General features: G+C 38.8%; 2 protein-coding genes across 2 annotated transcripts; both read right to left on the bottom strand.

The window, feature by feature from the left end:
* Positions 1 to 4153: 4153 nt before the first annotated feature.
* On the bottom strand, positions 4154 to 27700 carry LOC125245789. Its single transcript, XM_048156540.1, has 15 exons — positions 25627 to 27700; positions 25200 to 25541; positions 24750 to 25106; positions 22930 to 23031; positions 21745 to 21846; positions 21025 to 21117; positions 20694 to 20768; positions 20370 to 20471; positions 13471 to 13626; positions 13243 to 13326; positions 12942 to 13040; positions 12689 to 12772; positions 9139 to 9216; positions 4419 to 4529; positions 4154 to 4300 (listed from the first exon to the last, which is right to left on the bottom strand). The coding sequence occupies exons 1-15, from the start codon at positions 25673 to 25675 to the stop codon at positions 4155 to 4157; spliced, it is 1980 nt and encodes a 659-aa protein (XP_048012497.1). The 5' UTR covers positions 25676 to 27700; the 3' UTR covers position 4154.
* A 14893-nt stretch (positions 27701 to 42593) lies between these two features.
* Positions 42594 to 53233, bottom strand: LOC125244513 (tripartite motif-containing protein 16-like). The gene is made up of 7 exons (XM_048154584.1): positions 52464 to 53233; positions 51575 to 51670; positions 51255 to 51488; positions 45984 to 46143; positions 45784 to 45831; positions 42782 to 43145; positions 42594 to 42750 (listed from the first exon to the last, which is right to left on the bottom strand). The coding sequence occupies exons 1-7, from the start codon at positions 53031 to 53033 to the stop codon at positions 42594 to 42596; spliced, it is 1629 nt and encodes a 542-aa protein (XP_048010541.1). The 5' UTR covers positions 53034 to 53233.
* Between the last annotated feature and the right edge of the window lie 3885 nt (positions 53234 to 57118).

The raw sequence follows: 57118 nt of genomic DNA, 5'->3' as shown, positions 1-57118 counted from the left end.
ATCCTTTACCCTGTGTGTGTATAAGCCCTAGTGTTTCCTGTGTTCATTGTCTCGTCTTTCTAGCTAGCTATGGTCGTCTGATTACTTGTGTTTTATTTTGCTGTTTTTGAGTTATTTATATTCTCTTATTACTTTAATAAATACCTTCTGCACTTGGATCTGAACCTCCTCACCTCCAGTATGAAAATTTGACTTTACATGTTTTATTGGTACTTTTTTGTCAGTTGTCTTATTATAGAGTAATTATGAATATATTATTTCATGGCTGAAATTAGGTTGAATTTAAGTTGTTGAAACAATCTGAAAAATATGTTTTTTTTCAACTTCACTTAGTTTATCACTATGGGAGTATATACATATATTATCCGAATGCCATCATTCCAAGGCTGCTACTTTTGTGAATATATTTCATTTTAATTTTGTCTTGACTGTCCTATTTATTGTTGGTATTCATGGTCTGTGTACTCTTACTCACCCTGTGTTTGTTATGTCTGCACTGTGTTTCTTGAAGGAATCTATTTAGTTCTTAACCACCGCCCATTGTGTGCAAAAATTACAATAAACCTCACTTTAACTTTAGCCCTATTCACACATGTTTAATATTAATTGGGGATAATTTACTGACTTATCTCCCGGATATGATGTCATTCACATTTCACCAGGTTAAAAGCGAATAACTCAATCTTTATGCTTGATTTATTTGTAACACATTAACCTTGAATTATGATTACATTATCCTCACTTGATTGTGCACTATTTTGGATAGGCTATTGCTTGGAAATGTCTTGTCGTAATAGATCTAGCTGTATAACACCGCTGCCGACTCAAACTCAGTTCTTCGCTAAAGATGAATAAAAAGATGCACATGAAACAAAAGCCAGATGTCGATTTGAATGGGAATAATGTTATAACAGGACCTCGGTGTTCGGCGAAATATTATATGTGGCCAAGTGGTGTAAATAGACAATGTTTCTATTTTGTATTAAAAAGGTTGTGGCCCCTTTAAAAAACCTCCTCTCTCTCTTCTCGCGATACTATTTGCACGATTTTGGGTGCGTGTGCGCGACCAGAGAAGCCATTCTCACTGTACACGAGAGCTCCATGTGGTAGTGCTTGCATTTCGTCTGGTCTAATGTGGTTTCATCATCTTTTCGGGTGAATATAGCTCCAATATGTTTAAAGGGTTAGTTCACCCAAAAATGAAAATTCTGTCATTAATTACTTACCCTCATGTCGTTCGACATCCATAAGACCTTTGTTCATCTTCAGAACACAAATTAAGATATTTCTGTTTAAATCCGATTTCTCAGAAATCCATAGCCAGCAATGTCATTTCATGTATCGATTCATGATTCAGATCGCCAAAGTCACGTGATTTCAGCAGTTTGGCGGTTTGACACGCGATCCGACTCATGAATCGATACGCTGATTCATAACGCTTCGAAGCTTCAGGAAGCAGTGTTTTGAAATCGGCCATCTCTATATAAGTTGTATTTAGTTTTTTTTTTTGCGCACAAAAACTATTCTCGTCGCTTCATAAAATGATTGTAGAACCACTGTAGTGAGATGAACTTTGTAATGATGTCTTTAGTACCTTTTATGGGTCTTGAGAGAGGAAATGACATTGCTGGCTATGGAGGCCTTTCTGAGCCATCGGATTTCAACAGAAATATCTTAATTTGTGTTCCGAAGATGAACGAAGGTCTTACAGGTGTCGAACGACATAAGGGTAAGTAATTAATGACAGAATTTTCATTTTTGGGTGAACTAACCCTTTAATATGTACAAATATGTGTTGAAACGGAGTCCGAAAGAGTATCTGATGTTTATATTTCAGTCAATGCTTTTGGATCGCATGTCTGACGAGTGAACCTCATGGCAAATAATTAAGGATTATTGGGTATGTAAATTTCACGATTTGATAAGTATTTCGAAATCTCAAAAAATTAGCATATTTCATCCGACCAATAAAAGAAAAGTGTTTTTAATACAAAAAAAGTCAACCTTCAAATAATTATGTTCAGTTATGCACTCAATACTTGGTCGGGAATCCTTTTGCAGAAATGAGTGCTTCAATGCAGCGTGACATGGAGGCAATCAGCCTGTGGCACTGCTGAGGTGTTATGGAGGCCCAGGATGCTTCGATAGCGGCCTTAAGCTCATCCAGAGTGTTGGGTCTTGCGTCTCTCAACTTTCTCTTCACAATATCCCACAGATTCTCTATGGGGTTCAGGTCAGGAGAGTTGGCAGGCCAATTGAGCACAGTAATACCATGGTCAGTAAACCATTTACCAGTGGTTTTGGCACTGTGAGCAGGTGCCAGGTCGTGCTGAAAAACAAAATCTTCATAAAGCTTTTCAGCAGATGGAAGCATGAAGTGCTCCAAAATCTCCTGATAGCTAGCTGCATTGACCCTGCCCTTGATAAAACACAGTGGACCAACACCAGCAGCTGACATGGCACCCCAGACCATCACTGACTGTGGGTACTTGACACTGGACTTCAGGCATTTTGGCATTTCCTTCTCCCCAGTCTTCCTCCAGACTCTGGCACCTTGATTTCCGAATGACATGCAAAACTGAGCAACAGTCCAGTGCTGCTTCTCTGTAGCCCAGGTCAGGCGCTTCTGCCGCTGTTTCTGGTTCAAAAGTGGCTTGACCTGGGGAATGCGGCACCTGTAGCCCATTTCCTGCACACGCCTGTGCACGGTGGCTCTGGATGTTTCTACTCCAGACTCAGTCCACTGCTTCCGCAGGTCCCCCAAGGTCTGGAATCGGTCTTTCTCCACAATCTTCCTCAGGGTCCGGTCACCTCTTCTCGTTGTGCAGCGTTTTTTGCCACACTTTTTCCTTCCCACAGACTTCCCACTGAGGTGCCTTGATACAGCACTCTGGGAACAGCCTATTCGTTCAGAAATTTCTTTCTGTGTTTTACCCTCTCGCTTAAGGGTGTCAATGATGGCCTTCTGGACAGCAGTCAGGTCGGCAGTCTTACCCATGATTGCGGTTTTGAGTAATGAACCAGGCTGGGAGTTTTTAAAAGCCTCAGGAATCTTTTGCAGGTGTTTGGAGTTAATTAGTTGATTCAGATGATTAGGTTAATAGCTCGTTTAGAGAACCTTTTCATGATATGCTAATTTTTTGAGATTTTTTGGAATTTTGGGTTTTCATGAGCTGTATGCCAAAATCATCAGTATTAAAACAATAAAAGACCTGAAATATTTCAGTTGGTGTGCAATGAATCTAAAATATGTGAAAGTTTAATTTTTATCATTACATTATGGAAAATAATGAACTTTTATCACAATATGCTAATTTTTTGGGAAGGACCTGTATATATCTGTTATAGATGTGTTAAAAGCTATTTTATGATTGATTCTGATTTATTTTTCTTATGGTTCATGGTTAATATGTGAAACAAAGGGAATGTGGCTTTGCTAATGTGCTTATATTTTTCTTCTGTACCTCAGCCACTGCCGTATTCCAGTCTGTATTAACATTTGTTTTTTTTTCCAAGTAATTTGGTTATTTCCGGCGGACTCCAGTGTGTTTTTTTTGTTAGTCTTTCACCTTGCATCTTACTGTACCTTTGAACTACATCTAGTCAATTTGATGTGACGCTTATTATGGTCGTAAACTTATCTTTGCAACAATTGATTGTCATTTCTCAGAATTTGCTTAAATTGTGGATAAGAGTTTTTTTTTCTTTTTGTATTATATAATAAGTGAAATCTTCAATTATTCAACATCTCCTTTTGTAAGATTGCTTATTCAAGTTTTGCTCCCATCAACCGCTGTCATTTTTTTTTTGAACAGCAGTCAGATTAAACAAACCCCAAATTTTGAAAAGCATAATTTTGCTTCCGGTGTGTGTCTTTTCTTCCACCCGGTTACAGATAATTCACCTTAGAATTTTTACTTTACAAATTACAGACATGGCCGATTCACTCGGGATTAAGATCACAGACAACCTCCGCAATTTTTACAAAAGACTAGAGGTCCTCAGTTAATACTAATCCCAAGCGAATAGGGCTTTTGCTGTGTATGGAAAAAGAAAAACAGTGTTTTCTTTAAATAATCATTTAATCATTTAGTTCTGCAGATTAAAGAAAGTCATATTAAATTAAGACAACATGTGGTTGAGTAACTATGGCTTTAAACTAATATGGTTTTTAATAAAAACGATTCCAGTTTATACTCACAGGGTGAAAAGATGTGTAAAATCAGCACTGATAAGACAAAGAAGCATTCAGACAGAAATATGATGATTCTCAGATCCCCCACTGCACGTTCACCATTAACTGAGGATAAGAATGAAAATATTACACAATAATGTGATTCAATTACGTTTGTAAAATAATTCAATCCTGACATGATAAAACACAATGAATAACTCTCGACAAGATTGTTTTCACTCACTTGTTGTCAGTATCAGTTCAGTCATCAGAACAACAGAGTTCAGTAAAACAAGACCAACAGCTCCAATCAGATACACAGGAAAACTATTGGAAAAATCCTCAGTCATGTCATCTAAAACATTAAGCAAATAAACAATAAATTACTAAGATTACTGTAGAGACAGAAAGTAAGACTGTTAAGTTAGCACTTTTAAACATCCGCTCACTTAAAAATAAATCACTTCTAGTCAATGACTTAATAACCACAAACAACCTAGATTTTATGCTTCTAAATGAAACGTGGCTTGAAGACAGCTGCAGTGCAACAATCCTGAATGAAACAGCCCCTCCTAACTTTACTTTTATGAGTGTCTGCAGAGCTGTTAGGAGAGGTGGAGGTGTAGCTGCTCTATTTAAAGATGTCTATCAATGCAAGCAAGTGTCATTTGGTGATTACTTGTCTTTCGAATACTTGGGTATTGTGTTAAAAGGTGCTCCTCGCATTCTACTTATAGTTATTTACAGGCCTCCAAAATACTATCTTTGTGGAGGACTTTACAGAACTGTTATCAGCAATTTCCTCTTGAGTTTTACTGTTTTGCTATTACTGGGGATTTTAACATACACATAGAAACTGCAGAATCCAATATGGCAAAAGAAATCATAACTGTTTTGAATACTTTTGATCTGACTCAGCATGTACATGGAGCTACACACAATCGTGGACACACTCTAGATTTAATTATTAGTAAGGGTCTAAACATTTCATCCATTGTCATTAAGGATGTAGCGCTATCTGATCATTTCTGTATTTTCTTTGATTTATTGATCTCTCTGACTGTTGAAGTTAGATCTATCTCGGTCAAAAAGGGATGCTTAAATGAGAATACTAGTGCACTGTTTATGAAGGCTATATCTTTAACACCAAGCATATCTGCAGACTCTGTTGATTTTCTCCTTGATTCTTTTAACTCAAAAGTACAGAATGTTATTGATAACATTGCTCCTGTGAAAGTCAGGAAGAAAAGTGGCAGACAAAAAGCACCGTGGAGAAACTCAACAGCAGTGCAAAATATGAAAAGACAATGCAGAAAAGCTGAGCGCATGTGGCGAAAGACAAAACTTGAAATCCATTATAACATCTATAAAGATATTCTTCATGCTTTCAATGTGGAATTAGGCAAAGCTAGACAGACCTTCTTCTCAAATATTATAAACAGAAACTTAAACAACACCCACACTCTTTTTGCTACTGTAGAGAGACTAACAAACCCCCCAAGTCAGATTCCCAGTGAAATGCTCTCAGACAGCAAATGCTGTGAGTTTGCTTCCTTCTTCTCTGAGAAAATTAATAATATCAGAAAGGCGATCAGCACATCCTTGAGCTGCACTGTGATAAAACAGATCAGATCACAACATCAGAAAGCAGCTATAATGTCTGTTTTCGAAGCAATTGATGGTAAAAGTTTGGAAGAAACAATACAGCACCTTAAAACATCAACCTGCGCCCTTGACACACTTCCCACATCTTTTTTCAAAAGCGTGTTTAACTGTTTATAAGCAGATCTCCTAGAAGTGGTAAATGCCTCGCTTCTCTCTGGGATTTTCCAAAATCCCTGAAAACTGCAGTTGTCAAGCCCCTCCTGAAAAAAAGCAATCTGGATAACACCATATTGAGCAACTACAGGCCAATCTCAAATCTTCCTTTCATAGGCAAAATCACTGAAAAAGTTGTTTTCAATCAGCTGAACAAGTTCTTTAGCTTGAATGGATACTTTGACAACTTTCAGTCTGGTTTCCAACCGCATCACAGCACAGAGACAGCACTCATAAAGATAATAAATGATATTCGCCTTAACACAGATACAGGTAAATTATCAGTGCTGCGTTTGACACTGTCGATCACAACATTCTTCTTGACAGGCTCGAAAACTGGGTTGGGCTTTCTGGGATGGTCCTTAAATGGTTCAGGTCATACTTAGAAGGGAGAGGTTATTATGTGAGTATCGGTGACCATAAGTCTGAGTGGACATCCATGACATGCGGAGTCCCTCAAGGTTCAATTCTTGCACCCCTCCTGTTCAACCTATATATGCTGCCACTGAGCCAAATAATGAGAAAGAACCAAATTGCATATCACAGCTATGCAGATGACACCCAGATTTACCTAGCCCTATCACCTAACGACTACAGCCCCATTGACTCCCTGTGCCAATGCATTGATGAAATTAAAAATTGGATGTGCCTAAACTTCCTTCAGTTAAACAAAGACAAAACTGAAATCATTGCGTTTGGAAACAAAGATGAAGTTCTCAAAGTGAACATGTACCTTCACTCTAGGGGTCAAACAACTAAAAATCAAGTCAGGAATCTTGGTGTGATTTTGGAGTCAGACCTGAGTTTCAGTAGCCATGTAAAGACAATAACTAAATCAGCATATTATCATCTCAAAAATATTGCAAGAATTAGATGCTTTGTCTCCAGTCAAGACTTAGAGAAACTTGTTCATGCTTTCATCACCAGCCGGGTGGATTATTGTAATGGGCTCCTCACTGGTCTTCCCAAAAAGACCATAAGACAGCTGCAGCTCGTACAGAACGCTGCTGCCAGGATTCTGAGCAGAACCCGAAAACATGAACACATCACACCAGCCCACAGGTCCTTGCACTGGCTTCCAGTTGCATTTAGAATTGATTTTAAAGTACTGTTACTTGTTTATAAATCACTCAATGGCCTAGGACCTCAATACATTGCAGATATGCTCATAGAATATAAACCTAACAGATCACTCAGATCATCAGGATCAAGTCATTTAGAAATACCAAGGGTTCACTCAAAGCAAGGAGAGTCTGCTTTTAGCTGTTACGCCAGCCGCAGCTGGAACCAGCTTCCAGAAGAGATCAGGTGTGCTCCAACAGTAGCCACATTCAAATCCAGACTCAAAACACATCTTTTTATCTATGCATTTGCTGATTGAGCACTGTGCTATGTCCGAACTGTTTGCACTTTATTTTATACATATAATTTTTTTATTCTTTTAATTCCTTTTCCTGTTTTTATTTCATTTTAAAAATCTTTTATATATCATCTTGTTATTCTGACTTTTAATGCATTTTAAAGGTGCCCTAGATTGTTTTTTTACAAGATGTAATATAAGTCCTAGATGTCCCCTGAATGTGTCTGTGAATTTTCAGCTCAAAATACCCCATAGATTTTTTTTAATTAATTTTTTTAACTGCCTATTTTGGGGCATCATTAACTATGCACTGATTTTTTCAGCACGGCCCCTTTAAAAGATGCGCTTCCTCTGCCCCACGAGCTCTCGACTATAATACAGTGCATTTACAAAGTTCACACAGCTAATATAACCCTCAAATGGATCTTTACAAGATGTTCGTCATGCATGCTGTATGCATGCTTCGAATTATGTGAGTAAAGTATTTATTTAGATGGTTACGTTTGATTCTGTGTGAGTTTGAGGCTATGCTCTGTGGCTAAAGCTAACATTACACACTGTTGGAGAGATTTATAAAGAATGAAGTTGTGTTTATGAATTATACAGACTGCAAGTGTTTAAAAATGAAAATAGCAACGACTCTCGTCTCCGTGAATACAGTAAGAAACGATGGTAACTTTAACCACATTTAACAGTATATTAGCAACATGCTAATGAAACATTTAGAAAGACAATTTACAAATATCACTAAAAATATCATGATATCATGGATCATGTCAGTTATTATTGCTCCATCTGCCATTTTTCGCTGTTGTTCTTGCTTGCTTACCTTGTCTGTGCACAGATCCAGCCGTTAATACTGCCTTTCCTTGTCTAATGCGTCGAATGGGCTGGCATTATGCAAATATTGGGGTCATACATATTAATGGTCCCGACTGTTACGTAACAGTCGGTGTTATGTTGAGATCCGAGTGTTTTCCGGATGTCTTTTAAACAAATTAGATTTACATAAGGAGGAGGAAACAATGGGGTTTGAAACTCAATGTATGTCTTTTCCATGTACTGAACTCTTGTTATTCAACTATGCCGAGATAAATTCAAATTCTGATTCTAGGGCACCTTTAAATATTGCTGTCTGGTTGAAAGAGCTGGGAGAATTAGGAAGAAAGTGTTTAGGTTAAAATTTGGTAAATTTGGATAAGGGGACAAACCTTGGGGAAATTTGATCTGTAGTGCATGGTTAAGATATCTCTGGATTACACTCAGGACACTTTCCAAAGGGGAAATTTGAACTGCGTTGCATAGATAAGATATCTCCGGAAGGGGGATTAGGGCTGTGTGGTGCAGTTTGAGGTGTATTGGCAAAAGGGGAGATTGAAACTTTGTTTATCAGTTTGAAGTGCCTTAACAGGTAGCAGTCCTGCTGTGTGAGGAAGATCCGTTTAGATCCACTCTGACGGACAACAACAACAACAAAAAACTCCCTAAGACTTCCTAGCTCTTCCATCCAGATAGCAAAATTCTCTGTTTTTACTGTCATTTCTATTCCTTATGTTCTATTTTTATTATTCTTCTTTATGTAAAGCACTTTGAATTACCATTGTGTATGAAATGTGCTATACAAATAAAATTGCCTTGCCTTGCCTTGCCTAAATAAGTCCTCTGATTGGCTGCAACAAATAATCAAGAAGTTGTCAAGTGGCCTCATAATGGGTGAAATAACTGAACCAGCTGCTTAAACATTCTTGAAAAACACCATGTTAATTATTGTTGATTAACATGTTACCTGCTGAATGGCTGGACTGGTTTTCTGTCACACCATCCCGTGAGCCGCTGATTGTACAGTCGAGGCAGAACAGCTTACCTTTTAAAAGCAGGATCATGGAGAGCAGAATATACAGACAGAAATTTTGTTACTAAAGACATTTTGTTTTAAACTTATCACTTTGTAAAGACCTGTCACAATCCCACACCAGATGCATGGATGGAAGGATTACTTTAGAAATGTATTCATTTTTAATTTCTAATCACTTACTACAAAGTAACTGGCATTTAATGTAAGGGCTACAGTTACACTACATTTGTCCTTTCATTAAAATTGGACAGACAATAAAGTTATGTTGAGGCCCCAGAGAACATCAAGATCAAGATGGCACTGCGGATGACCGCCTCGGTGTGGAGCTATGCAATTATTGTGTTGTTTTTGTTTGTTTTTCCTGTGTTTAGTCTCTTTTAATTAGTTTCACCAAAGCCAAACTACTGGACATTAGGAGGAGCCGCGGTGATGCTCAAACATGCGGTCAGACACAAACGGGGGAAACGAGCTGGTGTGCTGGTTAAGCTCTGTGAGCGTAGCTTCCGAACAGCACTCCCTAATATTCACCTAACAAAACTTATTACAGGTTTAGCTGATTTCAGTTTCTGCCTGTCTGGTATAAGGACTGTTTTTGAAGCTGCAGCCACCAATCTGGATGAGCTCATGGATACTGTAACATCATACATCAGTTTCTGTGAGGGTATGTGCATTCCTACCAGGACGTTCTTTTTATCTAATAATGATAAACCATGGTTTACAGCAAAAATCGGACGGTTTCGTCATCCCAAAGAAGATGCTTACAGAAATGGAGATAAAATCTTGTACAACCAGGCCAGAAACAAACTACCAAAGTGGCTAAGTGAAACTACTCTGAAAAAGTTTTCATCCAACAATCTGGCATCAGTCTGGACAGGCCTGAGAAACACCCCATGGCTAACGATCTGAATGTTTTGTTTTTTTTACTGTAGGTTTTAAAAGCCCAGTCTCATACCCCAACACCTGCTGTGACCTGCACTTCACACATTCACCAACACCTCTAGCAACTCCCCTCCAACCTGCGCTTAAGGTCTGTGTGGATGACGTGAGCCGGGTCAGGAAAGAAGACTACGAAAGCACCAGGCCTAGATGGTGTCTCACCTGCCTATTTAAAAGTCTGTGCTGACAAACTCAGCCAATCTTCTCGCAGATCTTCAACAGATCACTGGAGTGGTGTGAAATTCCCTGCTGCTTCAAACACTCCACTATCTTTCCAGTCCTCAAAAAGCCTAAAATCACTGGCCTTAATGAATACTGACCTGTCAATCTCATGTCTGTGGTCATGAAGTCGTTTGAAAGACTGGTGTTGGTCTCCCTAAGAGAACATCAATGGACCCCTCCTGGATCCCCTTCAGTTTGCTTACAGAGCAAAGAGGTCTATGGATGATGCGGTCAACATGGGACTGCATTACATCTCGACAGGCCTGGGACTTATGCAAAGATCTTATTTGTGGACTTCAGTTCGGCCTTCAATACCATCATGCCTAATCTTCTCACAGCCAAACTGACCCAGCTCTCTGTGCCAACCCCAATTAGTCAGTGGATCACCAGTTTTCTGACAGACAGGCAGCAGCTAGTGAGACTGGGAAACTCACATCCAGGAACCTCACTATCAGCACAGGTGCTCCTCAGGGGTGTTTGCTCTCTCCACTGCTCTTCTCACTGTACACAATTGACTGCACATCAAAAGACCAGTGTTAAGCTCCAGAAGTTTGCAGACGGCACCACTGTCATCTGCCTCATCCAGGATGGTGACGAGTCTACATACAGACAAGAAGTTGCAGTCATTACAACCTGGAGCTGAACACATTCAAAACAGTGGAGATGATAGTGGAATTCAGGAGGAACAGCCCAGCACTCAGCATCATGAACAGCACTGTGGAAGCAGTGGAGTCATTCAGGCTCTGGGGCACCACCATCTCTCAGGACCTGAAATGGGACAATCACATCTGCTCGATTGTCAAAAAGGCCAAGCAGAAGTTGTACTTCCCTCGCCAGCTGAGAAGGTTCAATCTGCCACAGGAGCTGCTGCTGACACAGTTCTAGTCAGTCGTCAGTGAGTCTGTTGTATGCACTTCTATAACTGCCTGGTTTGGTTCAGCTACCAAATCAGACATCAGGAGACTACAATGGACAGTTGTATTGTCCATTGAGACCTTATCGGTGCCCTCCTGCCCATCCTCCAGGACCTATACTCTTCCAGAGTGAGAAATCTCAGACTCCACTCAGCATGGCCACCACCTGTTTAAACTGTTGCCGTCAGGACAGCGATTCAGATCACTGGGCACTAGAACATCTAGGCACAAGAACAGTTTTTTTCCTACAAGTCATTTCCCTCTTGAACTGTTAAATGCCTCCCAAGGCATATGCCTGTAAGTGTTATAGTCCCACTGTCTTTCTAATATCTAATATCAATATCTTTCTAAACTCAGTTGATAATTATTTATATTATTTACAATACTGTACATATGTTCATAATCTGTAAAAAGTTTTTAATATGACTAAACTTAACTGTGTCTTTATATTTTTGTATTTTATTCTTAATGTTTTATTACTGTTTCTTGTTGTTGTATTTGTATGTGTGCACTGTGTTTTCATTGGCGCCTTGTTAATTGGTCTTTTTATCTTCTTAGGATTAGTTCACTTTTAAATAAACTTTTCCTGATAATTTACTCACCTCCATGTCATCCAAGATGTTCATGTCTTTCTTTCTTCAGTCGAAAAGAAATTAAAGTTTTTGATGAAAACATTCCAGGATTTTTCTCCATATAGTGGACTTCAATGGGCACCAAACGGTTGAAGGTCAAAATTAGTTTCACTGCAGCTTCAAATTGTTCTACACGATCCCTAATTTTTATATGCAATATGCTAGTTCAATAGTATATATCAATTAGTTCAAACTTTGACCTGTGGAGGGCAGTAATACGCTTAGCATTGTCTACACTGCCGGAATTCTAATAAAGAAGAAGAGAGCTAGTTCAAGATGAGCATTTCTGGTTAAAATGTTTAAAATTTAGAAAGAAAAAAAAAATTCTGAAAATGAGTGATAGTTTCTCTAGATAAGACCCTTATTTCTCATCTGGGATCGTGTAGAACAATTTGAAGCTGCAGTGAAACTAATTTTGACCTTCAACCATTTGGAGGCCATTGAAGTCCACTATATGGAAAAAAATCCTGGAATGTTTTCATCAAAAACTTTAATTTCTTTTCGACTGAAGAAAGACATGGACATCTTGGATGACATGGGGGTGAGTAAATTATCAGGAAAAGTTTATTTAAAAGTGGACTAAGCCCTCTTGTTTGTCCTTGTACTTGGTCCGATCTTGTTCTTTGCTGGTTGTAGTTTTGAGAGTATTTCTGTTGCATTTAGATCCGTAAACCCCTGCATTCTTGCTGAGTCTCCTCAGCGTTACAGTTACAAACAAGAAACGAAAGTTGTGGACTGAGAAACATGCAAAGAGGACTAAAGTAGATGATTATGTACCTAGATTGCTGCTCAACTCCATGTGAAATGTGATTATCCACAGTGTTTGTAGAAATAAAGCTGTACAGGTCCATCCTGCTCTATCTGTACAAGAAGTATTTATCATAGAAATATATTTATTGAAGAAAAGACTCTCTTAATATTCAGACATTTCAAAATTAAAACAACAATTTTAAGCTTTAGCAAAGTGTATATGAACTTTTTACATGAACAGATACAAACTATTCACAAAAATATAGAAACATATTCATACCTATTTCATTTTTCAGTAAGGAAACGTAGAAATAGACCAGTGCTGCATTCATTACAAACATAAGGATTATCCATACCGTTTCATCAAGGAAATGTAAACCTGGAAAAGTTTTGGTTAAGAAAACCATCAGTAAACTATCTTAACCACTGTCCTGAATTAAATACAAACACTGATTTTACCAATAATGTCTTCAATGATCTTTGTTTTATAACTGAAACTGGATTTACTTTTTGATCCAGAACTGACATCCTAAATAAAGTTATAATGATAAGCAGAATAGTATAATTAATCACATACTTACAGCTTTTTTCTCTCCTTCTTATTCCATTCACACAAGAAAATGACACAAAAAACAACACTTGAAAAACTCCACCACCAACATAATCTAAAAACAGAAGAAAAACAATTTACAGGCACATCAAAAGATTCAATGTAATCAATGTAAAGTTAAAATGGGTTAAAGTTTAAATATGAATACTACCCCTTTTAATCTTCCAAAAAGAAAACACATAAATAAAGGTACACTAACCTATAATTGTATGTCCAAACGCAATGAACAAAAGGAGGAATTGAAATGAAGTAACACAAAAAAAGATCAGTATAGCTGCATATTCTAATTTAGCACACATCCATTTAAATATCTTTCCATGCCATGGCATCTTCTGCTCTCTGAGTTCAGCCAGCTCTGTAATATAAAATTTAAAATCAATAAACAATAAATGCATATGGTTTATTCATGTTTGTGCTTATAATATAACATAGGCTTTTAGAGTTGGTAACTTAAAAGTAATATATTTCCTCAAAATACAAAGTTTAATCTGATATCTAATGTTCCTCAACTACACATATACATAATATTTTGGGTCAGAGATGTTCTTGAATGACAATGTAATTTAATTTATTGAACTACGGCAACATTAGATTAATGCATGAGTTCATTTAGACAATGGAAAAAAGGCCAAATGGAGTTGTAATATCTCAGCAGGAAACTCATTCATCCAACCACAAGAGAGAGCCATCCTCCGAATAATATCTCACTTTTCTACAACTTCTACTTCCTGTTTTCACCATACATTAGTGATGCAAAATCCGATTCATTTTTGCAAAACCGTTCTTTTCAGAAAGTTAGGCCCAACGAATTGGTTCAAAAAGCCGATTCAAAGGTTCCTGGTGTCATAAATGATTTCTTTTCTATTGTCATGTTATATGAATGAAACATTTAAATAAAGTTACTGTATTTGTGTCAACGCATATTAAAACATTCAAATAAAAAGTTATTTGTGTCAACACAAATTGCTGATTATAGCCTTTCATTCACTTAAAGGATTTGTTCACGTTCAAATGAAAATTAGCCCAAGCTTTACTCACTCTCAAGCCAGATGTATATGACTCTCTTCTTGAATGAACCTAATCTGAGAAATATTAATAAATATCCTGACGCATCCGAGCTTCATAATGACAGTGATAGGGATCAATGAGTATGAGCTGAAGAAAATGCCTCCATCCACATCCATCCATCATAAACGTGTGCTCCACACAATTCAGGGGGTTAATAAAGGCCTTCTTAAGCGAAGCGATGTGTTTGTGTAAAAAATATATCCGTATTTAAACAAGTTATGAAGTCAAATATCAAGCTTCCGCCAGACTGCCTTCCGTATTGAAGTTGTGAAGAAAGTGTAAACTGGAGTCATGTCAGTTACACCTTTTCCATAAGTTCAACACGGAAGGCGTAGGACGTAGCATAAGCATTGTGAACTGTAGGAGTTTTACACTTTCTGCGTATGCTGAATATGGAAGGCGGTCTTGCGGAAGCTAGATATTTTACTTCATAACTAATAATAATTTTGTTACACAAACGCTTCCCTCTAGAAGGCTTTTATTAACCCATCGGAGCCGTGTGGAGCACACGTTTATGATGGATGGATGTGGATGGAAGCACTTTCTTCTGCTCATACTCACTGATCTCTATCACTGCCATTATAAAACTTGGATGCGTCAGGATATTTATTATTATTTCATTGATTGTGTTCATCAGAAAGAAGAAAGTCATATACACCAAGGATGGCTTGAGGGTGAGTAAAACTTGGGCTAATTTCCATTTGAAAGTGAACTAATCCTTTAAGTTAATTGAGTTTGTGGTCACACAGTTGCATTCACGGATCCTTTATGTCAGATACTACTGACCAGTATTGAGTAACGTTAGCCTACATCTTCGATAAAATGTTATAACATAGTCACAATAAGCATATTTCCAGTACATGCGACATGCTTGCATTGTATCGTCAAGTAACTCCTCAGACAGTTGGTTGAACCCTCTCATTCAGTTCTTTTTGAGTTGCATGTGCTACTTTAGCTGTGTGTTTTGTGTCATCAACTTGGAACTAAAGTTTGATTCACTTCTTTTAGTGAACCAGCTCAACGGGTAACTTTTCAAAAGAACGACTCGCGAAGATTTTATCAGCTTACACTACCATTGTAGTCCCGCTATGCAGTAACAGAATAGAAACATTAGTGATTTTGTGACGCATTACACTGGTACACATTTCTCTTTAATGGTTCAACATTAAAGGATTAGTTCACTTTCAAATAAAATTTTCCCGGATAATTTACTCACCCCCATGTCATCCAAGATGTTGATGTCTTTCTTTCATCAGTCGAAAAGAAATGAAGGTTTTTGATGAAAAAATTCCAGGATTATTCTCCTTATAGTGGACTTCAATGGCCATTTCAGAAGGTTGAAGGTCAAAATTACAGTTTCAGTGCAGCTTCAAAGGGCTTTAAAGGTGTCATCGAACGTTTTTTTTACAAGATGTAATATAAGTCTAAGGTGTCCCCTGAATGTGTCTGTGAACTTTCAGCTCAAAATACCCCATAGATTTTTTTAAATTAATTTTTTTAACTGCCTATTTTTGGGCATAATTAGAAATGCGCTGATTCAGGCTGCTGCCCCTTTAATTGCTCGCGCTCTCCGCCCCCTCCTGAGCTCTTGACTCTATCACTGCATAAACAAAGTTCACACAGCTAATATAACCCTCAAAATGGATCTTTACAAAGTGTTTGTCATGCATGCTGCATGCATACATCGGATTATGTGAGTATAGTATTTATTTGGATGTTTACATTTGATTCTGAAAGAGTTTGAGGCTGTGATCTGTGGCTAACGGCTAATGCTACACTGTTGGAGAGATTTATAAAGAATGAAGATGTGTTTATGCATTATACAGACTGCAAGTGTTTAAAAATGAAAATAGCGATGGCTCTTGTCTCCGTGAATACAGTAAGAAACTATGGTAACTTTAACCACATTTAACAGTACATTAGCAACATGCTAACGAAACATTTAGAAAGACAATTTGCAAATATCACTAAAAATATCATGTAATCATGGATCATGTCAGTTATTATTGCTCCATCTGCCATTTTTCGCTATTGTTCTTGCTTGCTTACCTAGTCTGATGATTCGGCTGTGCACAGATCCAGACGTTAATACTGGCTGCCCTTGTCTAATGTCTTGAACATGAGCTGGCATATGCAAATGTTGGGGGCGTACATATTAATGATCTCGACTGTTACGTAACAGTCGGTGTTATGTTGAGATTTGCCTGTTCTTCTGAGGTCTTTTAAACAAATGAGATTTATATAAGTAGGAGGAAACAATGGAGTTTGAAACTCAATGTACCGTAAAACTTCAAATAATAGCCGAGTCCCAAATAGACGCCTGTCTCTTTTAAACACCTGGTGTGACGACAGGTTTGGGTAAATAAAGGCCGGTCTCAAATAGAGGCCTGGTCTGTTTTTTTAGTATCGGGTTGTATTTGATCTTCTCAAACCCGTCAGATCGTCTGTTCTATGTTTTGATTAGATTTCACGTGACAGACACAACAACAGTTCATGAACGACTCATCACTACGGCAACATAACAAAGAGGTTAACGAACTTTCTTTTAGTCTTCAGTTTTTCTTAATTCTCTCAATACCACCATGGAGACAAAAAGAAAAAAGTATGATTTGACATTTAAGCTGACAGTTGTCAAATTTGCTGAACAAAATTCGGGAGAAGCAGCAGCAAGACATTTCTCGGTTGATCCAAAGAGAGTGCGAGAATGGCGTAAAAATAAAGCTGAACTGCAACGTCTGTCCGAGGAAGACGACAAAAGGGCCAGACTGTGAGGTGGAGGGAGGAAGAAGGCCAGTGAAGAGCTGGAGGTGAGCGTGTGTGAGTGGATCCACAGCATGCGGGCAAAGAGTCTCACGTAAAATGATCAGGGCCAAGGCAAAAGAAGTGTATGCAACAGTGAGTGACGGCAGGGATGAGGAGAGTTTTACTGCGAGCGCTGGCTGGCTGGACAAATTCCTGAGGCGCAACGACTTTTCAGTCAGAAGACGCACAACTGTGGCCCAGTTTCGTTTTTTATGCTGCCAATAATCTAAGACATTTATTACACTAAATTATTTGTTAAACACATTCGTTTAGGGGTAACTTGTATTGTTCTGCCCATTGCGGTCACATCGTTTCGTTTTTTATGTTTTTTTTTTTTTATGCTGCCAATAGCTAAAGACATTTCTTACATTAAATGATTTGTTAAACACATTCAAATTAATTATAAATAAAACGTAATATAATGTTACATCTATAATAAACATCTCAACACTAAATTAAAGGCCTGTCTCTTATAGATGCCTGTCTCAAATACAAGCCGGTGCAGTTCGGCGATTTGGGTAAATAGAAGCCCGGGCTATTATTTGAAGTTTTACGGGTATGTCTTTTCCATGTACTGAACTCTTTTTATTTAACTATGCCAAGATAAATTCAATTTTTAATTCTAGGGCATCTTTAAATGAAACCAGACGAGGAATAAGGGTCTTATATAGCGAAACAATTGGTCATTTTAAAGAAAAAAATACAACTGTATATGCTTTATAAACACAAATGATCGCCTTGCATGTGCTTCCGCTTTCCGTATTCCACTTCCACTGTATGTCCTACGCCTTTCCTATTCTACTTATGGAAAAAATGTAACTGGCGCTGCGTTCGTTCCGTAAGCAGAATAGGGAAGGCGTAGGACATACAGCGTAAGCTTTTTGAAGGAAAGTGCGGTTTTGGCAGAAGCACTCGTAAAGACGATCATTTGCTTATATAAAGTATATACAGTTGTATTTTTTTTTTGAGAATGACAGATAGTTTCACTAGATAAGACCCTTATTCCTCGTCTGGTATTGTTTAAAGCCCTTTGAAGCTGCACTGAAACTGTAATTTTGACCTTCAACCATCTGGAGGCCATTGAAGTCCACTATATGGAGAATAATCCTGGAATGTTTTCATCAAAAACCTTCATTTCTTTTCGACCGAAGAAAAAAAGATATGAACATCTTGGATGACATGGGGGTGAGTAAATTATCATGAAAATTTTATTTGAAAGTGAACTAATCCTTTAACAGGATGCAGCTCAGACTATACAATATAGACTTTGTTAGTGTTCCCTTTCAAGTGAGTGACTTCATTTTCACAAGTGCTAATCTAGTCCCTACATGTCTGAATCGATCACTTTGTGTCTATAAGGGACAGATTGAGTTAATAATTCTTTTTCATTTACTAATTGAGTATTGTTATTTCTGTTTGTTTAAAACCACTCACTCATTACTTATTTGCATTAATTATTTGCTGATCGGAGTGTTCACTCATGTCTTGACTCTTTCTTGTACTCTTTGTCTGCCTGCCTTGCGATTTAGACTTATTTCTTTTTCACTCCAATAAACCTCTGCACATCGATTAAACAACTTCTCTGAGTGCGAGTGTCTTACAGAAGTAAAATGTAGTTACGCACTTAAAAAAAGTAACAGGAGTCTGATAAATACAGGTGCTGGTCATATAATTAGAATATCGTGAAAAAGTTCATTTTTTTATTGTAAATTATTTTTTAAAATGAAACTTTCATTTATACTAGATTCCCTACATGTAAAGTAAAACATTTCAAAAGTTTTTTTTTTTTTTAATTTGTTGATTAGAGCGTACAGTTAATGAAAGTCCAAAATTCAGTATCTCAAAATATTATAATATTTACATTTGAGTTTCATTAAATGACCATCCCTACAGTATAAGTTCTGGGTATCTCTTGTTCTTTGAAACCACACTAATGGGGAAGACTGCTGACTTGGCAATGGTCCAGGAGACAATCATTGACACCCTCCACAAAGAGAGTAAGTCACAGATGGTCATTACTGAATGTGGTGGCTGTTTACAGAGTGATGTATCAAAGCATATTGAATGCAAAGTTGACTAGAAGGAACAAATTGGGTAGTCAAAGGTGCACAAGCAACAGGGATGACCACAAGCTTGAGAATACTGTCAAGTAAAGCCAATTCAAACACTTGGGAGAGCTTCACAATGAGCCAAATGAAGCCGGAGTCAGCGCATCAAGAGTCACCACACTCAGACATCTTCAGGAAAAGAACTACCAAGCCACTTCTGAAACAGAAACAACGTCAGAAGCATCTTACCTGGGCTAAGGAGAAAAAGAACTGGACAGTGAACAGTGGTCAAAAGTCCTCTTTTCAGATAAAAGTAAATTTTGCATTTCATGTTGAAATCATGGTCCCAGAGTCTGAAGGAAGACTGGAGAGGCACAGAATCCAAGCTGCTTGAAGTCTAGTGGGAAGTTTCTGAAGTTAGTAATGATTTGGGGGGCCATGACATCTGCTGGTGTTGGTCCATTGTGTTTTATCAAGTGCAAAGTCAATGCAGCCATCTTCCAGGAGATTTTGGAGCACTTTATGCTTCCATCTGCTGACAAGCTTTATGGAGATGCTGATTTCCTTTTCCAGCAGGACTTTAGCACCTGCCCACAGTGCAAAAACCACTTCCAAGTGGTTTGCTGACCATGATATTACTGTGTTTTATTGGCCAGCCAACATGCCTGACCCCTGAATCTATGGGATATTTTCAAGAGAAAGATGAGAAACAGTCGATCCAACAATATACAGATGATCTGAAGGCTCAATAGTGCCTCAGCAGTGCCACAGGCTGATCACTTCCATGCCACACTTCACTGATGCTGTAATTTGTGCTAGGAGCAAGTCATTTGCTGTAAAATGTGCTGCTGACCAAGTGTACAAATGAACAGACTTTAAAGAACTTGAACTCTGTTTTGAAAATCCATTTTTTCATTGATCTTAGGAAATATTCTAATATTTTGAGATACTGGATTTTGGACTTACATGAGCTGTACTCTCTAATCATCAACATTTAAAAAAAAAAACTTTTGAAATGTTTTACTTTACATTTAGGGAATCTAGAATATATGAAAGTTTCATTTTTAAAAATAATTGACAATAAAAAAATGAATTTTTTCACGATAATTATATGACCAGCACCTGTATAACTATACATTGCTAAAACAAATAAACACATAAATCAAGTAGAAATACTCACGTCTGATGATGTAGAGAAAACTGAGAAGAACAAATACTCCAAAAAAGGTTATTATATTTCCTTTTTCAAGTAAAATCCTTTCCCAAATGCGTCTAAGAAAAACTGGCTCACAAGAACATAAAAATACCAATTACCAAATCTGAATGAGGCACAACTTTGTAAAATTCTGAATATGTAGCCAAGCTAATATAATTATAATATAATAACATTATAGCTACAATTATATAATGTTATTAGATTAGATAAAATACATAATTTGTACAATACAAAACCACTATGATTAAATAAACATGATTAAAGTGGTGGAATATTTAGATTACTAACCTGAATAATAAAGTATTCCAAAAACACCTAATTCTAATCGAAGACCTGAAGATTTAATCCATTTTCTTATAATATCTGTAAACAAAATTAATTTAAAGAATATGAATATATATATATATATATATATATATATATATATATATATATATATATAACCTGTTAGCACATCAGCAGCAATAAAATTGAAAGCATTAAAATTCTGCATTTATTTAAAGAAAATGTATACAAAATTTATCAAATTTAAATAAATAAATAAATAAATAAATAATTTAAAAGTAATTAATACAGAGAATTTATGAAATCCGTAAATTGTGTAAACAACTGGAAATACCTGGAAAGTCCTCTAAATATGGTGCAGTCCAAATCAAAATCAGTGGCCTCAGAATCTGCAGACTAGAGCAAGAGATAGTCTCATACAGAGATCCTAAAACAAAATCAGATTTGTTTAATTATCTGATACATTTACCAACATCCAAAGAGAAGTAATGAGAATCTGACATTAATCATTAGAAAATGCGCTGACATGCAAATTGTCGCTTCGTTACACAAATGATGCAATGCTACTATGGAAAGCCATTACTAGTAACAGTTCAATCAGAGAGCTCTACAACTGAATTCTTACTAGCAACAATTAAATTAGAGAGTTCTCTAAATCAATTAGTGGGCTCTCTGATTAAATTTTTACTAGTAAGAATTCAATTGTAGACCTTTATAATGAAAAATTAATGGAAGTCAATGGTGACAAATAAGAATTGAATTAGAGAGCTGTCTAATCAGCTGTCTAATTATTACTAATAATAATTGAATTAAGGAGCTCTGTAATTGTAATTGTTACTAGTAAGAATTGAATTGTAGAGCTCTCTGTAATTCTTAATAGTGAAAATCCAATTACGATGAGTAACGCTGCTGGGAACATTTTTAGCTAAAACGGCTTGCCATACTGCTAAACTTCTTTACTTCTGAGAGCTCAAATAAGGTGTCAGAACAACATTGCCTTTTTAATTTGGTATCAATAGCTTGGAAATATATGTGGGAAAACAGAAATACTCACCTTCAGTAATACCCCAGAGGATAAAAGCAAACGATGATATAATATTTGGAAAAAATATATGAACACACCCAAGAGTCCTGACATGTTTTCTTGCAGCGGTGTCTGAAGAAGATACAGAATGTCAGTGTTACATACAGGGCCTAAATACTTGACAAATGTGTTCACATCCATGAAACTATGTTATTGAGCTTAATACATAACGTAATACATCCTTTCCATTCAACTTTTGGCCCTCAACAATAGAATAATACCTAACAAATAAAAAAAAAATAGTTTAGCCTTTAACACCTTTTACATGACACTGTTTCTTTTCATGGCCACAGGTAAAATAAAATACAAAAAACAGTTGCCATAACAAAATCTACTATTTCAGTCAAAAATAATTTAAAATTAAATGAGTTGCTTATTATCACATTGAAATAAAAAATTTAAAGCCTGTACAAATACTTGAAATCATGAAGTAATGGAAATAATTGCGATTCATGTAACAATCAGTACATATTCCATTTATCTATTATAACTTTTATGCCATTTTGGTAGCTTGGCTGTTTCCTTACAAAGGTCCATAAATTCATCAAGTTTTTCATCAGGTGTGTGACATTCTTTTTTAATATGATGTCATTACATTGCTGTCTTGCTGCCAGCCGATCTATCTACCTGAGCATCGATATATCTACCTTTCCAATGATCACAAGAACATGCAGTAATCTCAGACAACTTAATCCAGATGTTTTAATCAAATTCACTAATTTGTTTGAAGAACCAAATTATCCAGAGATCGGCTATCACTATTAGAAGATCTGGCATCTGTCAAATCATCAAATGTATTGTACGAAATATGACTCCAGAACAGAACAGAACCAAACCAAAACAGAATGTACATGTAATGATAATGTAATTTTTGGAACAAATACGTGTACCGTTACACCCCCCACTAAACAGACTTTGGCAAACATGTTTGTTTATTTTCCCACTTGTTGAAAACTGTTAAAAGTTTACTCATTATTTAATAGAGTTTTATTTATTTATTTATTTTTATTTTTTTTGACATTTCAATTCCAGCATATACAAATTCTTAAGAACAAAATGTGGTTTGTCATTCAAGAGTGTCTGCAGGTTTATGGTCTGCTGCTGTCCAGCCAACTTTTCTCACAATTAATAAGAACATCGACCTTTTGAACATACCTTTATCTTGTGATCTGCAGTAAATTAGACAGCAGAGCAGAAGTGTAGATCCAGATGCAGTAATGCAGAGAATCAACACCATTATATGTAAAGTAGAAAAACCTGAAAACAACAGAGATACTTACTGTACACAAGAGTTACATTTCCTTAACCAACTTCACAGAAAAGTATTACAGTTAAGTATTGGTTTATTAAACTGATTATAACTCCTGCTGCCATTACACCACATTTCAAATTATTATGCAAGTGACATATCAGTATTTCAGTACAATAAACACTCAGATTTTAGTTTTTCTAAGAAATGTTTGTTTATTGTCTTTTTAGATAACTGGTATCAATCTCAGACTAAATAATTTGCCAGGTCTATAGAAACCCTACTTAGAGGTTGTTCCACATTATTAAGCAAGTCACAGTTCTCATGCAATCTGGGATGAAGAAAGATCTTTCTGAAGATGAAAAGCATGAAATGGTGCAATGTTGTGCAAAAGGCATGAAAACAACTAATATTGTGTGAAACTGAATGGAGATAATCAAATTAGATTTGTGGGTGATTTAGAGCACAGCAGAACTTTGTCAGATAAAGGCTTATTAATGAAAGTTCCTGTCAAAAAAAATAATTGTATTAAAAGGCTATAAAAAAGCCAGCATTGAGCAGCAAACAGGTATTTGAATCATCTAATGTCTCTGGAGTCTCAAGAAGCTCTCCATGCAGACTGGCAGTTGTGCGTAAAGATGCATTTCAGCCATCGCTAACCAAACCTCACAAAGAAAAACATTTACAGTGGGTGTAGAAATGTACATAAAGACTAATTTTTAAAAAGTTTTATTCACTGACTAATGCCGTACTACAATGGATGGTCTAAATGGATGGATTTCTGGTGCAATTTCGTGGTTGGTGAATGGCCACCACGTTCCAACAAGACTGTGACGTCAGCAAGGAGTTGGCAGGTGATGATTTGGGCTGGAATATTGGGAAGTGAGATGGAGGGTATTAAAATGACTTTTGCAAGATATGTGGAGTTCATAACTAGCCATTTTCAGCTATGGTATAAAAAGGAGGATAGTGCCTTCTGAAATACAATGTATTATACACTATCCCATGCTGCAAAAAAACACCACAGCAAAAAAAACTGTTTGAAAATGTATTTCTAAACCCACTGTAAATGTTTCTCTTTGTGAGGTTTGGTTTGGAGTGGCTGAAATGCATCTTTACGCAAAACTGCCAGCCTGCATGGAGAGCTTCTGGGAGCTATCAGGAGTCCAGAGACACCAGAAGCTTCAAATACCTGTTTGCTGCTCAACATCTGCTTTTTTTTTATAGCTGCCCTTTCAATACAATTAATTTTTTTGACAGGAACTTTCATTTATAAGCCTTTATCTGACCGAGTTCTGCTGTGCTCTAAATCACTCACAAATCTTATGATAATTTGATAATCTCCATTCAGTTTCACACAATATTAGTTGTTTTCATGCCTTTTGCACAACATTGCACCATTTCATGCTTTTCATCTTCAGAAAGATCTTTCTTCCTCTCCATATGGCATGAGAACTGTGACTTGCTTAATAATGTGGAACAACCTCTAAGCAGGGTTTCCATAGACCTGGAAAATTATTTTGTCTGAGATTGATACCAGTTTTCTAAAAAGACATGGATAAATAAACAAACAAACATTTTCTTAGAAAAATTAAAATCTGAATGTTTATTCTAATGAAATCTTACTGATATGTCACTTGCATAATAATTTGGAACGCAGTGTAAAATGCAGTTTTACAAACTGTGACGGGGTTATATTGATTTTCTTATTTGTGTGTCGACTCACCCAGTTGTTCTAATACTACAGTTGCATTGACTGATAAACCTCTAGCAAACACATGACACATGTAAACTCCTTTGTCTTCAGTTCTGACATTCTTCAGTCTGATGGAGAAGTTTCCTTTGGGGATTTCATCCGTAAAAAACTCAGCTCTGTCTCTATATCGCTCATATGCTGAATCTGCTTCAATCGTATGGTTTTGGTAGAGGAGAACCAGGATTAATTCATCTTTATCTATTTTCTTCCATGAAACCTCTTCAATCTCTTCAGGTGGGATGTGAGAGTCCACAGAGCAGCTCAGAGTGATGTCCTCACCCGCATATGCAGATATGGAGTGATTTGATCCTGATACTATCAAACGCTCTGAAGGAATAAACAATGAAAATCTCAGCATTACAGTTATACATATTTTCATGAAATCCTACATAAAATATCTGCAAAACCCTTCCCACTCACCAGCTTTTATTTCAACCACAGTTTCATCAGACTCCTGGTCACTGTGAACTTTACATCTGTATTTTCCCTCATCTTCAGCTCTCACACTGTTCAACAGGAGGGAGAAGTTTCCATGTCGAATCTCCTCAGTAAAGAAATGAGCTCTATCATGATAAACCTGGTGCTGGGTCTCTGGTCTACTCATACCATCTTGAAACAGATGCACCAGAGTCTCGGAGTCTGTTCTTCTCCATTCTACTTCCAGACCCTCCATTATTAAGGGTTTATCAACAGAACAGTTCAGAACCACTGAACCTCCAAGAGGAACAACCAGAGGACCAGAGGGACCTTTCACCTGAAAGCCTAAAAGACAGAGAAAACGGGACCCTGTTTTTGTTGAGAGAGAGATATGTAAAATTATAACTCAGTAGAAACTGATAATACATACCCTCTGAGATCATCAGCAGTAACGACATTATGAAATTATGTAGGTTCATCTTGAATTAGAAAAACATAAAAATGCAATAAATTATTGTAAAACAAAAACAAAATGTTGATAACGGAGAATTTCTTGAGTCGCCTGCAAAGCTTTTACTTTCATTTTTTTAAGAACAAACAAGTTTATAACTGGGTCACGTCAGGTAATATATTCAAGTTAAATATTATCTTTTACAGACTTTAACTCGCTTGCACAATCATGCAAACTGCCAAAGAATATCTCTGGAATAAGTATGTGTGTGCATGCAGAGTAGATGTATGTGAAAATGATTTCTAATGCAGCCTATATGCATGCATGTAGTTTGGATGTGTGTGCAATGCATGTTGGATAGGTAAATTTATGATCATATCTCAAACATTTTTATGGTAGTATTCACTAACAGGAAATTGTAATGGGTGAGCATACAATATGTTTCTTGTGCCCACGTGAAATTTTTTTATTTTTGCAAAGGTCCCTTTAGGGGCTTCGTAAAATCAAATAAATAGATTTATTGCAAAGTTTATTACAATTGACTAAAGTTTCATTTATAACTTTTTGAAAGGCTTACAATGATTACGTTTTAGAGTATTTCTGATTTTCATTGATAATGCTTTAGAGAGTATTACTGATTTTTTTTAATAATAACCTTAGAGACTGTTACTAATATTTTCTTTATTGATAACCTTTTAGACAGTTACTGATATTTTTATTGTTAACTTTTTAGAGAGTCCTCTGGTGAAGAGCAGCAGCTTCAGTGTGTCAGAAAAAAGATAAAAACCCAAGCCCCCTACACTTCAAAAGGACCAACATCAAAGTCTCCCCCCTCCTTCAACATCAACATGGATGAGGAGGGCCATTCCCATTCCTGAGCCTGTACTTCAGTACAGCAAGAATATGGGAGGAGTCAATCAGTCTGATGCACTGATCGGGTACTATAATGTTCTACATAAGACCCGGAAGTGGTGCAAGAAGCTGTTTCAGCATCTCTCGGACATTGACATTGTTAATGCTTTCATCCTGCATAAAGAGCAAATGAAGGTCAAGCATTTGCTGCCACTGATGCAGAAAAGCATTCCAGGAGAAGCTCATGAAGGAGCTTCTTGAAGCAGCCCAACCAGACACAACTCATAACCAGCCTTCACAAATGTGCATGTCTGCATATGTACAAGAAGACAGCACTCAGCACCTCGCACACTCAAAAAAATGTGTGTGAGGTGCCAGGTCATCTAGACCAGTGGTTCCCAACCTTTTTTACGCCAAGGCCCACCTCCTCTCTGAATCAACATGGCACTGTCATGATCATTACTGGGAGTGCCCTTGTCTGCCTCTAGAGGGCACTCCTACCCGGACTGTTCCTCACCCCTTTTGTGAACTGCATTTCCCATAACCCACTCCTGGACTCATTACCCCTTCATTGCACCCAGCTGTCTTGTCTTGTGTTATGTTAATTAGTGTCTGTCTATTTATACTCAGTTGGTTCTGCTTTTGTTTGTGGTTCGTTGTATTGTGTTACGTGCACCGTGTATCCCTGGTTTTCTGTGTTTTGTGGACTGTTTCCTTTGGTGTTTGACCCTTGCCTGTTTTCTGGATTTACGATTTTGGATTACCCTATATAATAAAGTTTAATCAGTGCCATTACTAAAAGATTTGCCATCCTGCGTCTTCTCGTCATCTCCTCGACCCGCTTCCCTTGGTGATTTTACACATAGAAAAGGCAAAAAAACGTTTTTCACTGTCTTGTTTTCTCTCAGAACGATGATCTGAGTTATTTTCGCCATTATCAATGCAGCATTAATGACATACAATGGTGACATTGTTCACAATCATGACAGAAAACAAATTACTGCGCTAAACTCAATGACGGAAAGGCTGCGCGATCCTGTCAATATGGCGGATAAACAAAGAAGTTTCCCAGAACTCAATGCGGCGTGACGTCAGATTCATATTCTCTATAAACTGTATACATATATATCTCTGAGTTAAAAGATTAGTCCACTTTTAAATAATCTTTTCCTGATAATTTACTCACCCTCATGTCATCCAAGATGTCCATGTCTTTCTTTCTTCAGTCGAAAAGAAATTAATGTTTTTGATGGAAACATTCCAGGATTTTTCTCCTTATAGTGGACTTCAATGGGCACCAAACAGTTGAAGGTCAAAATTAGTTTCACTGCAGCTTCAAATTGTTCAACACGATCCCAGATGAGAAATAAGGGTCTTATCTAGTGAAACCATCACTCATTTTCTGAAAAAAAAAAGAAAATTAAAAATTAAAATTAAGTTTTAACCAGAAATTCTCATCTTGAACTAGCTCTCTTCTTCTTCTCTATTAGAATTCCAGCAGTGTAGAAACTGCTAAGCGTATTACTGCCCTCCACAGGTCAAAGTTTGAACTAATTTTTATATGCAATATGCTAGTTCAATAGTATATAACAATTAGTTCAAACTTTGACCTGTGGAGGGCAGTATTACACTTAGCAGCGTCTACACTGCTGGAATTCTAATAGAGAAGAAAAAGAGAGCTAGTTCGAGATTAGCATTTATGATTAAAACTTATATAATTTTCAATTTTTTTCAGAAAATGAGTGATGGTTTCTCTAGATAAGACCCTTATTTCTCATCTGGGATTGTGTAGAACAATTTGAAGTTGCAGTGAAACTAATTTTGACCTTCAACTGTTTGGTGCCCATTGAAGTCTACTATATGGAGAAAAATCCTGGAATGTTTTCATCAAAAACTTTAATTTCTTTTCGACTGAAGAAAGAAAGACATGGACATCTTGGATGACATGGGGGTAAGCAAATTATCAGGAAAAGTTTATTTAAAAGTGAACTAATCCTTTAACTTCAATTTGCACAGTTACATCATTATGTACTGGTGGAGGCACTTCTCCATGTCACATACTACTCTCCTGCACTCACTCACAATTGCCATACTGCTGGTAAATAGCTTCCTACCCAGCCCAACTCACGAATTACCTCTACCAGCAATGATTGAAGCCGGGTAAGTGGTATGGCCCACTAGTGAAGCAATATCCAAAGAGTTGCTTCTACTTCGAGAACAGCCCTCTTACCATGAATGCGGAGACATAGTTGGCAACATATGGAGTATGCTGACCTCTACCAAAATCCTCAAAACCTTCAATCCTGTCAGCAGACTCATTATAGTGGACTGCCTGTTTGAAAGACATTTCATCAGTGATGATGGCACAAGCTTTATCCATGTGCTTTGTGGTCTCCAGGCCTTCTTCATTGTGGCAAGAATGTTGTGGTTAAAGAAAGGTTTGAAATAAATAGGCTTCTAGAGTGCAATTTCAATACTAAATGAACAAGAACTGCTGAGAGGAAGCAGTTCTTTTATAGCCTAACAAAAATAACATAAAATTATAAAATGTCTCATATTATGGTCATATTGCCCACCCCCCTTACCATATAGTTTTGATAAGGGTGGTCAATCTGCATCTCAAAGATTGAAAGGGTTTTAAATCTTCTAAATCAAGTAAAATAACTCAAAATCAAGTAATTTTGTAATTTCCCAACAGCAAAATTGTGGCCAGTGAAAATGCTGATTGGCTAGTAACTTTGGAAAAACCACTAGCCACAGTGGCTGGTGAGCAAAAAAGTTAATGTCAAGCCTTGTTTGAAGTGTAGTTGTGGTCAGTGACAGATGGATCCTCCTATTGTGTTTCTGCATCACAGTTCAGGGCATGTGGATGTGATCGTCTTCACAGTTGTCTACTGCATCACTGACGCTCATCGATGCATCTGTGGAAATAATATAACCATAAGCATATTCTTACATTAGTACTAATTCATCATTAGAATTAATATATGATGGCACTCATACTTTAACAGAATAGTGTGTGTGAGAGAGATGCATTAAAAACGAGACAGTATACACACAATCTAGGGCGCTTGGGTGGGCATTTCGAGTTTAGCGCCCCAACAGATAATTGACTTACAACCCAAATATCCAATCAAATCGTGTGTCTATGGCAAGGCGTTTTGACTTTAAATTATTCTCACAATATGATTTTTTTTTTTTCTGAGACTACCTAGCAGGAAGCTCAGTCCAAGGTACGTAGGTCCTTTTAAGATACTAAAAGAAAAATCAACCCAGTAGGGCTGCACGATTAATCGCATGCTATTCTCACGCGCATTTCGTCAGTAAAGCCGGTTCCCTGATTACCGCTAAATCGCCATCACCTGTTTTTAAACAGAGCGCCTTTTAATAGACGGAGCCGTAGTTCACGGACAAGCCACGCAATATCGCGTTCATTATCGCAGGCGATTCATCTGCGATATGAACGCGATATTGCGTGGCTTTTCAGTGATCTACGGCTCTGTCTATTAAATGCCGCTTCATTTGAAAGCAGGTGATGGCGATTTAGCGGTAATCAGGGAACCGGCTTTACTGACGAAATGCGCGTGAGAATAGCATGCGATTAATCGTGCAGCCCTACAACCCAGTGACCTATAGACTAGAACTTCCTGCTGATTATCGTATACAGTGGCATGAAAAAGTATGTGAACCCCTTGCAGAATCTGTGAAAATGAGAATTATTTTAATAAAATAAGAGGGATAATAAAAAAATGCATGTTATTTTTTATTTAGTACTGTCCTGAGTAAGATATTTTACATAAAAGATGTTTGCATTTAGTTCACAAGACAAAACAATAACTGAATTTATTAAAATAACCCCATTCATAAGTATGTGAACCATTTATTCTCAATACTGTGTGTGGTCACCTGATGATCCACGACTGTTTTGTGAAGGTTCTTCATGAGTCTCTTGTTTGTCCTGAGCAGTTAAACTGAGCTCTGTTCTTCAGAAAAATCCTCCAGCTCCTGCAGATTCTTCAGTTTTCAAGCATTTTTGCATATTTTAACCCTTTCTAGCAGTGACTTCCTTAAAGTGACATTCCTTAAAGTTACACACAAATTTTCTTTTGAACACATTTATCTCAAAATGATGGATCTATCTATTGTGAAAGAGAGGCTATGGGAGGGGGGAATATTACCTGATCAAAAATACTTGGGTAAAGTTGGTTTTATATTCGCACATTCGGACTTCTGATAAATTCAGACTTTCCAATAAACGTGCAATAAATTAATGTTTGCGAATTAAGCAGCGACATGATATTGACAACCAACGATTGTCAACTTACAACATTTTTCACAGTTGATCAAAATAGGCAAGTATTGTTTTAATGGCATATTTACTTGTGAATGTCCAATGTAGTGTGATTAACAAGACTATTGAATACGGATGTCCGATTGTGCGAATATAAAACCAACTTTACCCAAGTATCAAAAATGTAGAAGTGTGTTTTTTTTTTTTTTTTTTTTTTTTTTTTAAAGAGACAGGGACAGCGCACAATAAACATTAACCTCAAAGGGAGAGATGCATTGTACCGGGTTTTAGCTCAAGAGCTAATTTTCACCCGTAGTCCCTGGGCAGGCTGATGTTAAGCTACAGAATATAAAACATACATAAGTAATAGAATTTACAAACAAAAAACAGCATAACACACAAAAAAAAAAAAAAAAAAAAAAAAAAAAAAAGTACAAAAGTTCATATTCACACCTTTCAAATACTTAGACCTTAGAACACATATTCACACACACATACATATATCTGGTCAGATGTAAAGACAAATTTGATTTGATAAAAGCCATTTCTTTGCTTGGCATGTGAACGTGTAAAAATTTGTGGGTTTTTTTAACTCTACAGGCAACATATTCCACTGACGAGCAGCCATACAAGAAAAAGCAGAGTTTCCAAATACTGTCCTGCGTTCAGGGATCCTGCATTCACCTCGCACTGTTGATCTTGTGGCTCGAGCTGTCGTTTCAGAGCCTAAAGATATAAATTCTTTTAGTGGAGGAGCAGCATTATCATAAAGGATCTTATACATCAAACACAGATTGGTGTGAGTTATCAGATTTTCAAAGCTGAGAAATTTGTATTTTACAAGAATATGACAGTGATGGAATCGTCTGCTTTTCTTATCATGAATCTTTAGAGAGCTTTTATATAAGGACTCAAGTGGCTTGAGGGCAGATTTAGTACCCTGTGACCAACTTGTCATACAATATCGAAAATGAGGAACAATCATTGCATTTAGGTAGGCCCCTGAGGCCTCGATTGTAAGAGAATTTCGAATGTATCTGAACTGTGCCATATTAAATTTTATTATATTAGTTAACTTTTTTATATGCTTTTTAAAGCCTAAATTTGGTTCCAATATGACACCTAAATATTTTACCTGTTCTTGATTTGAGATGATTTGTCCATCTATTAAAATATTAGGGTAAAATTGTATTTTAAAACGATTTGTGAAAAACATAGAGACAGTCTTATCTAAATTTAGAGTAAGGCATGAATTTTTCAGCCACAAAGAAACTTTCTTCATCTCTTTGGTCAATTTGTGAGCGACTTCTTCAGCAGATTTACCATGTGCATATAGCACCGTATCATCAGCATACATAATAATTTTACTTTTACACACAGTAGGTAGGTCATTTATGTAAAGGCTAAAAAGCAGGGGGCCCAGAATGGAACCTTGTGGCACTCCCATGCTACAAGGTCTTAATGGTGATTTTTTATTATCAACCGTAACACATTGTTGTCTATCATTAAGGTAAGATTGAATCCATTTTATTGTATTTGTGTCAAGAGAAAAATCAAGATAGTTTGCTAATGAGAAGCTGATGATTTACTGTATCAAAGGCCTTTTTCAAGTCCAGAAAGACCGCCCCTACCACACCTCCACCATCAAGACTGGATTTGATGTCTTCTAGTAGGTAGCAGCACGCAGACTCAGTGGAGTATCTTTTCCTAAACCCAAACTGGCAAGGATGTAATGCATCAGTGTGGTTGAGATGCTCTACCAGCTGTTCTGCCACCACCTTCTCAAAGATCTTGGAGATGGCTGGTAGAATGCTAATAGGTCGATAGTTTGAGACACAGAGCTTGTCTCCTGACTTGAAAATCGGCTTGACTACTGCTTTTTTTAACGCCAAAGGAAAATTGTTTTCATTTATAGATTGATTTACAGCTATTGTTAGAGGAGGAGTTAGAATAGTTTTGTGTTCTTTTAAAAATGATGTATCAAATCCAAATATATCCTTTGCTTTACTATTTTTTAAATTTGATATTATTTTAAAAATTTTATCTTCATCTATATTCTGCAACCTACAGTAAGACGCATTACCATCCCCATAATCATCTCTGCAGCAGTTCACTTCAGGGAAAGTCTCCGCCAGATCTAATACAGAATCCAAGAAATAGTCATTGTAGTGTTTAGCCAAAATAGAGCCCTCATTTTGAACAGTTCCATTGATTTTGAGCTGTAAATGCTCCTGATTTATTTTTTTCCTTCCCAATAGTTTGTCCATGCTTCTCCACAGATTTTTACAATTACCGTTTGCCTCTTTAATTAAGTTTAGGAAAAAATTCGCTTTTGCTTTTCGAAGCAGCATGGTAACTTTATTTCTCAAAGATTTATAAATGTAATAATCAGTGGTTAATTTAGTTTTAAGAGAAACCTTGAGAGCTTTATCTCTCTGTTTCATTATATCCCAAAGGGATTTATTAAACCACGGGAGATTCTTTTTATTAGATTTTCTATATTTGAGCTGTGTATGTTTATCAATTTGATTCTTTACAGCAGTTATAATATTGTTGCATGTATGTACACAGCTTTCTTCATCAATTTTGGTGGCCCAGTCAATTTCATTTAAATCATTTTTAAGGATGTTCTTTATTTCTTTTAGGAATATGAGGAATGTTGCATAGGTTATTTGATTGTTCTTTATTTATGTATCTTGATTTATTTAATTTCCTGGCTATTAGAACAAAATTATGATCGGATAGTCCAGTTATTAGGTTGTATGTTTTAACTATCCTGTCTGGTTTATTGGTGAATATTAAATCTATCAGAGTTTGAGACGTTTTTGTTATTCTAGTAGGCTTTTTAATCAATTGTGTCATTTGTATTGAGTTTGCAATGTCTTTTAGATGTTTCCTCTTGCCTTTATCAAGCCAATTTATGTTGAGGTCACCCAAGAGCAATATTTCCTTTCGTTCATATGTTTTTTAAAATTTTTGTTAAACCAGTATAAAAATCACTTGTTGCATTTGGTGGTCTATATACACAAAGTACAATAAATGACATTTGAGGCGATAGTTTGATTGCACCAACACACTCTATAGTTTGATCTGGAATGTCTATTTGGTGACTGTCAATACTGTCCTTTACGTAAATCAAGACCCCGCCCCCCTTTTCCCTTTCCTCTGTCCCGTCTATATACTTTATATCCCGGAATCATAAATGCCGATACAGGAGTTGTAGCTGTAATCCAAGTCTCAGAAAGACACAGGTAATGTAGATTTGATCCCAGCAGTAGATGTTCCAACTGTTCCGTTTTAGACATTACGCTACGTATGTTGATATGTCCTCCGAATATTCCTTTCGGCTTTGTCAATGGGTTCCATAGGACCGACGCATGGTTTACTGTTTGAAATGGTTTCATCTGGCTTTGTTTTGAGACAACTATAGTCTGCATAGCGTTTAATTTACCACTTCCATTTGTTGGCTTAAACGCATGTAGTGATAGACGGTTGCCTTGTTGCAATGTATTGATAAACATAGATGCGCGTGGATGCGTACTGTTAGCCATGTTACCTGATATCATCTGCGCTGTATTGAAAGCATGCGGGGTGTGAATCAGAGTGGTCTCCGCCACCTGCAGTGGTTGTTGTAAATCCATCGGCCCTGGGTTCACTTGAATATCCCCGCATAAAAGTAGAATAATGCAGAGAAAAGTTGTACAACCCCGGTAGATTGTAATTGGAGCCATACTCCGTGCTCTCGACTTGAGTTGCTTATTTGGAGCATTCGCACGCCCAGCATCAAGAATTTTGGAGTAGATGACTGGCTCCATGAGTCGAGGGGTGTAGCAGGCCTAGGTATACCACTTGCTTGTGAAATTGATCGTTCACTGACAGCAGTCCAACTCCCATACATCTGCGTAATGATGATCGTCATCAAGTAGCGATGCAATAAGCACATTTAACGCCTTGGCTTTGATTGGCTTTAATGGCCAAGATATCCAGGTTGTAGGAACAGATTTTAGATCGGGCGGTTTTTCAGATGTCTTTAGAAAAAGAAGAGCATCAGCACCAGCACCTGCCAAGCTGCTACCTGCTGCCGCCATCTTAATTCCGGCAGCAGAAATCAGTCTCAGCCAATCGACTCAAACATACAGTGTTTCGGTAGTGACATGAAAATGTGGGACACATTTTTAAATAAATAAAATATTAAATAAATAATTCTTTAACTTCACTTTAAAAAAAAATCTATAATATATATTTTAAAAAGAATAGGGGTTAGGGTTCGGTACTGCCACCTCCCAATTAAAAGTACCCAATAAATGATTATATGTATATTAAGCTAACTGATATTTTTAATATTATTGTGGGATTCAACAGATAATAGATGGATTAGTAAACATCTAAAATTTGAATACTTAATAGCTTTTTAAATGTGTTTTTTGGTTGTTGGACAGCAGTTTGCACCAAGTCTGTAGAATGGCCCTTATACAAAAGCTAAATTTACTTTATTATTAATGTATTAATGCTCCTTGCAAAATCACAAAATTTACACTCACCAGTAAATTCACTCAAAACCTTTATTCATTGTTTTTAAAAGTACATCAAGAACATTTCATAAAGCTTCTAAAGCAAAAAATAAATAAATAACTTAAGTTAAATAAATAAATAAATAAGTTTTTTGTTGTTTTTCTTGTTTATGTATATATATAAGTTATGTGAACCATGTATACACATGTATGTATAAATTATCATTTGCTTTCATTATTTCATTGTACAACTTTCGCATTTTTACAATTTACTTGTATTTCTGATAGCTTGGCATTAATAATAATAATAAATAGAATAAAAAGAATCACTGAATAATTTTGTGAAGCAATTGATTCAATTGACTCGGAGTTTAAAAAGCTCAGTTTCTCTCATCACTTTTTTCCAGTACCTGACGCTGCTTCTGTTAACGATTACTCCCCAAAATAACGTTCATTAATGTTAAATAAAAATAAAGCATTGCAAAGTTGTTTTCAATAATGGTTAATTTATTGTACACAGCTTGTAAAAGACGATTGAATTGACTGAACAGTTTGCATTGATTTTCTTTTTTTACAGTCTATGATTTAAACACTTTAAATGCGTAAAAGCACAAACCTTTCTTCAGGATGCAGGAGCGCGGCGCAGCCTTATGACGTCACAACACCACACCAAAATAAAAGCCCCACTCACACGCTGCTGTCAATATGCTGGATAATTCAAACAAAAAAGAGAAACTACCAATGAAAGAGTGTGATATTCTGTCCAGTAGACAAAACTGCAATGTTTGGGTGCAGAAACCATTTATACCAGATATTACAGTATTAATATGCAATTCCCTGCCAGCATTTTCACAAAATTTTCCTGGCCCCCAGAATATTTTGTTAAGTGAATATCTGAACATACAATATATCAAAAGAAAGAACAGACCCTCTGCTTAAAAAAATAAATAAATTTATTCTAGCTTCATGCATTCTTTTTGATCAACTCTTGAATGTGGGTAAGTTTCATTTTAAAAAAAAAAGCAACATTTGAGTGAGAAAGTCATGGTTTTGTCAAGAATAATGCTGTGTCCTAATTTGCATTCTATCCATCCTAAGTATTCAAAATTATAATTATTGTGTCCCAAATCATAGTATGTTGAATGCCATTTGTGTCAGGTCAATGTATTATATCTAAGCATTCGGTCTTAAGGTGACAGCAGCCTAAAATCAAACAACAAAAGATAAAGGTAAATAAATCTATACATGTTAAATAAACCTACTGTACCTGAAAAATGTAGTTTATTTAATTTGTATCCCTATGTATTTGTCCTGCTGTTGGTAGCACACAAAGTTTCAGTGAATTTTTGTTGCCTGTCCATCCTGTCCCATATCCCACCATGAGAAATCTGGTCACCCAATGTTATCCACATTATATTTCATCTGAAACAGCATTGGGAACTGTTGTAATGATACGGTTTGTCATAAACTTTAAAATTCAACATTATAGTCAAGTTGTACACACATGAGGAGAGTCTTTGTTACAGGGTGTCCTGTTGTACTGCTTAGGCAGCAGCTCCACCTTGTGGGGAAATTGAGTATTGCTCACATGCAACAGCAAGTCAGCAGTGTTGTTCTACCGTGTGCATGTCAGTTCTGGATCTGAGCAATACACAGATCTTAATACAGAGTTTGTGTAGCATCCTTATTTCACCAACATACAACATGGTGTCAGATAGGATAGGACCCAAAAGTGAGCTTATGTAGCCAGTCGCTGACGCGACACGTTTGGTTTATTTACTGGAAAGATAAGTTGTTTTTTTTCTGTCCGTTCGCGGCAAACCAGCTAACATCACGACTGAAAGATGGCATCGTCCATTCCACCACCTGAGCCAATGAAGATGTCCGGCGACTTGAGCAGCAATTGGACAAGTTTTCGAGCAGAGTTTGATGATTACTTGCTGGCGACCGGACTATGTGAGAAAGACGCGGACGTGCAAGCGGCAACACTAAGAAGGCTGATGGGCATTGAGTGCCGACACATATACAAGCACAACCTGGGTCTCACACAAGACCAGCAGAAAGACGTAAAAGCCATACTGGAAGCACTTGAAGCGTTTGTTACGAGACTGAGAGAAAAAGCGGCAACATGTGAATATGGAACCCTAAGAGACCAGCTCATAAGAGACAGGCTTGTTCTGGGAATAACTGATGAGAGCGCGAGACGCCGTCTGCTTAGAGAAAAAGACCTCACACTGGCAATGGCGGTTGATATTTGCCGTGCTGCAGAGATTATGGACAATAAGTTGAAAACTATGGCGCTGGACCACTCTAGGCCTGGGGAAAGCCTTAATGTGGCAGAGGGACAGCAACGGCGGCCTACCAACAGGCCATTTGAGCCATTCGCCAAACCTGCACAGAGCATGAGAGGAACAGGCGAGTGCAGGTACTGTGGCACTCAACACAGACGTGGGCGGGACCAGTGACCCGCATTTGGGAAAGCATGCCGCTCATGCGGCACCCCCAATCACTTTGCTAAAGTATGCATGAAAAGAGGCCAAAACACACGCCAGTTGCACACTATGGACGCCCCCTCTGAAGAGGACCAAGATGATGATAATGGTGGCAATCTGGGCCAGATATACACGGCAATGAGCATAGGAGCAGTGAACACACAGGGGAAGAAGTGGTTTGTCAACCTCCCACTGCAGAACGGGCCCCAGAGATGCCAGCTCGACTCTGGAGCAACCTGCAACGTGATGAGCATCAAGGATAAAATGAGACTATCACCTAGGACGCCTCTTCAGCCTAGTCTTACTAGACTGAAACTTTACAACAGTGCTTGGATGAACTCAATGGGCCTGTTCAACACTCAGTGCATCATTAGAGGCAAGAGACACAAACTTGACTTTGAAATTGTGAAATCCGGCCAGAGGCCACTACTTTCGGGTTCCACATGCGAGGATCTTGGTCTGATTCGTTTCACTATTCCTGAGGAGCTGAATAGTGTAGAGCACAGCAAGTTGAGCATGCTGACTAAAGAAAGCTTAATCAGCATGTACCATGATGTCTTCAACGGCCTCATTGACTCTCTGCCTGGCGACCTACACTTTGAGCTGGACAGCACTGTGGCCCCTGTGCAGTGCGCTCCCAGGAACGTACCGGTGGCCCTCAAAGCAGCCGTTAAAGCGCAGTTGGATCAGTATGAAAGGGATGGACACTTAGTCACAGTCACACAACCCACTGACTGGATAAGTAACCTAGTCATAGTAAAGAAGCCAGAGAAACTTAGGCTCTGTATTGACCCCCGACCCCTGAACCGAGCTCTCAAGCGGTCCCATTACCTTATGCCCACCTTAGATGATGTGTTGTACAAACTGCCAAAAGCACGTATCTTCACGCTGATGGACGCACGGGACACATTTCTACAGTGCCGCCTGGATGAGGAGAGCAGCCTGATGACTACATTTTGGACGCCGTGGGGCAGAAAACGCTGGTTGAAACTCCCTTTCGGCGTGTCGGTAGCACCAGAGCTGTATCAGAGAAAGCAGCACGAGCTTCTGGTGGGCTTGAAAGGAACTGAGCCTATAGCTGACGACATCCTAATAGTGGGCTGTGGCGACACTGAGGAGGAAGCCATCCGAGACCATGACGCTAACCTCATTGCACTGATGGACAGGTGCAGGAAAGTGAAATTGAGGCTGAGTCTGAAGAAGCTGCAATTTCGAGTTAAGGAAGTCCGCTTTCACGGCCACGTCCTCTCGGCCGAGGGCCTCAAAGCTGACCCTGACAAGGTCAGAGCAGTTCTGGACATGCCCAACCCCACAGACACTAAAGGCGTGCAGCGTTTTGTGGGGTTTGTGAACTACCTATCCAAGTTCATGCCACGCTTGTCAGAGGTCTGCGAACCACTGAGGAGGCTGTTAGATAAGGATGTACAGTGGCACTGGCTGCCAAAGCATGACACAGCCATGAAGGAGATCAAGGCACTGATCACAGCTGTACCTGTTTTGAGGTACTATGACATTAACAGGCCGGTCACCATACAGAGCGACTCCTTCCTGCAGCAAGCAGCAGCCCAGGCCTGTCTGGCTGGACAGCCAGTTGCATTCGCATCCCGTGCATTGTCACAAACAGAGCAAAATTATGCACAAATAGAGAAAGAGTGCCTGAGCATTGTGTTTGCCTGCCAGCGATTCCACTACTACCTGTATGGGAGGGGTGATGTTACAGCAGAGACAGATCACCGCCCGTTAGTGTCCATCTTCAGTAAGCCTCTCCTCAGTGCACCAAAGCGCCTCCAGAGCATACTCCTTACTCTCCAGAACTACTGCCTCAATGTGGTGTACAAGCCAGGCCCGGAAATGTATATCAGTGACACGCTCAGCAGAGCTGCTACCCCACCACAGAGCACAGACACACAGTACAGGCGGGAAATGGTCTGCAGCCTGCAGCAGAAACAGTATGACACCGCAGCAATTCAGCAGACAGACAATCTGAATGTCACCAGCCAACGTCTTGCACAAATCCGACAACACACCGAGAAGGATGAGTGCCTTCAGATGCTCAAGACTGTTGTGCTTGAAGGATGGCCAGACTGCAGAGAGGAGACGCCCATAGTGATTAGAGGGTACTGGACCATCAGAGATGAGATTAGTGTGCAAAACGGCATACTCTTCAGAAGCCAGCGTGTTATCATTCCTAAAACGTTGCGACCGGAAATGCTGAGACGGATTCACTACAGCCACATAGGGGGAGAAGCTTGCTACAGGCAAGCCTGTGACACCCTATTCTGGCCCAACATGCAGGGGGAAATCAAAGACTTTGTGCATCAATGCTCTGTGTGCAATGAGTACGCACATGAACAACAAAAGGAGACCATGATGTCACACCCACTGCCCACACGTCCCTGGCAGATAGTGAGCATGGACTTGTTCAACCATGCCGGAAAGGATTTCCTGCTCATGGTGGACCACTACTCTGACTTCTGGGAGGTCGATCTGCTTCCTGACCTCTCAGCTGAAACTACGATCCTGAGGTGCAAGGCTCAGTTTGCACGCCATGGCATACCAGACCGGGTAATTTCTGACTGCGGATGTCAGTTTGCATGTGGAGCTTTCAGGGCATTTGCGAAAGAGTGGTGCTTTGAGCATGTTCCCTTATCACCAAGACACCCGAAAGCCAATGGCAAAGCAGAATCGGCAGTGAAGATTGTAAAAAGCCTGTGCAAAAGAGCCGCGTTTGCTGGCGAGGACCCATGGAAAGCTATTCTCCATTGGAGAAACACGCCCACGGAAGGGCTGCACTGCAGTCCTGCACAGCGGCTGATGTCGCGGAGACTGAGAACACACCTCCCTGTGGCGGACCAGCTCCTGATGCCCCGGGTCATCACTGAGTTACCTGAAAAACTGTGTGTGAAGCGGCAGATTGCGAAACTGCACTATGACAGATCAGCCAAAGATTTACCTGAGCTGAACGTCGGCCAGCCTATCAGGATGAAACCACTCCCTGGGGACAGGACGGGCTGGTGGAGAAAAGGGGTGTGCTTGCAGCAGGCAGGACCCAGGTCCTATGTTGTTAATGTGGAGGGGACAACATACCGTCGCAACAGGGTCGATCTTAGACCAGCGGAGAAACTCCCCTCTCTGTCATCAGGGCATCTAGAATGTTCACCGGAGTATCCCGGGGACACACATGCAACAGAAGGGGGTTCTGCGAGTGAGGACAGCAGTGGAGAGACAGGCACCAGTCATGGGAAGGCACCCCATTCATCGCAAACCATTTGCACGCCCCACCGTGAGGAGCAGGGCCAGTCATACTCCCGGAGTGGCAGACTAATTAAGCCTCGGGATAGATTGAACCTTTAAGTGGGGCAAACTAAACAAGAGAAGTGAACACTTGAAAACAAGAATGCTGTTAGCAGCTGTTATAGCAGTATTTGGGTTCAAGCAGCTCTGTTAGGTAAATTGGTTTTTTTTCAGTTCATTGTAATAGCCTGTTATCAAGTCAGGGTGTTCGCTGCAGAGTTAACAGGTAGAGTTTAATGAAGTTCAGGTTTGTTGACAATGCCATTTATTGTTTGGATATCTTACTACAGGAAAGGAGATGTTACAGGGTGTCCTGTTGTACTGCTTAGGCAGCAGCTCCACCTTGTGGGGAAATTGAGTATTGCTCACATGCAACAGGAAGTCAGCAGTGTTGTTCTACCGTGTGCATGTCAGTTCTGGATCTGAGCAATACACAGATCTTAATACACAGTTTGTGTAGCGTCCTTATTTCACCAACATACAACAGTCTTCGCATGAAAGACCCATGACTGGCAGATCAACTTGCCACTACATTTCTCTCTGAAATGGTAGAGAATTAAATTAAACTGAATGTGGAGCATTTTAACTGTGACAAGATGATTGACAGGGCAGTTTATACAGTGACAGGAGCGACAGAGCGTCCGTTAAAGATGATGAAGTATGTCCCAAAGCTTAACTACTCTTCTGCTACACACTCAAAAGTAAGTACTTTTTTTCACAAAAACAGAACATACTTTCAGGGCATAGTATAAGGGATGATGCAGGTTAAGTAGATCGAGTCCATCGACGCCCCCAAAGCTTCACAGTCCTAAAGCTTGTCCGGGGTCGACATTTCATTCAGTAACATTAGGCAGTTTTTATTTATATGCTGTTTAATATTGATGATCACCTTATTTTACAAATGCATCTGCTTACATGTGAGATTGCTTTTTCTGCTTCTTCTTCACCTGTGTTTTGATTGGGAGATTCAGTACTCTATCTAAAGATGTGTAACAGCGCCCCCTACCGCATAACAGTGAAAACACCGAAAGCCGGGAATTTCCGTCAATGGTGGGGAGTGACTTAAAAATATAATATGAACTCTTTATTAAGTCATGTGTGTGTCATTTTGGGTGGGCGATATGACCAAAATCTTATTTCAAGATATAAGGCATTTTAATTTAAATACAATAACAATAATGATATATAGATATTTTGGTTATTTAATTTCTGTAATAAAAATAAGAACAAAGAAGCAACTGTGATTATATATAGGCCTGCACTCATGCTGATTAGATAGATATGTTGATTACTGATTTTTGACAGCTGGTTGAGATGACGTGATGATTGGATCTTGTTCCTCCCAAACTTTACATAATTTATTCTGTTATATCACTGACAGAAGTTCAGCTGTAGTATTAATGTAATGAAGAGGAAATAAGAGACTCTATAACATCTCACTGTTACTGATTCATCATGAGCTCAAAGCATTATGGGTAGAATCTCTCTACAGTCTATTCTGATTAATCAACACAGTTTCACTGATCCATTATAAGCAATAAACCCAGGATAGAGTGGTTGAGTGAATGTGGTCTGGACTGTGTGGATGAGGCTCATTGTGTCTCCAGAGACGCTGTAGAAGGACAGAGTTCCTGCACTGTGATCCACAAACACTCCTATTCTACTGTGATCCACATACACTCCTATTCTACTGCTGATGGACTTTTACAGGGAGTTTAGTCTGTATGTCATTGTGTCTGAATGAGTAACTGGAGGAAGAGCAGATCAAACTCCAGGACTGATCATTACGTCCAAACACACACTCACTACTTGATCCCTTCCTGCTGATGCTCTTATATGACACTGATATACACACACATCCACTCCTCTCAGTCTCCCAGTAACATCGTCCACACACACTCTCTCTACACAACACCTGAGGATACACATCAAATCTGTCTGGATGATCAGGATAAGACTGGACTGTGAAAATGCCAGTGTAAGTAATCACTCTGTTTCCCTCAGACAGACGGAGGCGTTTATTCACTGTGTTCAGATCCAGATTGAGCTGATGTGAATCTGATGGAGATAAAACACATCAGAATCAGGAATAATGAATCTGATCTTTTAATGTTCTGAAATCTTCATGTTCAATATATCAGCAGTGTCTCAATACAGTTTACCAGATATCCTGTGAAATTCATCATTTACATCAGTGGATCTCAACCTTTTTTTGGCCAGTCTAAACAGTCTTCCCTGAATATTAATGTTGTTTATTATAATTTAAAGGTCTATTATTAAATTTACACCATTTAAAGGATTAGTCCACTTTTAAATACACTTTTCCTAATAATTTACTCATCCCCATGTCATCCAAGATGTCCATGTCTTTCTTTCTTCAGTCGAAAAGAATTTAAAGTTCAGGATTTTTCTCCATATAGTGGACTTCAATGGGCACCAAACAGTTGAAGGTCATAATTAGTTTCACTGCAGCTTCAAATTGTTCAACACGATCCCAGATGAGAAATAAGGGTTTTATCCAGAGAAACCATCACTCATTTTCTGTAAAAAATTGAAAATTATATAAGATTAATCCATAAATGCTCGTCTTGAACTAGCTCTCTTCTTCTTCTCCTCTATTAGAATTCCAGCAGTGTAGAAACTGATAAGTGTATTACTGCCCTCCACAGGTCAAAGTTTGAACTAATTTTTATATGCAATATGCTAGTTCAATAGTATATAACAATTAGTTCAAACTTTGGCCTGTGGAGGGCAGTAATACACTTATCAGTTTCTACGCTGCTGGAATTCTAATAGAGGAGAAGAAGAAGAGAGCTAGTTCAAGATGAGCATTTAAGGTTAAAACTTATATTATTTTCAATTTTTTTTCAGAAAATGAGCGATGGTTTCTCTGGATAAGACTCTTATTTCTCATCTGGGATCGTGTTGAACAATTTGAAGCTGCAGTGAAACTAATTATGACCTTCAACTGTTTAGTGCCCATTGAAGTCTACTATAAGGAGAAAAATCCTGGAATGTTTTCATCAAAAACTTTAAATTTCTTTTCGACTGAAGAAAGAAAGACATGGACAACTTGGATGACATGGGGGTGAGTAAATTATCAGGAAAAGTTTATTTAAAAGTTGACTAATCCTTTAAATGTTTGAGGTCAGTGTGATTCTTTTTAAAAGAAAATGATACTTTAATTCAGCAAGAATTTTCAGCACTGAAAATTGTTGGTGATTTTCAGTGCTGTAGACTTTGGCGATCTTGAACTCTTTAAATTTCTATCTGTTTCCCCAAAGATTAAAATGACTTGATACAAAATCCTGTTTAGGATAAATCCATAGTGGAATTTTTCCAGAAGACTTTTCAGTTTCTTACTTTCCTGAAACTGTTGAAGAGCTTTTTTACTACTGTGATTTTACCTCTAAATCTTGAATTAATGTTTTTAATTGGCTTTCAGTGAAAAATAATCATATTTATTCATTAGTTTTAGAAGATATTGTTTTTAAAGAATATATTGAATCCTCAGTTTAGTGTTGTCCTGATTCACATCTTTGTAAAAGTCTTGCTTTTTTGAATGTTAGTATGATATAGTTATGCTCTCTGACCCACTTTGTTAATGTGTAATAAAAAAGACCTTTAAAATGATTGTTTTTTTATATAAATTTAATTTGCAGTCCGGCATTTTTGTCACATAATAGATTTGACTGGATAGTTTAAATATCATTATCATTAGTTTCCCATGAATAAAAAAAGCCATGTGAATAGAAATTATATTTATAAGTGTTAAAGGTGGTACAGAGGATGTTTTGTTTTATACATTTTTGCAATATTACTTGAAACTGTCTTTACTAACTGATGAAAGACTATTTATTAGGTGCACTGAAAGTAATAATATTAATATACATCATCTGTGCATGAGGTAGGGCCTTAAAAACATCAGCCAATCGTTTACGCTATCATCGCGTAAACGATTGGCCCTCTGGCTTGTCAATCACTGCCATTGTGAGAGATGTGCGCGGATTGGCCCTCTGGCTTGTCAATCACTGCCATGACGTTCCTTGTGAGAGACGCGCGGCTGCGCGCTCTAGTAACTTTCCACACTCCGCATGCAATGTTTTTGTCAGGAGACAGGAGTAACAACTGCAGATTATGAGTCACCTGCGGTGAGTCCGACATAATGAATCCACGGCTTTAGGTCGCGCACACACTTAACGATTGTAAGGCCGATTATGAATGTAAATTGATACTTATGACTGATCGCGCTCAAACGCGTCCAGTCAGAGCCAGTTGCGTTCAGTCTGAGATTACAGTCGGTGTTCAAATTCCTTGTGAAAGTATTTAAATCTGCTTCAGGAGCAGGAAACAATCGTTGTATGTTGAGCTCAGTCAGAATGTTTTAGCTAGTCGTTAAATGTGTGCCCGGCTTAATAACACAGCGAATGCCGGTGATAAACAAACACTGAAGGAGGGGGGTTGTTCTTCTGCATGCGCTCATTTCAAAAACTCAGTCGACGAAAACATCCTCTGTACCACCTTTAAATAAATGCTTTAGTGATTTGACACTAGTCTATTCTGGTCACATAAGTGTAAACTGGCAGAACATGAACACCCATGCTTTGGTGCTACTAACAACAGAACAAATGAATTTGTATAATATAGTATAATGTTGTTGTATTGTTGCATTTCCCCCCCACACACACACACTTACATAGTAGGAATTCGTTCCTGGTTCTGGGAACAATGTTGGTGAAAGTGACTGTGGAAATTAACAGACATGACAAGTGTGATTATCATGTCAAGAGAAAATGATCCTGCATCCGTTCCTAAGACATTTTTAATATGATCTTCTACATGATATGAGATGATGGAGGATCATTTCTGAGAGCAGATGAATCTCCAGGACTTTACCTCTGTCAGAGATCTTCTTCAGCTCCTCTTTGCAGAAATCCTCCAGTTTGTCTCTCAGCTGACGGACAGATTCTCTCACAACATCAAAAGAGGAGAGAGAACTGAAGGGATCATCATTTACGTCTGTAGATTCAGGAGGAGCTGAGAGAGACTGGAAACTCTACAGAAAACAGAAATCAAAGCTCATCACCTCCACACTTCAGCCAATAACCTGCACTACTGTCAGATTTGAGCAGCTCTTGTTGATCTTTAGTAACTCTCCTCAATCCAGCACTTTCACAGCATCAGCTTCATTCTTCTCATGTTCATTATATCATGTTAGAGCTGTAAGTTCTAGCATTTGACACTTACACTATATGTGAACTTTCTAGAAAAACACTTGATGATCAAACATCTGGCAATAACATAAATGTAACAGATCAAGAACATCAATGGAGTCACATGACAGGGTTGAGTAGATCTGATCAGGAAAAGAAATTCAAAGGCAACGAGTAGATTGATCATTATAACTTTTGAACAGTTAGTGGCTCTGAAATTCACTCTTAAGACATGAGCTGAACTGCATTTGTAAGTGCGTCTCTTTCAAAAGAAGATCAGATGAGAGTCTGACTAATGATTATTTAACGAGTTTGTTTGCCCATATAATCTTTAGGTTATTAGGTTAGCTAATTTGGCTTGCTGTCCACTGAGGAGGGGCTCGATGAAGCATCTTCAACTCAAGCTCTGATACACCCCCAGTGAATAAATATAGGATGTGATTACATAGGGCAAGGTACCTGAAATGAAGGTGGAGTTTGGGGAGGTTGAGGGATGCTGAAACAGCTGAGACTGAAGAGAGGTAAGCAGCTGCTTATATACTCTGGCTGTTGTTTGGAAGATTAGATGGGCTCGCTCCTCCCTAAATTACGTTTAGGAACTTCACTTAACGAGTTCGTTTGCCCATATAATCTTTAGGGTATTAGGTTAGCTAATTTGGCTTGCTGTCCACTGAGGAGGGGCTCGATGAAGCATCTTAAACTCGAGCTCTGAGACACCCCTCAAAAAGTGCAGAATAAATTTGGGACAGCAAGTTGGATTTAGCATGGTTGAAAATTCTTAAGGATTTAAAGTATATGGGATACCCAGATGCTTAATGCTTGTTACCCCCCCCCCCCCCCCCCCAAAAGGAGCGAAAGATTAAAGCGATATGAAGAATAGAGTTGAGGTGTCGAGTGGCACTAGAGTTTCCTATGCCGGAACACAAGGAGGTTGTGATTAATTGGCCTGGAGTCATGAATGAACACTGCTGCGACAGTGATATTTAATGAGGCTCCTGTGGGAGCTGGGCTGGAACGCGTCGCCCTACTATGTCCACCATGTGGGGCTATGAGCAGGCTTCTGCTGCGGCAATATTATTATTTAAGGAACTCTGTCGGGGGCTTGCGTTTATTGCTGCTGTGTGAGTTTGACTAGGATGCATCTCGCCGCTGCACTGCTGCGGCAGTGACTTCTAAAATTACTCCTGCGGGAGTGTTTTTTGGGACTGGAGGTTTGAGTACGTGGTTGGAGAACATCCCGCCGCAATGTCTGCAACATGGGGGCCCATGAATTTAGAAGTACATGGGGCCCCCAGCTGCCAACAGAGGGGAAGGAGGTCCTCGTCCCTTAAAGGGAAAACGGGCCACTGATATCCAGAGCGAACCTGCCTGCCGCAGAAAAAGGGAGCCTACGGTATATAGATAAAACGCAGAGCTACCGTCCTTCCAAGGTGGTTTGGATCACATAAGGACATGATAAGGCCCGCTGCGATCCTTATGGGACATACGATCCTTGGTACCTCCAGTCCGCTTGTTCAGATAGGAGGGCCCACACTGCGATCCGAACAGGAGAGCCTCCATGGTTAAGAACATGAAGAATCACACTGTGATTCAGAAAGGGAGAGCCCCCACGGCACCTGAACGGAAGCTCACACTGCAATTCGACCGGGAGGACTCCCGCTGCATTTCGTAGGAGAGAGCCCCCGATAAAATAAACGGGAAGCTCACTCTGCAAGTCAAACGGGAGAGCCCACACTGCAAGTCGAACGGGAGAGCCTACACAGTATCTGGACGGGGGAGCCCACACAGCAATTCGAATGGGAAAGCCCACTCCAGGAGTGGTAGCTAACACACATCCGAAAAGGGATAACTCTCACTGCATCCAGATGAATATGATAAGTGGTAAGCGGGGAGATGCAAAAATAGTGGGGAGAAGCGGTCCAGACTCAGAAAGATGCTAGTGTTTGTGATGTAGAACTGATCGAACATATGTTGTTTTAAAGGCATGGCATTGACCAATCATTTTAATTTGGTGTTCGGATAGGCCCCTCTGGGCTGCTGTGATGGCTGCACCTATGCAGAAAGATAATAAAAATGGATGGTTAAAAGGTTGTCTGGTGTTTGGCTGAGGGGGATTGGTTTTGTAAACCTTTGATGAGGAGGGATATCTGGGTACCTGAAGAGTTGGGGCACTGTTGGCCATGGATGAACTTGGAGAGCAAGGTATGCCACTGAGGTAGATTTTGATTGTTCCTGAATTAAATTGGTATGATGGAGGTAAGAGATGAAGGATATTGAATGGAGGGAAAACTCCTGGAAAGCTCTGTGGAAGTTTTTTGAAGGAACTCCAAGCTGTCCAGTAGGTTTGGAGTGTTCTGGGAGAAACGGCTTGCAGTATGGTATTTGTGGATGTGGTATGAAGATGTCTTGAGGGAATGGACCAGACGAATGAGAGTTCTGAATCAGGAGGAATTGAAGTTGATTGGAGTCTGCTTCCAGAGCCAATGTTCTAAATTTGAAAAAGAAGATAAAACATCTGTGATTTTATTTTGGTGACCTGGGATATGTTCATCTATGATGATGAACTGGTAACAGGCGGAAATTCTAAGGGGCAATTAACATTTCGGAACCCCATAGATTGGCTGTTACTACTATGGGATACAGGTTTATGAGACTGATTGCTTGGACTATGTTGTGGTGGTGGAGAATTCATCTAATTTGGTTACTCCAATTGGGCTTATGCGGAATAAGGTGGAGAATCAAAAGGGACCGATCATGAATCTGGAATCTAGTTCTTTTTGATGAGGCCTTCCACTATATCGGGTCCAGTTGTTGCAAGATTATAAGTTATTGCAGATTAAGCTGGAGTCAGGTATACTTTCCAGACTGTGGCTGAAATGTTCTGTCAGGCCTGAAAAAAAGAATCGGTTGGAAATTGTCTGGATGGTGTCCATTTCACTAACTAACTGGGAAATAATGATTGAAGAAGAGAGAGGCTGCTCACTTAGCTGCAAAGCTTGAGGTAGATATAAAAATGACTGCTCCAAAGGAAGAAGATCAAATGTCTGCACCTGATGGAATTAGGGAACGGTTATGGGTTGAAAATGTTGGTTGTTCCATGGTGACTGCGTTGGGAGGAGCTGGAAAAGGGACTGCTGTTGCGAGAGAATGGGCTGGCAAGCGGCTCAGACCTGAAGAAGTGTTTGGTGTTGGAAAAAGATGGATGTTGGGAGGAGGGCTCCATTACTGACTGGTGTCCAGGATGGCTGAAGTGAGAGAAAGGGGTTGGTGGGCAAAAGGAGTGTTGAGATCATTTGCGGAGGCAACCTCACGCTAGGATCTGTGCCAAGAAGAATGTTAGAAGAAATTGGGGAACAGAAGGGAGGAGAGGAATGAGGTAAGCTGTAAACAGATAGAGGGTGAGGGACGACTAGCGGAGGTAGCCTCACGCTAGGATCCGCTTTCTGGGTGAGCGAGAAGTAACCATCTGCGAGGGCATCCTGGCGCATGGGTTTATCATGAAGAAGATTGAAAAAGTACTGAAAAAGCAGAAGGAATTAGTGATGTTACATATGAAACTGAAGCTTCAAATCTCATATCGAATACACAGCTCAATTATAATGAATGCATATGTTTTCAGAGGAGCGGTGATAAATGAAAGACGTCTCAACTATCTTTCCCGTCACATGAATGCTGTGCGTTTCAGAATGTTGAACCCAGACCACTACTCTACAGGTTTATGGAATTTAAAGTCCATTTACTAATATATATATTATATTACATGATCGTACATTCTGCCATAAAGACAGTATAAAACCCTATCATAATTAGAGCATGATTTACTTGCATCAAACTCTGTTAGTATTATTATTGTTATATTTAATTTATTGCAACACATTAGTATGGAAATTAGATTATCATAAAACTACACGTTTAACATTGCCAGGCATTTATTTGCTTAATGGAATGACTGAGCTGTACATCTATATTCTTTGGCTGCACTGGCTGGTTTATGGCTGCTGTAAATTTATTTATTTATTTTTATAAGCTTCAAGATTCAAGAGGCTTAATTTCATAATCCATAGAAGGAAGTAAAGTACGGGAGACAGGAATAAGTTTGGATAGTTCTTGCCTGAGGAGTGGAGCTGCATATGGGAAGAGCTGGAAAAGCGGGACTGTTTTTGCGGCTGCTGTTGTTGATCAGGCGGAAAAACGGTGGACGAGGAAGTGCGTGCGGCGGCAACGGACTGTGGATTAGCGTGCTGTAAATGTTTATGTTCAGGACATCAGGTCGGAAGAGAAACTTTTGAGTCTTGCTTTTATGATGCTGAAGTGTTTGTTGGCATGCTGGAACTGTTGTTAGAACTAAAGAAGATCGTAGAGTTTAGCTTTGATGATCTGCGGATGAAATTAATTCCAGAGCTGGAGAGGACTTGACGTAGGCTGTTGGCGGACCATTTGAAATGGGTAGAATCAGTGTATTAGCGACGGTAGAATGAAGAGATGAAGTCTGTGAAGAAGACTGATGAGGCGCAGTTAAACGGGCGATCCTGAGAGTGGTCCAGAGCGCGGTTATCCGGAGCGTGGTCAGAAAGAGCATCTGTGTTTGGATCTGTGAGATCCGATCTTACGCGAGATGTGACTGTTGGTGTCTCGGGGAAAGTTCGTCGTCTGAAGGGGAATGGTGGAATTTCCGTGGTGTCGGACATTGTTCAGTACGGCACTACCGGATGCTGAAACAGCTGAGACAGAAGAGAGGTAAGCAGCTGCTTATATACTCTGGATGTTGATTGGAAGATTAGATGGGCTCGCTCCTCCCTAAATTACGTTTAGGAACTAATAACCGAAGGAACTAATAACACATAATAACCAGATCAACACTTCAGTCAACGGCTCATTCTGCTCTCATGAAATGTTTCTCTGTGAGTCTCTTGCTCAAGTCCACTATGATCCTGTTCTTCTAGATCTCTGTTACCTGCAGAAAATGGATGTGATCCTGTGTGTGTGAAAGCTGCTCCAGCTCAGCGTCTCTCCTCCTCAGATCATTGATCTCCTGCTCCAGTTGCTCCAGTCGTCCTTCAGCTCGACTCACTGCAGTCTTTTCCTGATCTCTGATCCGCTGTGTGGCCTCAGAGCGGCTTCTCCTAATGGAGCGGATGAGCTCAGTGAAGATCCTCTCACTGTCCTCCACTGCTGTCTGTGCAGAGCGCTGTTAGGACACACATCACAATCACACAGTGGCTTCAGTGAGTCCTGACTGAGACTTCTCAAACTTCTCTTCTTCTGTAGACTCACCTTATGAGACTCCACAGCCTCTCTCAGCTGCTGAAGATCTTTCTCTCTCTGCTGGATCCTCTGCTGGAACCACCTCTGCGTCTCCTTCAGCTGGTGCTAAAGGACAAACCAATGACAGGAGAAACATCACATAAATCATCAAGTAAACAGATATGAATCCAGTATCAGTGAAATGCTGAGATTGAGGGTTAAAGATCTTTCATGATAAGGTTAAATATTTCTTTTATTGTTTACTCATCCTCATGTCTTTCCAAACTTGCATGATTTTATCTTGCATAACACTTATTTTGAATAAGTACTTATATTTGAATAAGTAATTACTTCACGACTGCTAAAAAAGTATGATCTATACAGTATGAATGTAATCTGGACATATTACATTCACCATGTTGTCATTATCACATGATCTACCAGCATCAGTTGCATTGCTTCACTGCCATAAATCCTCTCCAGTGGCCTCATGGGATAAAGTCCATCGACTGCACCCTTCAGAATCTCAGAAGTAGTTGGTCATCCAGGTACTTTTTGCCCACTCTTTTATGAATACTGTGAATTAGAACATATTCCTTCCCCTTTCTGGCCTTCCTAATGCAAATTAACTTGATAGCTAAAATGAACTTTTAACACTATTCCTCAACAATTCACAACATCAATCTTTAATTGTGTTCTCACCATTTTTATAATGACTGCTTTCTGAACCATGCAGTACGATGCAGGTCAGGTGTTATATATGGAGCCTAATCATCATTACAAGCGTTTTAAAGTAAACTAAGTGTTCAGACACAGAGGGTGTAAACAGGCATTAAATATGTAAATGTATTCTAGTAGACCCCATAAACACCATTCTGAGCCTATAAATGAGCATAATGGGGCATCTTTAAGTTCATACCTGTTTCTCTGTCCTCTGTGCTGCAGTTGATACAGTGTCGTGGTTTTTATGTTCATCCATACACAGCACACATATACACTTCTGATCAGTGCGGCAGAAAACCTCAAGGATCTTGTCGTGTTTCTGGCAGATCATCTCCTGCAGTCGTCCAGTGGCTTCAGTCAGATTGTGTCTCTTTCCTTTAAACAAACTCTCATGTTGTTCAAGGTGATTCTGACAGTAAGAGTTCAGACACACCAGACAGGACTTGACGGCTTTGTGTTTTCTTCCAGTACAGACGTCACACTGCACATCTCCAGCTCCAGCATGACAGTCAGTAGGAAGTTTAGTCTTCTTCAGTTTCTCCACCATTTCAGCCAGAATGGTGTTTTTAGCTAAAGCAGGTCTTGGACTGAAGGTCTGTCTGCACTGAGGACAGCTGTAGACTCTCATCTGATCCTCCTGATCCCAGCAGCCTGTAATACAGATCTTACAGTAACTGTGTCCACAGGAAGTTGTCACTGGATCGTTCAGGAGATCCAGACACACTGGACACATGAACTCTTCCTGAGAAATTCTGGCTTCTGCCATTTTACTGCATGAATACAGAAACACAAACACACAACAGCTCAACTACACTTCAGTTTCTATTTATCTGAACTCAGGTGATTCCTGTTTCCTGGTTCTGTGTTTGAGTGACGTGTTTAAAACAGGCGTGTCTGTAAAGCAGGTTCCTCATTCCTGGTCCTGAAGAGCCTCATTGCTGCTAAGTTTTTAGTTTTCATGTTTGTTCCCACACACATTATGTTTAACCAGTCTCAGACACATGTGAATGTTTTCCTGGCAACCCCCTTTTTTTTGTGCATGCATGTCAGCTCACATCCATAATCTGATATTTGCTACATTTAAAACAACAATGTGAACAGCTATACAAAAAAAAAATCAGATCTGAACAAAAATGAAGGCTCACAGAGTGAACGTACTGTTACTCGTACTGTTTTGAATGAGAGAAAATGCAATGCCCAATATGGCTGAATAAGTCCCGCCTTCTAAATGAGAGCCAATCGCCGACTGGTAAAGTCATTGCGTCACTGCAGTGGCCGTTAGAAGCTCCGGTTCTAATAAAAAATGTCGTTTTTGTCATGATTCAAGCGTTTAGAAACGAAATTTATGAGACAGTTGTTGTCAGATTTCATTGGTGATTTCAAATATGAAATTTAATCGAAAGTGTGGCAAACAGCTTTGGAGAATTTGATGTTTCCCCATTCAAAGAGATAGGAGCTGCACTTGGATGCCCAAGAGGCGTTTCAAAGATGGACTATGAGTGAAATAACTTGTCTTAAAGGGATTTGGTGTTACTCATCCAAAGCGCGTACATGGAGAGCCGCGTTATGCCATAACCAGGCCCTAGTTGTCATATTTTAATCTGCATTCAATGTTTATCTTCAGTTATTTTTGATTTGTTGTTAAAGTTAGAAAAACTTAGTTGTGACCATATTAGTACATCTGATTACAATGAACAGTAGCTCAACTAGATAATATGGCTAGCTTGTATAAAACAAGGTTGTTCCTTTGTTAATTCAGTCATTAAGTTACACAGACTGTTTTCATAGACATGCAGGATATGCAGTGTAAATGTGGATGATCCCAGTACAAAGAAAGCATAACTGCAGATTTCTTATAACTGATAGTAGAATTACTAATTGCAGTTTTAAAATTGAAGAAGCTGACATTGTGAAACAACTGGAGACTGACTTTTGACCAATAAACCGAAGTCATGTTTTTAATTGATGTTATTTAGAATACAGTGAAGAATTTCAGCTGCATAACATAACTCATGTTTATGGCTCCCTGTGACTGATAACAGTGAAAAGTGATACTCTAGTGACACATACACTGCTGCATTGGTGCCACATTGAACTTTAATCTAACAGACTATTGAGTTGTGTGTAAAGTAATGTATACACCTGAAACTAGAATATCTTTTTGTAAATAGTATTTTCGGAAATAGTATTTTAATTTTAAATGATCTCACTTTTTTCTCTTTCTCTTTTAGAAGGTGATAGAGAAGTCTAAAGAAAGACTTATACCTAGATAAAGTAAGTTTCAAGTTCCAGCTGAGACCATAAAACAGGCAAAATAGACCCTTCATACCTATTGATGCTGAAACCACACTAGTTTGTGGGAGATTTGTAGAAGCAAAGGGCAGATCACGCTCCTCCATGGCAACGATCAAGGTATTTGGTGGGGGTCTGCTTGTTGTACATCTAGATGTTTCTTGTCCTTGCTGGGTTTTTTTTTTTTTTTGCCTGTTTCGTCTGCCTTTTGCTTCCAAGATGCCCATCATCACACAGCATTTTTTTTTTTGAGCACAGATCTGCTTTGCTGCAATTCTCAACTTCAGCCTGATGTATCTGTTTGTTTTGTTTTTTGCACAACATAAAGGAAGCCTGCTGTCCAATTGCCTACCCCTTTCTCTTGGTTCGGAACAGCTCCTCGATTTGGCGGACTACATCGAAGGCCTCTGGTGACGGCCGACAAAGTACACCTGGCTTGAACTCCTTTAGCTTCAGTAAAACACTGTGCTTTCCTTCAGGACTGTCATCATTTTCCTTAACTGCACTTTGGCAATCATCACAAATGTTGGAATCTTTGATCACTTTATTCACAGTGTAGCCTGTAAGATGATAGAGATCACTGGTCTCCGTTCACTCCATCAGCTCCTCCAGTGAGGCCAGGACTGGGAAGTGTCTGCTTTGTGTCCAGGAAGTCTGCCAAAAGACAGTTGTCATCCTCCTGATAGCTTCCTGATTTCACTGTCGCAAGAAACTGCCCAACTGATACTGAAACTCTATTGGAGTCTGGACTGGATTCCTCTGTTATTGCAGCTGAACAGGTTTTCAAGACAGTCTTGGGTAAACCTGCTGGTCAACACAAACATGTCTCTGGGCCAGCATGTCTTGTTGGATTGATAGAAATGTAGATGTTGCCATCACAAATCCTGTTTGCACAAGCTTCCAGCTACCATTTCATCTAATCTTCAGTCCACGTAAGACTTGGATGGTGTCCTGGAGGAACTTAATGGCCTCTTGGTATTTCTCCATCTTGTATGTGCTCAGTGCCATTACTGGGTGGTGAGAGGACATGATGTCAAACCAGTGGTCCACCTGCTCCAGAAACCATGCTGTTGTCCGGTAAGGGGGAGGTCTTTGTTCCTGCTCCACCATGTATTTCAGGCCTGCACTTGTTGCCTTGCTAAAGACAACAACACCCCCGCAAACTATGACCTCAATGCTAAAACATGTAATTGAATTTACACCTCTATGACAGCATAACATTATAGAAACATAAAAGCAGAATTTATGGCTGAGCTTTGTATATATGGTATCATAATATAATAAAAAATGAAAAGATCTTTTCCCTTATTTGTATCATTTGTTGGATTACCAAAATAATCATCCAGCTTCTTCCATAAAGTTATTTTGTAAGAATAAAAACTTGACCTACCTTAAGGTTTAGTTCACTCTGAAATGAAAATTGGCCCAAGCTTTACTCACCCTTAAGCCATCCTAGGTGTATACGACTTTCTTCTTTCTGATGAACTTAATCGCAGAAATATTAATAAATATCCTGATGCATCCTGGCTATATAATGGCAGTGATAGGGATCAAACGAGAATGAGCTGAAGAAAATGCTTTCATCCTCATCCATCCATCATAAATATGTGCTCCACATGGCTCTAAGGGGTTAATAAAGGCCTTCTGAAGCAAAGCGATGTGTTTTTGTAAAAAAAATCAAATCCATATTTATCAAGTTATGAAGTGAAATATGTAGCTTCCGCACAAGCCGCCTTCCGTAATCAACATACGAAGAAAGTGCAAAACTCTTGCAGATCACAAAGCTTACACTACGTCCTACGCCTTCCCTATTCAACTTGTGGAAAAAGTGTAACTGATGCGACTTGAATATGGAAGGCGGTCTGGTGGAAGCTAGATATTTTACAGGTTTGGAAACTTATGAGGGTGGGTAAATGATGACATAATTGATGATGATTTCATTTGTTTGAGCCCTCTGTTCAAATGCAAATTAAATCTGTTTATGTCTGTTTAAGGTTGACAAAGCCTTCATTTTGGAGAAATGCCACCCTGTCTTAGTTGAGAAGAGTTGTGAAATACAGCAAGGAAATTAACTTTTTCTAGGACGTCCTACAGGAAATCGAGGACAGAGGTTAAAAGTAGGATAAATTCCAGTGGTATGATGCTGTCAACAAGATAATCGGCATTAAATCAAGTATCCAACCAATACAGAAGAAGGTATTTTGAAGAATGGGGGTAACCAAACAGTTGATGGACACCACTGACTTCCATAGTTTAGAAATAAATATATACTGTAAAAGTCAGTGGTGTCCATCAACTGTTTGATTACCCACATTCTTCAAGTTCCACAGAAGAAAGAATCTCATAAAGGTTTGTAAAAACTTGACGATGAGAATATAATAACAGAATTTTCATTTTTGGATGAACTATCTCTCTAACAAAGCATTGTTTTCCCAAAAGTGTCTTGATACAGTTACACTTATGTAACTTACATATTGTGCTTTGTAAATGTTATGGTCACCATCTTTCTCACCTTCCTGGACTCCATTTCCCAGCATTCCTCCTTTTTACTCACCTGCA

The sequence above is a fragment of the Megalobrama amblycephala genome, linkage group LG14, assembly GCF_018812025.1.
Source record: "Megalobrama amblycephala isolate DHTTF-2021 linkage group LG14, ASM1881202v1, whole genome shotgun sequence".
NCBI classification, from domain to species: domain Eukaryota; kingdom Metazoa; phylum Chordata; class Actinopteri; order Cypriniformes; family Xenocyprididae; genus Megalobrama; species Megalobrama amblycephala.
Note: the sequence above shows the minus strand (reverse complement) of the source record. Positions and strands in the feature narration are given on the sequence as shown.

Coding starts and splice junctions, on each gene's coding strand:
- LOC125245789 (XM_048156540.1), bottom strand. CDS start 25,675: ATGAACCTACATAATTTCATAATGTCGTTACTGCTGATGATCTCAGAG. Junction 21,847..22,929: donor CTGCAGATCACAAGATAAAG/GTATGTTCAAAA, acceptor TATCTTCTTCAG/ACACCGCTGCAAGAAAACAT. Junction 20,472..20,693: donor TGGAATACTTTATTATTCAG/GTTAGTAATCTA, acceptor CTTGTGAGCCAG/TTTTTCTTAGACGCATTTGG.
- LOC125244513 (XM_048154584.1), bottom strand. CDS start 53,033: ATGGCAGAAGCCAGAATTTCTCAGGAAGAGTTCATGTGTCCAGTGTGT. Junction 51,489..51,574: donor AGGCTGTGGAGTCTCATAAG/GTGAGTCTACAG, acceptor GTGTCCTAACAG/CGCTCTGCACAGACAGCAGT. Junction 42,751..42,781: donor CTCCCTGTAAAAGTCCATCA/GCAGTAGAATAG, acceptor TGTGGATCACAG/TAGAATAGGAGTGTTTGTGG.